Source organism: Pezoporus flaviventris, unplaced genomic scaffold (genome assembly GCF_033815535.1).
Source record: "Pezoporus flaviventris isolate CSIRO_AGI_PZ_B2104156 unplaced genomic scaffold, CSIRO_AGI_Pfla_v1 ptg000007l, whole genome shotgun sequence".
NCBI classification, from domain to species: Eukaryota; Metazoa; Chordata; class Aves; order Psittaciformes; family Psittacidae; genus Pezoporus; species Pezoporus flaviventris.
Window position 1 is genome coordinate 17,526,038 of NW_026892555.1, and position 72,089 is coordinate 17,598,126.

The 72,089-nt window shown below is 39.4% G+C and overlaps 1 protein-coding gene and 1 long non-coding RNA gene across 5 annotated transcripts; both read right to left on the bottom strand.

The window, feature by feature from the left end:
• Positions 1-11,539: 11,539 nt before the first annotated feature.
• On the bottom strand, positions 11,540-44,803 carry EMC2 (ER membrane protein complex subunit 2). 4 transcript variants are annotated; one of them, XM_061447867.1, is made up of 11 exons: positions 44,672-44,803; positions 40,787-40,900; positions 38,614-38,678; positions 34,213-34,298; positions 31,623-31,680; positions 22,462-22,547; positions 22,239-22,298; positions 20,396-20,477; positions 19,184-19,294; positions 17,648-17,752; positions 11,540-11,684 (listed from the first exon to the last, which is right to left on the bottom strand). In XM_061447867.1, the coding sequence occupies exons 1-11, from the start codon at positions 44,709-44,711 to the stop codon at positions 11,598-11,600; spliced, it is 894 nt and encodes a 297-aa protein (XP_061303851.1). In that variant the 5' UTR covers positions 44,712-44,803; the 3' UTR covers positions 11,540-11,597. The 4 variants fall into 4 exon arrangements, with proteins under 4 accessions (XP_061303851.1, XP_061303852.1, XP_061303853.1 ...); XM_061447868.1 differs by lacking the exon at positions 17,648-17,752 and having other exon boundaries at positions 44,672-44,726; XM_061447870.1 differs by lacking the exons at positions 11,540-11,684; positions 17,648-17,752 and adding an exon at positions 19,023-19,064 and having other exon boundaries at positions 44,672-44,726.
• Positions 38,840-40,301, bottom strand: LOC133266570 (uncharacterized). Its single transcript, XR_009742442.1, has 2 exons — positions 39,859-40,301; positions 38,840-39,185 (listed from the first exon to the last, which is right to left on the bottom strand). It is a non-coding gene; the product is annotated as an uncharacterized LOC133266570 (long non-coding RNA).
• Positions 44,804-72,089: the final 27,286 nt, after the last annotated feature.

The following is a 72,089-nucleotide window of genomic DNA, read 5'->3' on the forward strand; positions in this document are numbered from 1 at the left end:
AGAGCCCCTCGTAAACTGGAAACAACACACCCTGCAAAGGAGAAAGCGTGGCCTACAGATAACTTATTTATTCCCACCTAACATACTACAGACTCCTGATTTTTACAGCATTACATGTTTTGAACCTTTTCAGTAACGTGGAGGTTTCCCATTTCAGCCTAACTGCTGTTAATCTGTTCCAAATGTTAACATTGCAAATAAGGTCTGGTTACCGTCTCTGCCCCAAGTCGATAATAGGAACAGAACTGATCAGCATCTGGTTTAGTTCAGAGTACAACTTGCTGCCTAATACTGCAGAATTTGGGTTGGAAGATCGTTGCATTTCATGAACACCACAAGAAAAATTAAACTAACAACACTCACATACAGTCATGTGTCATTATTTATTGCTCTATAGGCTTGCTAAAGATGGAATACTGCATTACTAATTTTGGCAAATTCCAGCACACATAAACAGGCCAAAACCTCTTAACATAAATTATACCAGAGCTGCCTAATGATAATTAAAAAAATTCAGTCTCTTACTTTCCAGACTTGTGATGGAAAAAGAGTTTAAAAATAAGAGAAAATTTTAGATCAGTTTCTTATTTTATCATGCACTTTGAACACTTTAATTGTTATGTGTTGGGTTCAGTGCAAGTTACTTGCAATATGGCACTTTGAGTATATAGAAAACTATGGCTATAAAGGAAAATGGTCTAAAATTTATTTATAAAATACAAATTAGTATTTTAGTGAAATACAATCATTGACCTAAAACTCAAACCACCAAGTTCAATTTTAGATCAAAATAAAACCTCCTGCTGAGTTAAATCAGACCTGAATCCAACTCTCGCTATACAGAATAATTCACCTCAGGCTTAATTGTGACCCCTCTAACACTGAGAACTACCTCTCCTTTTTTCCTTCAGGCACTTTTTTTTATACTTTATTCCAAATTCCTTTATTGTCTGATCTATTGTTTTGCAGTTGATTGTATAAAAATTCCACATACAACATGCTTTGATTACATTTCTTCTGTTAACCTAGATGGCAGATTATCCTTACAAACTCAATGAAGAATCAAAAGCTCTTGACATGTATAAAAAAAACCATGAATAATTAATGACAGTTTAAGGTTAGCAAGGCACACTAGCTTATCCATCAACTATTCGTATTAAAGTTCAGCTGGAGAAAAAAAATTAATAACTACCTCGAATATTAAAACACCATTTTCAAAATGAATGTGTGGAATGTTTAAAACATCTGGAGCCTGTATAAAGCATACATGAATTCTGCCAAATTTACCCTACACTTTCCTGTCACCCGAAGCACTGACTGGGGTGACCCACATGATATAAATTTCTTTCTACCTGAGAGAAATGACACAGAAATTGCTTCTTTCCCCAGACAGATGTAACTGGTTGATCAACCAACTAGCAATACAGTATTTATGAAGTTAACCAGGGTAAAACTGATAAGCACTGTATTAATTCATGGTGACACCAATGAGCAGTGATTTATTGGGCACAACAGATTCCCTTGATCCTATTTTATATTCAAGAAATCTGAAGCAGAAAAATTCTAAATTAACAAATTGCATCACATTGCATAGCCAAGTCAGTAACAGAACTCAGGAAGTGGCAGGCTGTGTCATGCTGGTGACAAAGCTATACCATTGCTCATGTTTTAGCAAGATTTCTCTCACTGTAACAGACTGAGTAACTCCCACTCCATGGGAGGGGGAAATTATTAATCAAAGATGATTTCCAATAAACTTACCTATTTGATGCATACAGATTTCATCAGAGACACTTCAAACTACTTCACAGGAATAAAAAACGGAATAACCCCCCACACTGGATGACTCAGGAGATAAGACATGTTATCGGTAACACAAAGATCAGCATTTACATGTGTCTTTTAAAAGATCAGCATATCAAGGCAAGCAACCTACTCAACATTGCTAAAATCATACACAAAACCTAAAACCACCTTGATCAGGTAAGAAAAATAAACTGATGTGAGACCTGTCTTTGCTGAAATGGCAGGGGGGTAGAACTAGATGATCTTTAAGGTCCCTTCCAACTCAAACCATTCTATGATTCTATGATTCCTTAACAGCACAAGTTACACCATTTGTACCCTGAACCAAGCAATGTGCTAAGTTAATTCACTATAAAGAAGTGAAGATGCATCTGTATGCCTGAAAGATAATTCACCTTATTCACTCAGTTATCACTTCAGTAGTTCGCTGATACATGAAGTTCTTCATGAAAGAAAGGCAAAGTGTCTAAGCAAGGTTTCTTCTCCTTTCAAACTGCCAAGAGAAGGAAGACTTAATTACGCTGGTCCATCTCCAGCTCTGGCTGACTCATACAGAAGCAAGGACTTCTCATTCTCACCTTTATCTTCTTTTAAGCTTCTTAGAAGTAATTTTCTATATATTGTTTACAGAATAGAGAACTAACATTATCAGAAGCACCAAAATAATTTTTTTTTTGTCTATGTTCCTCCTTAAACAGAAACCTCTGCCAGGACAACCTACTTCCTGGCTTCTCCCTTTTTCCATGGCCATCCCATGAGCTGCAGAGTGCCCCTGCAAATGTCTGCATGTGTAATGACCTTCTTAGGCACCCATCAGTGGATAAAGCTGGGAACCTGGCTCTGCAGAGACAGTAAGGATTCCAGACGTTTCTTCCACCTGGTTTATCTGCACTTGAGGAGACTGGGCTGAATTTGGTCCCTATGGGCAGCAGAGTCTGTACTGACATCTCAGATTGTCACCCGGGCTCCCTCCTTCACTTGCTCTTCAGAACAGAACCAGCTGTGCATGAGCTTCTTCTCACCAATCACTGCTCCCTCCTGCCTCCAGTCTTTACAGAGAAGTGATGCTTCCCCTCATGCCTCCTCCCAGCCACAGCCCGGAAGTCTATTTCACCAGAGAGAAAAAGAAGATGGCCAGGATGAGCAGCCTGGTGCTGCTCTTACAGTGAGCTTGAAAGGAGACTGGGAAAGTCTATAGGGATCAAAGCTGCCCAAGTCCCCACGTGAGCCCTGCCCTTTCCTCACTGGAGTCTGCTGGAAAAGCGAGCTGTGCACAAGAGAAAGCAGACAGGCTCCTTGGATAAACCAGCTCACCTTTGCATTTTCAGACACAGGCAGAGCTCCATAGAACTGTCTATTCTGAGCAGTGGCCTGCTCTGAAGCTCAGCAAAACCATCCACATCCACACAACAAAGTCCATTAGTAAGCAAAGAGGGAGCAAGTGCCAAAAGCAGATTCATGTTTTCTTTTCCCTGTAAAGTTCCAAGTTTGTTAGCTGTAAAAGATGCAAGTTACTGTATATTAAATAAAAGGTAAACCAATGTCCTGGTTGCAAAAGATTACAATTAATCGTGTAGTCATTAGGACCCATAAAAGCAAGAGGCTTTCCACAGAAAAGCATTTGTTTCACTGGAGACTTCTCAGGGTTGAGTTTTAGTGAGTTTTAATGAGAAACCCAACCTATCAAAGCTAATTGGCCAATCTCCTGTTGAATTCTCCCATTTTCCCAAGCATCCATGGGCCAGAGACTGACTCAGCAACATGATGGTTAGGTCACTTGCTGGGAATACAAATAATTTCAAAGTCTCTCTCTCAATCAGGTAGACAACATAAACATCCGTCTCCTACAACCCAGGGAAATGACTCAGTCATTAGGTTACCGGTAATCCAGTGGGGAGTCAGCCTTGTGGCTATGGCTTTTTCAGCGGGGAAAAGGTTTCAGTTTTTTTCTAATATGGAACAAAACCAGAAATCAAACCTCAATTTTATTGTAAAATAGAATTCTTGCATTCTGGCCAGTCCTCAGGAATATCACTTCCCATTTAAACAGTCGTCACCCATGGTATTACTGCTTCCCTGCCTTCCACTGCCATGGTGGCATCTAAGTGCCACAATAAAGACACATACTAATCCACAGCTTACTTCAGACCACGGCAGACCTGACACCTTGATTTCTATTTCACCTGCCTGAAGTGACCAGAAACGAGTCAACACGGCCAATATCTACGCCAATTCTGGCATTTTGGGTTCACTGCCAAAGAACACACCTGCCGTTCTCACCCACCACCCAAACCAGAACAGGACAGAACCACTACCACCCTGACGTGACCAGATGTCATCCCTCAGTTCTCACGTGTGTCACATTGGCCACAGCATAGGGACAGAAACCCTGCCCCAAAGAACCACTGCGGAAGATGTAGCTCATGAGAGGTGACAGACTAGAGACCACAGGAATGGATGGAGCATGAGGAAAACACTATGTGGCTCCACAGCCCAGCAGAGCCCAGGCTTTGTTACATCTTCATTTCAAGCAGACCTTCACCTCACTAACTTCTAACACTTGCAGCCTCTGCAGCCTTTCTTGCATTTTTTGTTTAAAACACTGCTCTTACTGCATTAGTCCACAGTCACTTTCTTCCTATGATTTTAACACATAGATGGCCACAATATGAAAAGACACTTTTCAACTGCTTACAAACACACAGCCAGGGTGATTTAGACAACTATTCTGCTTCCACTTAGGAGTCTGGCAAATGAAGGACACAAAAGAAGTTGGTGCTTAAATTTAATAATCGAATCCATGTCTAAGCACTTAAGCACTTAATGTGGCCTGATGCTCAAAAAAATTTGGCATCAAAAAAGTGCCAGCAAGGTCAAATGGGAGCTGATGGCTTGGAGAATTCCATCCCTTATTTTGTTGCCTAAATAGCAACCCAGGAACAGGACCCAGGAGCTCACTTTAAACAAAGTATTTGTATGTATGCTAGCTAGAGCTGGAGGGAAGAAACAGGATCATTGATCCCCTCTGAATGGCAAATTGCTGGAATTTTATAAAAGCATTATGCATATTACACAGGCATTCAGACGATTGTATATGAGAGCTGGGCAGTGAAAGGACACAGAAAGGTTGCTCTTATCCTGAGGACAGCTGCTAGAACTGGGTAAGAGGCCCATGTGCTCTCAACCTGGAACCTGCATAAGACATGGCACCTTGCATGAACTCCAGCCACCTACCAGCGTAACAGGCTCATACCCCTGAAAATCCACTTTCTGTTACGCAGCTAGGCAGCTGACACACAGGCACCAGCCAGGCTCATGAACCTTCTTCACAGAGGGCTTTTTCTTCAGCAAACTTCACATTAAAAAGAAGGGCCGACAGAAAACCAGACATAAACCTCTTGCAAGGCTTCTTTATCCAGTTCCCTCCTGAAGTGATGGTGTCACGTATCCATCTGCTCTCAAAGCTGCTCCCAAACAACCCAATCTACGTCTCTGCTTTACCAAGAAGATGGCTTGTAAGTGGAAAAGCCTTGATGTTCCCTGAAACTGCCTGGATAACAGGCGTAGCCTTTTCTTTCAAGTAGGTAATCAGGCTCTACATTACCTGAATATGGGAGCTTCCCAAGAGGAGTAAATTATCTATGTGAGCAAAGGCTCCTTTCTCAGTCTGGGTGGTGCCTACACTTAACTAAATCAAAGTTTATTTAAAGCTTATTAGAGCTTTTGGCTTCATACAGGCATCACATTTCTGGGAAGTTTTGCTGAAAAAGCTTGGCATGGCTACAATTACAATATTGTTACAAGTCACTAAATGTTTTTGATATATTTAAAAGAAATTCTGTGCTCATTTTCTATACAATTTATCTCAATTGCAGTCAGCGAGACCAAGGGATTTATAGGCTTTGCAGAATTTTCACCCTTATTTTGAATCTTCCATATTTCCAGCTTACAACAAAGCCTGATAATAACACCCAAACAGCCCCCACAATAATCCTTCAGTTCAAAAAAAGAGTAAAGGAATAACACTGCTGATTACAGAATTACAAGGATGCAGCAGCTACTCAGCTACTTACTTTTAATAGACCTATTAATAATTTTTCATGGTTTTCATCTTTGATTCTAACTTACATCAAAATGAACTGCAGCAGCTGTCCAGAGAAAGAGATCCTGTTCTACTGGGTACTTTTCTTATGCTTCTGCCCACATTATGATCTATCCACATTTACACCATTTCCAGACTCTAAACTGAAACAAATACCCTCAGACGAGCAGTGACAGCCTTGGGTGCTGTAGCTGTATTTAACAGAATAAAAAACACAAACCAACTTGTCAGACACACCACTGTGTCAAGCTCAATTATCTAAATAAACAGAGATAATGGTTAATTTTACTTGCTGCTCTTGTTGAAACTGCCTCAGTGTGGATTTTTGCTGTCTCTTCCCAGGAGGATTACATCTGCCCAGTTTAAAGTTTCACTTCCAAACATCATGTCCAAAACCTAAAAGCTTGCTACAGAAAAACTGTAAATTTAGGAAAAGATCCTCCATTATTTGGAGGAAATTAGCATTGATCCTAACAGGAATCTTATTTAAGTGTCCTGGGTTTAGCAGTAGCAGTCAGTTTTTCTTCTTCTTGGCAGCTGGTGGCCCGTTTGTGAGATAAGTGGTGTTCCCATTGCCGGTGCAGGTAGGTTGTGATCTGCCCTAGTGGAAGCCCGTCAGGCACATTTCCTAAGTGAACGGTCACTCTAAACATGTCTTCATCCCCTGGTGGCCCTGGGGCAGATGCCTATATGATCATCAAATGGCACAAAGCACCTTAACATCAACATGGTGTTATTGAAAGCAGTTAAAACACACAGGGATGAGGAGAAAAACATTTTTTGAACTACAATTGCACGTTATTTTGTTTTAAACAGTCTTAAGCCTCATTATTGATGCAATGTAAAAGAAGAGCATATTTTGTCATCTTGTGCAGGGAAGAGAACTACTGGACCTATGCTGACTCACCCGAGCCGAAAGGTGGCTCTCCCTATCTCCAGCCATCCCTTTGACCTTGGTTCAAGGGCCTTCCATCTGGAAGTGTTTTTCCGAAGCTATTCACTCCATGCTTTTCCACACACATACAAAAAGGCCCAGTGACTGTGAGAACCAAGCTGCAGCCACCATGATACCACAAGTGATTTATTTATATACTTGCACTTTGTTCCGTGTGGGTAACATCCACCCTCTTGCATTCTTTGTCAAGCCCCCACAAAGGAGCTACCCAGACTGCAGATGTTTCCCAGAACAGGCCTGCTGTTCAGTCCAAAAGTAAAGGTCCTTATGCTGACCTTCAGGTGTGCACTCAGTGCACTGAAGCTAAGAATGTGCAAAACCTTTACGGGTCAGGATCAATCCCACAAACTGATCCATCTGTATCCTCACCTCTACACTGAGCTCCAACAGAACTGATAGGGTAATACATGGGCACGGATCTCCTGCAAGATTCCTGCTGTGCAGAGGCCAAGGGGAGAAAAGCAAAATACAGAGCACAGTCCCTTGCAGGGGCAAAATCCTGCAGGCAGATCCACACCAACATTCAGCCCTACCAACAGCTGGTGGGAACTCACATCTGTATTGGGTCTCCAGGTGCATGTACCCAAGTCCCTGCTCTGCACGCTCCAGGCCATGCTGCTCTGCTCTTATGCAGCCCTTTTCAGCCACAACTGTGCCCGCCCACCACGGATGCTCACCTCTGAGACCTTAGCACAGATGAAGAGTGTTTTCTTTGCAGCTTGGCACACAAAGTCCTACTACAGCATATGGGTTGAACAGGCCTTTGTGCCACTCTGCAGCCTTTCCTCCATTCAGACAAGCATTAAGGATTGCACTGCTTTATACAGGGGATTTCCTCATCACAAAACAAACTCACCTATGAAGTACACTGATAAATGTTTTCCATTTCACATCCAGCAGCTGAAAAAGAACTTCCTTTACATGAGGTGGGTTCTGGAGGGTTGCTTTTTTGTTTGATTGGTTTGTAGGGTACTGCTTGGGGTTTTCTGGGGTTGGTTTTGGGGGTGTTTTGTTGGGGTTTTGTTTGTTTGGGGGGTTGCTCTTGGTTGTTTTTTTTTTATGTGGATTTTTTTTTTAAGAGGCAGTAGATTAATGACCACTTATTTCTGAAAACTAGTCTCTAGGTTGAATCCAACTTCGAGACAGTGTCTATCAAGAGAATACGGATCTATAAGGCTGCACAGTTGTCCCAAATAAGACTAATAACTAATTTCAAGCACTTTTTTCTCCAAGTAGACTCAAGTACCTATAGTTAGTTCTAAAACTCTATTCATGCCCCAAGCAATGCAAGAAATAAGTACTACATCAATCCATATTAAGCAGCATTCCTTTTCTAGACAAAATCATACTCCAGAACTGCCCTATCACTCTTCTACTCTGACACCAACTTGAGGAAGGGTGGGAGAACTGTATTCTCCCTGCATACAGGGGTACATACACACTGCATAGCACTGCTATGCTGGAACCTGTATGGTTTGGATTTTAATGGAGTGTTGGTTTTAGAGCTGAATATATGGAAGCTCTTGAATTACAAGAAGAATTATTATTGCAAACCTGACTACAGCTACAGTTGGTGTTCTTGGAAGATGAGGGTGCAAGTAACAAGAAGCTAACAAATTCGCGCCAGTACATCAAGTTTAATTTGCTTTTCTTTTCCCCTCCCTTCTAAAACTGGCTGAAATGCAAGTTCCACTGTAAATGCAGTGACTAGCAAACACAGATGCCATCAAAAACACAGCACTGCCAAGAGGAAGTCCTCCGTTGACTAATAACAGTTTCCAATAGCAAATGCAAGATATTCTGGGCACTGAACTGAAGAGATTTAGGGATATATTCTATACAAGATGTGCTTTTTGCAGCTACAGAATATGAACTGTATAACATTTGGACAAAAGGGTTTTAAGAAGTCACCGGTAACTTGAGAACATAGGCAGAATCAGGTTTGGTGGCTCTTCAATGACCTTTACTTCAACAGGTAACAATAAGGTTTCCCTGTCAAGCCTATTATCAACTTATGACTTCAAAAAATGAAGACACAAGTCATTGCTATAGAGTTTGGCATTACAGAGGTCTCAACTTTTTGCTGTTGACTGAAATATGAAAACAAAGTCTTTTATTTTGAAAAGAGGACACTGCTTGCTTGATACTATTATTTTTGTGTAGCATTTGTCACTGTCAGAGCACAATACAGAGCATAATCAAGTTCATTTGTCAGCTACATAACCCACTCTTTGAAAACCTCTTTTTAATGCAAGACAGCGTCAGTGATATATTACAAAACCAATTACTAGAACTGAAAATTACTTCTATAAAGATCCCATTATATCAAAGCTTATCCTCTGTACCCTTTGCTTGCTGAGAGTGCAGGACATTTCATATAGTTACTTCTCCTGCAGACATAGGATTTTGGTTTTCATTTGAGTATGAAAAATACCCTGAATTTCCACTGCTGGGATTCAGTAGTTCTATCAAAGACTGCCCACGTATTTTCATAGGAGTAATTTATTTTACCTTTGAAGTAAATACAAATTTGTCAGTTTTTAAGCTATACTACGTGGAGATTATGCCAAAATACAAGCAAAAAATCAGAATGTTGAATAGTAATTTCAAAAAGATGCTAAGCAGTAGTGAAAAGAAGGTTCTAAGCAGCCAAATGAGGAGAATTTGTCATCAGATCACTCAAAACAAGAAACAGAACAAACTTCCATACAGAGAAACTGATATATTATGTGCCCAAGTTGGACACTGTTATGTTAAAAGTTGCCTCTCAATAAAACATTATATCCGACACTTTCCAGCAGCATAGATGCCACAACTGCACAGGGATACTGCACTGCTGGTTTTAGTACCTTGGAGGTAAAATGTTATGCCCCACTAGGTAATTTTGGTCTACAGTACAGCTTCCCACCATTCTTAATTTCATAATGCAACCAAATTCTACGAGATGTAGATAAAATAAAAAGACTAATGAGCATTTACAACTCTAGGTGGCACACTCATACAGTAAAAGACTATAAATCTGAACAGAAATACATACGGTCACCCAGGATATTTTTTTGGATTTTCCACCTGATACATACAACATCTATCAGCAAATACTGCTCTGAGCTGGGTTGTGAATTAGTATTTAGAAGGATCTGCACTATTTCCCCAAGTTAGAATTGGGTGATTTAAAAACACTCTGCAGAAGTTGCAGTTTTATATTTCAACAGTACTGAATTAAGTTAATTTATGACTCCATATACAGCCAATTCTCATGGCATAGCACCCTTCCCACCACACTATCAAACTCCAACCTACTTCACGGATAATAGGAATAAGACCTTACATGTTTCTTAAAGGCACAGTCTCATCCAACAATCAGTTCAGTTACACACGTTTTTAAGCTTTGAACTTACAAAGGAAGTTTTTGTTGCTGCTTTGTTTTTAAGACGGAGCTCAGCTTTGGTTTACTACATCAAATCCACATCATAAAAAGGCCATTTTAATACACAGCCTTTAATTTACCCATCTACATAGTGTAGGCAGTATAAGAATCAGCTGCGATGGTGGTGACAGTCATAAAAATGACATTGCAATACTTTTATTACAGTGTGCCAAGGGTATGTTGCTGCTGTTATGCAATCTTCCTGAAGCCGTAATGAATGAAACAATAGCTGTGCAACAGAACTGCCATAGCGTACACCTGAACAACTTCAGGAGTGACTGCAAAATACATAAATTAGTGTTTGACTAATTATCTGAGTAAATAACCTCATGCCTAAAGACGAATACAATGTAGATTTACACTGTTCTAGATGTTTCATGCTAATGGTGTAAAAACACTGTATCCTCCAGCAAGTACAAGGCAGGGGAACAAGCTGTCTCTCATCCTCCCAGTGTGGTAACACTTGGCTACTGTGGAGAAGCTAACATACCACAGTGAATGGGCACCCATACTGTAGGTACAAAAACTAGTACAGACTAGCATGCAGCCCTGCCTTCAGATGGTTTTGAAATTCATGATGTGGAACATATGTACAACAAAGGACACACAGAGGAATAAAAAAAATGCACATGCATGTACTGACTGGAGAACTACGTGGACATGGAAGCATTTGCCCAAAAAGCCACAGAGGAGAATGTCTTTGGCCTGAAGCCAGTACAAGCACACCTCAGAAGCAAAGTACACAAATAAGTCTCTCCATTTCTTCAATACTGGATATCAAATCATTAATAAAAACATTAATGTCAACTTTTTTCTCCAATAAAATGTATTTATAATCACTCCTTGCTGTATAGTAAACATTTGCCAGAAAATGTACATCTGTAGCATGCTTTCACTCTTAAATATGCAAATAAGACACATATTGCTATCATCTGTCGTTCATCTACATACATAAATTCGTCATTTCCATTTGCAAGTCCAATAAATGGTCACTGTCATTTTTATAAATCATTTAACAAGTTTATTTCTACAAATTGTGACTTAGAAGCAGGTACTATAGATACAAAAATCTGAAAAGACTGATGTGCAGCACGTGTCATTTCTTTTTGTTGTCCAAGTGGATAATTTACTCATTTCAGTGGGCATTCATCACATTTCTCACAGCAGCAATAAATAGATATTTTACTTTCCATAAAACATTATTTTAGATAGCAGGTTAATCAATACAAAATTAGCATTTAACAGCATTAGGTCATCGCAGGGTGATCATGGTATTGGAAAATTTAATATTAGATCTCTGTGCCCACCTAAGACTGAGTAATTTGCAGGGTCTCCAACATGTCTTCCACTGCCTTCAAAGAGTATTTAGTTTCTTTCTTACTGTGACCTGCAAACTAAACAACAACAAAAGATTGTCACATATCAGAAATTCTGTGCATAGATCCTGCGCAAATACCAGTTCTAAGCATTAAGTACCAAAAATTAACTCTATTGACTACAAACTTAAAAGCATACTTACTGTTTCACTCAGCCTCAGTATTTTTACAAGCTACCTCACCTTTCCTCTAATATGTACTGGAAAATACAACAGAACTCCTTAATTTCACCACTTGCTCTGAATTTGAATATTCAGCACTAATAAATATTCCACTTTGAAACTGAACATTTATCTGAAGTGAGATCTTCCTGCTGATTTGCTTGCCTGGTAAACTTTAACATAATTTTTACTTCAGCTTTGATTTTTTAATGTGATCCAAATAACATATTATATATTAAACGTTCACAATTTAATAGCAGTAAGACTTGGACCTGTTATTGAAGCTAATCTATTTTCTATTTTTGTTACAGTGAGACAGTGCTACTTACCAAAATCTCCTGTAAAATAATCCAGTCACCACATAATTATATTTCATTATTCAAAGTAACTGTGAGTAATGACCTTGTATTTGAATGTAACCTCCTATTACAGCAGCAGTTTCAGGGAGCATTTGAAATAAAGTCTGTCTGGATAACAGAGTACAGCTTAACAACTACTATTAATGGCTTTAGATTCCCTAAGACACATGCAGCCATGTTTGCGAAAGAAAGAGGCAGAAGGGTAGGAGATGTTGCTCACCCCATACTGACCTCAAAAGGGTTTTTCTAACAGTGCTGATGATTCCCATCACTTACCATCCATATCTAACACAGCAGATTTATTGACTAGGTTGGTCTTTGCTCAAATGAAACTCTCAACGATTTTTAATACACCTGCATTAAAAAGTTTTGCATTTTGAGTTGGGAGGGGTGGCAAAGAAATTACAGAAGCAGTAACTGTAAGTTGCTGCTAGTAAAACACCCTATTCTCTACCTAAATGTTAACATCTAAACACTCAATAAATTTTCAATTTAATGTTTTTTATTTCAAATACCACTGGTGTCTCACATAGTTAGTCCTTGATTTATAATGTGTCCCTTCTCTCTTGCAATTAACTTAATTTAGCAAACTCTTCATGACCTGTTAAGAAAGATTAAGTCATCAAACCCAGGTAATATCACACCATCAACAAGCTGCAGGACCTGTTAACCTGCTTTTGACCCCCAGGCTACAATCTAACACTGGGACTCTCAATCAGTACTGAGCTCTTACAAAAGTAGTTTTGGCACAGTAAATGAAAAGCTATTCCAAATTAAGTCACTAGGAGAATGAAATGTTGGTTTTGTGACAGCACTTTATAGTTAAGAGACATACTAAACCCACTGTATTTTCACATTTCTGGATGATGAACTGATGTGCTGTGTTTTGACTTTAGCAGTACGCATAAACCCATTCTTCAGGTTGTGCAGTCTCCAGAGTGACCTGCAGCCATCAGTGTCAGAGGAAAATCAAATTCTTAAACACTCTCCCATTTAGGGGAAAGTAACTATTGCTTAGATCTAACTCAATACTCTTTTTGTTTGTTCTCAACAAGAACTGTCCAAGCAGATACCTGGGGAGTCTTCAGAAAAACAAGAAAATGATAAAACAGAGCTCAAAATCCTCCACTGAAAAACTGTTTCCAATTCAAAGCATTCAGAGATTTCAATACAAAGCACAGAAGCCAGAATATACTGTGGTCAAAAATCACTCCTGGCAAGACAGAGAAAGCACGCAGAGGAAAGCTTCAAAATTAGAAGAATTTCATTTTACCTCTCTTCAGGGACACTGAAAACAAAACTGACAGAAGACATTAGTTTAAAAAATGTTACTTGCTAATTTCAAGAGTGGTTGCCTTCATGATACTGACATGTACTTGAAGCTGAACAAATAAAACCAAACTCTGCGTCATAACAAACAGGAGTATACTTGGAAATGTAATCACTTCAAATTTGCCCTGACGAACAATTATTTTGTCTATTCTGCCATTACACAGCAATTTGACTGATTGAGCCGGAATCCATTTCTTAAAATCATGATTTAATTTTCTGTTTCCCAAATGGTTTGTAACAAAATCACCTCTCTCTGACCATAAATAACATGTGGATTGCTAACACAGAAGAATTTAGCAATGTACCCAAGAAGCATGTATCTGGAAAATTACTACGAGTAGGATCACATAAAAGATTTTCGTGAGCATTAATCAAACTCGCTTGCCTCTGCTGAAACGCTTCTACCAGAGGACATGCTAAACCAATTACCTAATTGAAGAGCACTAGGTAGCCATATTTTGTTTCGATGTTAAAATAACTGTGACTCATGTCGTCAGAACAGAAACACATTTCTTCACAGGGTCCACACAGAGAGAAGAATCTGGCTTCCCAGTGATAAGGCAAAACTGAGCTTATAATGAGAATAATTCTTTGAATAACGAGTATTTCTCTAACATCTGAAATGAAAGATTAATATTTTTTTTCCTACCCAGTCAATTAAACTTAAGTGGCCCAGAGAATAATGACCTTTCTTTTAGCGCATGTGCCAGCAGCCAGGAATTCCAGCTCCATAAGAAGCCCTTGCTACAAAACTTTTCTGTCTTCCTGCAAAAGCTTACATTTCTCCCAGATTAGGCACAGATGAGAAGTACTAATTAGCACATTTAACATTCAAGTAACTATATTAACCAGATGGAGCATCAAATATCAGTACTTTTTAAGAAAATTATTTCATTCAATTGTCCTTTAGCCCCATGTGTCCTGGTAAACAAACTGCTGCATAGTCTAAGCAACACTAGCAACAGTAAGGCCTTCCCTTTGATACCCAAAGACTGTTTTCTTTAATCTACAATAAATGTAAAAAGTTCTTCTGATTTCATACAGAAATGCACAGCAAAAGCAAAAATTAAGTGCCAAAGCAAACTGCCTGAATGAAAACATAAAACTGAAAGAAGAGGACCAGTGAAAATATTTTAAGCAAATTGCATATAAAATTAAAATGCAACTATAGCCAGTGCTGAATTTGAAAAAGTAAAGGCAGTTTTCAAAAATTACTGAGCAAACTGCTGGTAATTCAAGTTTAAATCCAGAGTGAAAAAGAAAATGGGGAAAAATCTCACTGCAAGCCAACTGCTTGCCTGTAACTTTTTGAATTAATAACTTCATATTTTAAGGTCACAAATCCGTATCATTTGTCTAGGCACTCAAGTCAGGATTCTAAATGCATCTTATTCTCTAGAACATGAATACTGGAAAAACTGCATTTTAACAGTAAGACGGTCTAGCTAATAAAACAAGTCAATGCCAAACTCAACAAGCTCTTAAGGCTCTCATTACACTTTAGAAAGTGCTTTAGATAATGAAGGAAAGTGGGGAGGATTTACAGAGATAATATTAAATATCTTGCTTAAAACCTGGTTAGACAACCCCTCATTAATGAAGGAATGCTGTAAGTGTTTCGACTGGCATAAGCAACCAAGGTTTCATCCTTAGGTCCAAGAGATGACAATTTTCAACTCAACATGCTAAGGGAGCAACAAATCAATACAGACTCACAGGGGAAACTGCCTCCTACTACATCACCAAACACCATTTGCTGTAGCAGCTGTATGTGGTATGTGACATATACACTGGAGTGGCCAAACCCTTCTGCTGTCATGTAACAAGCTCAGTAGGGCTGGGGCTAGGGCAGCCCCGTCCGGCTGTACTCACTAGAGCTTCTTGTGGTACTTCTAAGAAGACAGGGGTGTTCACACCATTTGCACACCAAATCCTAGCTTGAGCACTTACATCTCTGTACCAAAATTCCCCCTGTGATTAGTCAGACACGGTGTTCATCACTTTATGTCTGAAGCAGCTAAAAAGAGCAGCTGAAGTATGCAACATCACGAAAGTATGAAGTCACAAAGAAGCTACGACATATGTTTCAAATATATGTTAGTTGTGTTAACATGAGCTGTTCTGCATCAACCAAAAATCCTTAATGCAGGATTCAAAAGAGCTTCACAGAAACAGGGGAACTGCACTTTGCAGTAAAAAAAATCCAACAAGACCAACCTCCTCAAAACCCCCCACAGCCAGAAACCTCCTCCACCCTCCCCAATACAAGTCCTGTTTTGTTAGAAATGTTGTGATGTTAACAGGAAGCCATGTGGAGCAAAAAAGAAAGAAAAAAAGAGGCAAGCTTATCTGGCTGTAAGTCATGTAACTACAAACTGCCATAGTTAAACTTTCACTACACTTCGAATCAGGAGATGCCTGTTTCTAGGTCTTAATCTTGGTATGCCACATTCCACAGTCAACACTGGTTCTATGGTTCAATCCTGAAGCATCCTTTGGGCTGTTTCCCAGAAGTGCTAGCAAACGTCTACTGGTGGTAGAACTGGAACTGGAAACTTCAGTCACAATATTCACTTGCAGTACATGTTCAGAACCACTCTAACAGTTCATTTTATTGAGATGTAAAGCACGAATAACAGTTTTCACTATCTTCAAAATTCACACATCTTTTAAAATCTGTTTTGTTCTATCAACAGTGAAACCATTGTCTATCCTGTTCTTCAAGGGTTTGGTTTTTGCTTGTTTGTTTTGTTGTGTTTTGATTTGAGTCAAATTTGAATTTTCCATTACAGGAAATGTCAGACATACTGAAGCCAAAAGAAGTCCCACTTATTTATGGGACATCAGACAAAGTTGGTAACTCATAGATACCTTACTGTTGTGAGCAGGTAAATTAATGTAAAGCAGGGAGTCATTTTAAAGAGAAAACCAGAGAAATCAACTTCAGGCACGCAAGTATAAAATGCTTAATTATGTCCTCAGGGATACAATATTCTTCACTGTAAAGTACAGTCAGAAGTTACAGGGCCAATCAGAGGAAATGGAAAATACTTCAAAGTTGTAATACATCAAAACCATGTCACCCAGAAGAAGCTGCACTCCTGGCAATAAACTGAAATACTGTATTAAGAATTAACTGCATGGGCCATAAAAGAAAATCTAATTTAATTCCATAATAGATGGAGCTGGTCAAAAGGCCACTTGGTAGTATTAACTGTGAGACAGTAGCAGCCAGAGAAAGATTAAATACTGGGTTCTGATACTGAAATATTACAGAAAGAAAGGAGTGTTACGCGTATATAAAGTCTCTGCATTTAATACCAACATTTTTGCTCAGAAAAATTTAAGGGGAAAACATGACAGCATGATGCTGATGTTCAGGATTACCTACACATGAACTTTGGCAGGTCATAAGGAACAGCTGTAAGGGAGTCAGACATACTATGTCTGGGATGCATGGACAACAGAATCTATGAGCTAAAACCTGTTTTCATTCATAGTTATAAAAAAAATATACAGACTTATAATGCAAAAGCAAAATAGCTATTTATGCATAACTCTGCAAATAGCTGAAAAGCCTCCTCATGAGTTCAGTAAGCTTTGTGTCCTACAAAGTCAACATTTTCACAAATCAGGGGGCATTTTTCTATAAAACTATGCAAACCCAACTTCAGTCACAATTATTAAGATAATTATCAGGAACCCCATTAAATATGAGATTTGAAAGGTCAAAATAAACCGAAGGAAAATAAAATTCTAGAATTTTAATTTGTTTGTTAGTAACAGATTGAGTCACTCTAAGAATTAAGACACACCAAGTTTTATTAAAATACTGAGCTGTAGGACTGAGTCTTGGAGATCAGCACTGCACTAGTGTCCATTCAGTTAATGTTAGTAGAAAAGAAATCTGGTTAAAGCTATTAAGTAAATAATACAAATTAATCCCTGTAGAATACCAACTTTATATTCATTAAAGCTTCCAGGACATCAAAACACAAGTAGAACATAAAAAATCCAAGCAGATTATGCCAATTTACATATGTCATATCTAGCCTCTTGAGCAGCAGCTGATAAAAGCGCAGAAAAGAATTACACGGCATGATAAGACTAAAAACACTGATGTACTAACCTGGTATGCTCTATTTATTTGGTTGGCTGCCCAGCTGGCATATTTCATGTTATCTTTTTTCATTTTTGCACTTGCTTTTGGATTGGAGGCAATATGGCTGGCAGACTAGGAATACAAAAATAAATCCAGTGTAACTATAAAATAGATGCGCATGAAATTAACTGAGAGCAATCAGCACCTTTGCATTCAGAGCCCCACACAGAGCAACAGTAAAAAAAAAAGGTTAAAAATACCCAGTTACTGGTAAACAGCATCCAAATGAGAATTAGCTTAAACTTTTTAAACAATTGTTTGTTATAAATAAAGCTAAACCAGACTTCAGTTCAGTTGTGTACCAAGTCAGGAACCAAACCTGGACATGATCAGCTAATCCCAGTTGTTTTCCTGAAGTGAGGGTTATGAATTAGTTTCCTCCACTCAATTTGTTACCAGAAATGTTTTAAAATACATCACCTGTGTGTTCAAACTGCCATTAAAACGACATTTTTTTGGATCAGAAAAGCAGGTAAGACTACACATAAACTACACCCCCAAAAAAAAAAGAGAAAATAAGAAAAGATTCCTTAATCTCAGAGACTTCAATTTATATAAATAAAATCACTCTTCAAGGAATCATTGCTAATCCTTCCCACAACACCTGAGTGCAAAAGTACTTGAATGCAAAGAACCACAAGAACCACCAATGAAGAACCTCCAGGGAAGATTTTAAAAAGGAGCATGGAAGCCAATGGCTTCCATGAATTTATTCCAAATGAATAATACAGTTCAAACTCAAAGAATGTTCCCTTACAGCTATTTCCCTGAAACTACCTGCAGAAACAGGAAAGGAGCAAGACTGTCAGAGAAGCAGCCTCCACAAACTTGGAAATGCATTCTCCGAAGCCATGCCCAGATGCATTAAATTTGTGATATAGTACAAGGTCAGGGACCTAAGATGGGGCATAATTCTGTCTGGTTTCCTGAATTTGATGAAGTATTGACCAGTTTCTTTGGCATATACAGCTGAAAGCCTTTGTGGAGCATTTACCAGAGTTATCGACATTCTTTGGGGGACTATGAACATTGGGCATGTCTGTCAAGTAAAAAAGCAGCAGCCACAGCAAAACCAGATCCTAAAGCCTGGAAACAGCATTACAAAGAAATAAGGAGCCAAAAGGTAAATTAAAAAGGCTGCTTAAAAATTAAAAATAATAATAAAAAAAAGCAGCCATCACACTGTACTGGTACTCCTCAGCAGCTCACCATCCTGTAGAGAGGAGCATGGCTTTAAATCCTTATTCATGAAGTTACCTTCAGGTGCCAATAATTACAATTCTTTAAAAACACAGGCAAGACTTAAAGGTTAAGAGCACTTCAAGTAAGGAGTACTTACAGGCGTAAGACTGTCCTGTCAGTATTTAAAAACAGTGTTAATAATCTGTTAAACCAACAGAAAAAAAAACCACCCAAACAAGCCAAAATGATAAAGGATAATATACATGCATAAAAACATGCAACATAAAAATGACAACCTGGAAAATATGTAATTGTGCTTACCATGTAAAGTCCAAACAAAGCTCTCATATTTCGGTTGTTAAGCTTCAGTGCCTGCGCGAAATACTTTCTTGACAGCTCAAGGTTTTCAAGCCCCCCTTGAGTGTATTTAACCTGCAAAAATTATAAGCTCCTGAAACTTGCACATCATCTGTACCTGAGACATTCACTCTCGAAGCAAAGATATTATGAAACTTCACTTCAGGTTTGTTTCACATGATATTTCAAATCAGATGAGTGCTACCAAAGGCCAAATACTAGCTCTGGAGAAATCTGAGCTCTTTTCAATATACAAGTTTTTAAATATTTAATTATAGGAGGAAAAAAGGCAGCATTAATTTGCTGCCACAAGCATGAAAAGTTATTATTTTGCACCTTTGCATACTTACAACATTATAGCCTCTTCAGTAAAGTAACATGAACTTTAAATCTAAAGCTAAATTCTTACTACTATAAATCCATATTAACTTGCATGCGCTACGCCAGTACACAAAAGGCACCACAATGCCTTTCATTATCTACTCACTGCAAAACAGTGCACAAAGTTTAGGAGATTACTGCATTGTCTTTCTATTAATTTTTCTTGTTATTAGATCAACAAAAGGAGGGATAAATCCTAGAAGACATGCATTACAGTCTTTCTACTGGAAAGGTATTTAGACTTTCAAGTTTTAAAGTTAATCCGATTTTATCCACATTAACAAAACAAATAAAATCCATTCTAAGCAGATAAATTATAATTTAGGAAAAATAATAAATATCTGAAAAAAAGAGTGCAAATGGCTAAAAACCCTGAACTAAAACTGCTAAGGGCCCTCTCTCCCCCCAGTGCTCCTTCACACAAAATTTCCTATGTGTATTCCAAGATCTGGGTCCACAATAACAGGCAATATATCATAACCTCCTAGGCAGCATTGCAGTGGTAAAATTTAACTTCTCATGCACTTAATCTGAAAAGTGCATAAACACTTCAACAAGAATAGCTCATTTACATGAATTTTTACCTTCAATAATTCCTGCTCTTACTCTTCTATTTAGCAAGTAAGAAACCAGTTTTATTAACATGTTAAGTTCTATGAGATGTTAACATTGTCTGTGTACTCTATTAAATCTCTTGGGAAAAAGTTAAACCATTTTTATTCCATTTTCACCACTTCATTAACATAAAACCAGAATATGCATCCAAACATAACTGATTCTTCTGAAAATACCTACTTCAGCATATTGCTGACAATATAAGTGGTTGTGTGGATTAGTCATCATAAGCTCCTCTAAGCAGAACGCTGCCTTTGCATAGCTGAGGAATATAAAAACAAAAGTGAAAACATGAAGCAGAATATACAGGTTGTTTTTTCAGTGTCTTTACAACATGATAAACAAAGCCATACTTTTTTCCCCATTACTTCACTATTCACAATTAAAGAAGATGTTTTCTTTTTAAAGAATGTTTGAAAACTCAAGTTATCATTTCTAAATTATGATGAAAAGTATACAAAAAATTATAATCTATGTATACGTGGTAGAGCTCGTGGAAAACATTTAATATACTCATTTCCTATAAATAAGTACTATTTCTTATCAAGAATGATGAGTAGAAACAGGCATTTCATACTAAAAGACACTGAACTCAGAACACAAAAGAATTACTTTTTTCTACAAGAAAATTCAGCTGCTTAAGGACTGACAAATACAGACCACAGAACTGAGATAAAAAAAAACATACTAAGAACAGTCTGAAAATCAAATTGTTCAAATCTATATGTAAAGATAGCATTATACTAGTCCGAACAGACAGCAACTTACCATTAGAAAAGGCTAATACTTGTTCTTCAAATGAAAGGTTTCAGAGAGAATTAAAAAGTCAAGCTCAAAATGCAAGTTTATTTAATTACAGAAATCTTAGCTTCGTAATCTTTCAACTAACAGAGTTTCCTGCAGAATTTGCATCTTCTACAGATACATGATAGCACTGTTGAACAAGAGTTTACATGACAGGCTTCCAAATTTCAGAGAGGCAGTGTTTATAGAGAGTGTGGATAGATATTTAATATCGGACAAAAAGTAATTTTGCAATTATGAGACAATACTAAACTATCTGGATATCTAAATTCTAGATTATTCTGTAAATCAGCATTTGAAAGAGTTTAATGATTATTTTCTTTGAGAATGGGGTGGAAGAAGTGATGGGGGAGAAACCTTTCTGTCACAGTGAGAATTATTATTTCTTCCTTGAAAATCTGATTCTTTTACTACTCTCTGGAACGGAAGGAAGCAAACAATGTGACATAATTCAGGCTGGGCTGAAGAACTAAAGAAGGGGGGGGGGGGAAGATACGCCTTTGGGTGGAAGTTAGAATTAATGCTGTGATATTAGAAAACTTGCACTAAGGCTTTGAGCTAATCCTCTCACACTGGGATTTCCTCCTGTCACTATAGCAATAAGGAAAAGCTAACAAAAACATTAAATATCCAATAAGCAAGTTACTACAACATGCAGCATTCTTGATTTCATTGGGTTTTGTACCCAGGCGACCTGATGCCTCTAACTCTGGACCCATGTTTTGTTTTGCTGGTGTTTTTTTTAAGGTTACTAAAAGTTCTTACAGAGGTAAGCTAACAGAAACTCAGAAAAATATCAGTTGTTATTGATCAACTGATTTTAGAAGGAAAGAATTTAAGATCTATAAGACTATATAAGATCCAGTCAAAAAATCACCTGGACGAAAAAATATGGGGAAAAAAAGGTGCTGTTCCCTCCTACATGCAAACCACTTCTTTTAAAACAACAGATTAAAAAAAAACAAACAAAAAAAAAAAACATGACTGAAACATACAGGTAATTAAATAAACTGTTTCTTTTTTATAATCAAATGCCTTCGTAAAGCATTTGGTACTCAAATAAGGTCGGCAGTTATTTCCTGTTGATGCTTGTTATACTGGAAATGAGACAGCATACTTTCTAACACTTGTCCTTCAGGAAAAAAAATCATTGAGGTCTCTGACTTACACAGAGGTTTCAATTTAACAGTTTTTTATGTGGATTTAGCAAACAACTTACTCATGTTCATTGATGTAAAGTTCTGCAAGTTCATGCCAAGCTTCTTGGTCTCCAACAAATCTGTATAGAGAAGACATGAGAGGAGAAAAGGAAAAAAAAGAAAAGAATATGCAAGGGATTCTGTAAGTGGAAGCAAAAGCGTAAATCAAATGCAAATTCCATTTTAATTAAAAAGATTTATTAGAATAGCAAAACACAATCCGTATTCTTGTAAGACACTCACTGTTCCAGATACTCATTCAGCTCCCGGATGGCCTCAAGATTTTTCCCCTGGGCTTTTCGAATGGCAATCTTACGCTTTCTTGCTGCCTATGGATTGACATTAATAAAGGATTAGGGTCTCATAATTCCCTGGGTTTTTGTAAAGAAAGCAATTTGAGTGTGCAAATTATTATCTCAATACCAGTGGAATTCTGCTGCAGAGAAACTGCTAGGTTGAAGTTTATAAACATACCCTATGACATCCCACTGAGAGACTGAAAACCTCTTCATACAATCACATTATGTATGCTTTTCTTTGGAAGCACAAACTGTATGCATTATTTCATTCAAATAAACGACTGTCCAGATTCTGATAATTACAAAACAGCGGGGGATGTTAATCTTCAGCCATTCCAAAGACCCCCACCTTGTCAATCACAAGATCCATGACTACAGAGGAGAGATGGGGACGGAGTCTTAGAGAATCCCACAGATGCATCTTGATTACCACTGTATGAATATGGCTTTCAGCCATTTTTCAAGATTCTTGTTGGTGTGCTGAATGCCATCTTTAATTAATGTTAAATACACACCAATTTCATAAACAAGTCTCTCATCACTCCCAGAGCACAAAGTAGGCTCTTCAGTGTAAAAGCAATAGAAAATAGCTATTTCAATGCCAAAACTGAGCAGTACTTTGGTATGTACATGGAAAATGTATTTCAACATAAACCATATAAGAACAAGTTATAAGATGTAAAATGTTTTTACATTTTGAACTCTATGAAAGTTGTTTCAGACCACCAGCAGAAAAGATATGCAGAATTTTAACGTTGATGATTCTGTGCTTCAACACATGATTGCAGTTTGGGAATCTGGCAGAATAAAAGTGAAACCAAATTCCAGCATAACAAAGTTGGCCTCAAAGAGTCAACACCATCAGCTCATAACCCCTGTTACACCCTCCTGTGTGATCACAACCACTGTAGTCAGACATGAGAAGACAGATGGCCTGGTGTCTGTGATGTGTCTGAGTGTACACACACGCACACATAGATGTCATTTCTGCATGAGATAATATTAATGGGGGGGAAAAAAAATACACTTTTCCAGTAGTGAAGTCCCGCTGCTCGTTCCCCTGCTTGCTCTCATGCCATTTCATACCTTATAAAGAGGCTTTACAGTTGGGTATCACCTTATGGAAGCCTTGACAACTCCTCAACAAAACCTTAAACTATTTTAATCTTTGGCTTTAACATAGCTCTGAAATTTGTTTCTTCATGATGTACCTTCCTAAGATCACAGTCACATACACCCCAAAAGAGTTCCTGTATTTTTACAGTATTTTGAACATAACTATTCTCTTCATTAATTTCCTATCCTCTGATCATCACTTGAACAAATTAATTGCTTCCAGAAGAAGAGCACAGCATTTAAATAAACTAGTTCAAGCTACCAAAACAACACAGCTAGAAACACTATTAACACTAACTGTAAGTTTATTCTTCCATTTGAGATCATCCCCTTCACTTCCCTCAGAACCGTATATTTCATTAAAATTCAGTGAAAATTACTCAAGAGCGGAAAAAGCATTTCATTCTTCTGTTTAAATGCAAGGCACAGGCAGAGAAAATTCATCAGAACAATCAAGAGACAAATTAGGACACAGGCAGCTGGGGGGTTCACCCACAGTCATTTCGTTTTCCACTGCTTCTTTGTCAAACTGCAACCTGTGAAGTTTCATTCATCATTCTACTTTTACTGGGAGACATTTGGCTAAAAGCCATAACTGCCTCTGGAAATTTTAACTGCTGACCACATTTATCACTATAACAATAACACACACTGTTTACTTTTGAGGTTTTAAAATAAAGATTAACAGCATAATTAAACTTTTTAAAGACTAATTCCACATGCATATCATGCTGCTACTATTACTAAACAAAAATACAAAACAAAAAAAAACCTAACCAAAACCATTGCTCTCCATCACATTTTAAGAAGAGGTCCCAAAGCATTTTGTAAAGTAGCTCCACATGCTTATGGTGGGGACACCAGGGTAGTGTTAAACTCACTACCCAAAGCCGGTATTATACACAGCCCAGTGAACTGCCCACTGAGCCTGAAACATGAAAGAAGGGAAAGTGGGGATAACAGCATGCACAGTCAAAGGAGCGTCTCACGCAATTATGGCTTACGATGACAGAAGCTTCTTCGCAGGTAACAGACTATCTACTATAAAATTTAAGTTTTAGATTAAAAAAACAGCTGTTATTTTTAAAACATAAAGAAAAAAGCAATCTAGAGTCTGATCAAAACTGAACTGCTAGAGAACGGAAATCATCTGTTTCATTTATAAAATCAATCAATGCCTTAATTCGCAACAGCAAGCAGGCACAGAGTACGTAAGCCACCCTTCTTTTTTGTTTCTAATGCAACTCTTTTAACTGCATGCAAGTCAGGCCTCCAAAAGAGCCTTGAAAGATATTTTTTCTATGGCTGCTTTATTTCTTAATCACAGCACTCCCAAGTAACATAAATCACTGGAACCTCAAGACAAATTTATTTATAAAAAGCTACAACTAGTTCTAGTCACAAACATTAACTAATGTTTGTCTATAATAAGCATGTCGCCTCATGCAATCAAATAATGAGGATAAAAGGATTAGACATAATTAACATGTTCACGTTAAATGAATTACGTGTACATTTGACAGAATTTATCTGCATCTAAACTACACTAAATCCCACAAAATTGCTGCAAAATTACATTTTTCTTATTTGAGGAAAAATAGGATTTAAAACCTTTTTATCCACCCTACTTATCACCAGAAAAAAAAGGCTTGAAATCTGCACTCCCATCACCCTCAAATAAACCTGCAAAAGTGATGGGTAAGTTTATTTACAGAGAACCCGCAGCTCACTAAAAAGAGGCTCAGCCACTGAGAGCAGTGCTGACAGTCAATGCTGTATGGTAGCACAGTTTTCGAAAGTGTCGTTAAAACCACTGGGAAGAAGTCAGTGAGGATGTAGTGGTTTTTTTAAAGCAATTGCTAACATTTTTCCATCACGTAAATAAAACTGTAACACAAATATTCTGAACACATTGCTGAAAGACATACACATAGGTGCTCAGTTGATCTGAAGTGTTCAGATCTGTGATACCCAGGAGTAGTAAGACAGGCTAAAAATAAAGACATGAAAAACAAACCACTATTGCTTTTATCTATATTCACAGACTACACCTCCATCTGACTTTCTAGTTTATCTTTGGATCATACAAACTATCAGTATTTTTTTAAGTGAAAACTGAAATCCAGTGACTTCAGTAGTCAATAATTTAACAAAACCATATATGAAAAAGTCTGTACTAAAATCAGGACACAGGCCATTTGGAGCACTGTAAACATCTTAATTCTTGTTCTGATTTATACCTTTCCTGAGCCACTCTCTAGCTCCCTGTGTTTATCAGCTTCCTCCTCAGTGAGCTGGGACTTGCACTCCGTATGCTGAGTATCCTGAGGACAGCAGCTTAGCTAACCACCATTTACACACATAGCATCAAGCTTTATTTCCATCAAATTAAACAAAATGTTTTACCGTGCAGACTAACAACCACTTCAGCAGACAAAAAACAGTTACTTGAAAAGGAAAGCCAGACTCCCATCAATTCTACAGAAACTTTAAGTAGCATTTATCTCATATACCCAATTTATTACCAGCCTTAGTATCAGCTGATACTAGAAAACCAGACAATTTCACATCTTATTATGTTTCAGGCCATTTTTAATATAAATCTCAGATTTCAAAATATAAGGTCACTTTCAGGGGACCTATTGCAAGATACTACAAAACTGCAAACTGCAGAGTACCAATCTGTTCAATCATTAAAGTCCACTGAAAATATTAATAAGAAACTTCATTTTAACTACAAGATTTGAGATTATTTGAAATCTATGAAGCATTCTAAGATAGCTGTGACAATTCTGTTAATAAAGATAAAAAATAACATTCAAGAGTTACATTTTGGTTCTCTACATCACAGTGAGATTTGTAAGAATAAGCCTAATACAAAAATGAACTCAAGCTCCTTTCTCCTTCCACTTTAAATCAAGAGGAAAAGACAAAACTTTCAGTGCTGCAACAAGATCTGCAGTATTTGACCATGCAGAACCTATCACGTGGAATTCCCCCATCAGTTTTCCAGAGTTTAAAACAAAACACTAGATTCTGTAAATCCTGCATTCTTAACTGAAAGATATATGCCACTTTATGCCACTTATACCATAATCAGTATCGTATGGACTAAGGTACTTCAGTATGTCACATATTTTTTAAACACAGAACCTTTCTAAGGTATTTCTTTTAAAGACTAGTAATCCCTAATCTGGCACAAGAACTAATCCTCCATTTGTCATGATTCTTTTTAATTAGCATTAAGTAGACTCAGAGTGAAGTGAGAAGTTGAACATTTATCAAATTCTGCATTTGATTAGTCAAACACACCAAAACAGAGTCTTAAAACTGCTCTAAATTTCATGCTTGCAAGGTATTAGCAGGAGAATTTTCAGGGACTGAAACCTCTAAGAAAGGCAAAATTTCATACCTGTGTAACTGCTACAGTGTTACAAGAAATTATATTTTGCATCTTAAAAAGAAATTATTCGATTTTATAAATTTATAAATATCAAGGACTTCACATTTTAGAAAATGCGGTTTTGATCTAAGGGTTTGATACATCAAAATAATTCCCTTCAAATTGCAGTATAAATAATCAAAACAAAACTGTAAACAACTACAACAAAGATAAAGGGAAGGAATTACTAACATCAAAAAATACCACATAATCTGACTACAACCACAATAAAAAATTAGACTTAAGAGTTCTTTCAACATCAGTCATGGAAGACAGATCAGGCCAAAACTAGCAAATGGATCTATGCAGGCACAGAGCTGCTGAGCTGAAGCTGCTCCTTTAGGGATAACGTCAAAGCATAAATAGCAAGGCTGAACATAACTTTTTACAAAAAAATAAGGAAATTTGTCTACTCCATGAATAAATTCTGAAACCTTATTTCTGCATAATGCAGACACATGCACCCCAAACTTACACAAGTTCAAAAAGCAGTAAAAAAAGACAAAAACATAAAAGACGAAGTTCTAATTTCAAAAGAAGAAAACATTTCCTTAGGATCCATGTAGCACATCCTCAGCTGAACCACTGGTCCTTCTTAGAGACTAACTGAAGCAGCAGCTGAAGCTCTTCACACTTCCCACCAACTCCATCCTGCATCAGACACAGCGCCAAACGCTCTTACTTGACTCCCTTTAAAACTACCACTATACATATGTAAGCATATGACTTGTTGTGTCTTTCCTGGCAGAGCTAGCAATATATTTAATGAAACTTACACACAACACCCCAAAAAAATTCCCATCAGTAGATACTTCATTTGGTAAGAAATTTTCTTTATTGCAGCTTAAAGCATCCTGTAGATTAATTTACAAAGCTGCAAGAACATTCAAAATGAATGCACAGCTACTGCAGGAATTTTACAGAATTATCACTGTTCCAACCTGTCTTCAACCACCTCCTGTGGCTCTTCTGAAAAATGTCCAGCTTCACTAGAAAAAGAATCTCGAAATAGTATGGAAACTGTAACTTCATGTGACCATATGCACGCAGTTGCTCCTGCTCACTCCCATAAACAACTGAGTTGTTAGTGAAGTATTTTATGCAGCCTGAAAGAACAACTTCACCCAGAGCACTATCTTGTTCTGTAAAGTCTAACTCTTAATTCTTCGTTCACACAATTATATTACTAGACCCATGAAGTTAATGAGATTATCCACATGCCCTAAGCTAAGCAAGCATATACGTCTTCTTGTATTAAAAGCTTAGCTGAAAAAGCGGCAAGAAAAACAGCAGAATTATCCCAGTAAAGACATCAGATTTTCAGTGGGTTAGAATTAAGGCAGAACTTTGTGCCGTATCTCACTTTCCCCTGGTGCTGACCATGTGCTTTGCAATCTTCTTCATGGTAAGCTGAAGAATCAGGAAAAATTGCATATGCATTAGCATGACAGTAGTGGATCAGACACAAACCTAAGTCTTGAACACATGAACTCAATTTCCTTTTTCATCATCAATCTTGTTTGCACTCCGCGACAGGACACTTCAAGAAGGGCCTGACTGACAAAAGTCTAAGGTATCGAATTAAAAGGCTTTCCTCCAAAGCAAAGCAGGATGAGGATTCCTCAATTAAATACATTAACAGCAAAAAAAAAAAAAACAAAAACCAAAAACAACCCAAAAGTCCTTACTACCAATCCTGCTAAAAACCCAATGCCTCCCATATTTTGTTCTGAGAAACAGACTAAGCATTTTATCTGAAGATGTACAAACAACTCAGCCACTGTTCAGCATCAGTATGAAGATTTTCAATTGACACATTACATTTTAATTAATTAAAAAAGCCCTACAATGTAAGATGTTATGCAGCTTTAATAACAAGAGTAATCTGCCAACTACCGCTCTAATAAGCCTTCATTTCAACCAAAATGGACAAGAATGGAAATGATACCCATTATTATCCTACTGAAATTCACACCAGTTGTGCTTTTCACAGCAGTCACACTTCATTCATTAATGTTAAACTCTTCAGCGAAGGGATAGACTCTTACTCAACATCTACATGCTTTGTTAAATGAAACACAATCTCTGAATTGACAACATTTAACATTGCACCACTGTCAAATGAATCATCTCTTTCAGCAGGTAGGTTCAGAGTGAGATAAACTGTGGAGACATGGTCATCTTTTAAACACAAAGATTACTTTGAATTCTATTCTAAAAAAATTAAATAAAATAATTACTGCTATCTTAATTTCAGCATTTTGCATGCAATAAAACCTCATCCAAAAGTGTAAATGTCCATTACTTTTCATAACGGAAAAGTCTACAAGGTGTCTGAAATTAATAATGTTTTGGAAAAGCTTTCTTCATTATTCTATATGAATCTGTCAGTCGATGCAAAGTATGATTTCTACATGATTCGTGTGAAGAAACGTCTGTGTTTCACTTACAGCACTTGCCAAAATGTTTAATGTACATAAGCAAATCCATGCGTCAGCAGACCAGAAGAAATTGCTGTAAGGTAAGGTGAGTGCCAAGACAAACTCAGCAACAGTTTCTTTTTTAAAATCTTGAAATACTTATTTTCCTTCAGCAGCCACATGTGCGCATGGAAATAATTAACAGGTAAAAGACGCAAAGACATCTGCACGTGACAATTTATCAAAACTTTCTATTTAACTTGTATTCTTCACATGCAAGGCTTAGCCAACCTACTCTGTAGTTACATAACAAGAAACCTTTGCTTTGCATTTAACACTCTCCACTTCTATTCTCAGATCTTAAGAAATCCAAGAGATCATGCAGCTGTTCTAATATTTACATCTTATGCTTCTAAATATTACCATTGTATGGATCTTTATGATTTTGTTAAGGAGGAAATCCAAATTAAGTAATAGGCATACATATTACCTAAATATATAGTTTTGTTTTATAAAACCATCTGACAAACCACTCAGATGACGAAAGCCATGTTGAGACAGCTGAAGAGTAAAGCTGCCAAAAATGCATATTTCAAAGATGTGTGGGCCACAGAAGTCACTGTAATATGGTGCTCCATTTTCCACTGGCTTCAGCAATAAGTCACAAAACATGCACCCAGGTGACCTATTCTTGTGGCTTCACTGTAAATGGGTTCCACCTACTTTTCAAACATGACTCTGAAGACTTAGTGTCTCTGAAACTCTTTGTGGCCTACACTGATAAAATCCACCAACATTTATTGCAGACAACTGTGCACCTTGCGCTCAAACATCTACTCAAAAACTACAGGCTCTCAAAGGAGAAGCAGATCGCTTACATTTGTCACACAGAACACAGTTTATGTAGTTGTGCTCTAGGGAAAGCGAAAAACAAGAGTGAAGAAGTTAAATTTTTCTTTTTACCCTTGCCTAAAAAATATGAGTTCTATCACTGCTAAAAGACAGTTTTATCTACCACTGTCATCCAAGTCCTTAACTTGGTATTAACATTTTCAGATGTGTTACCCTGAAAATTTTCTGGTTTGTTGGGTTTGGGTAGTTTTTTGTTGGTGGTGGGGTTTGTTTTGGTTTGTTTCAAATTTGTTTCCCAGTGGTTCACTTTCGTTTAAGTGATAGTACTTCATCTATATCCAGCTCTGGCTCATTCTACTTAACCTGCTACATGTGTTTCTGTGGGTCTTCCCCTCCTGAATAGCAGACCACACTAATAAGCTGAGTGAAGAAAGGCAGAGGTTCAAAACACAGAAAGGAAGGTTTACATGAGACTGACAAAACATCTGCAATATCCCAAGTATTACATTTACATGGAGTTCTACCCAGGAAAGAGAACCAGTTCCTTGAAACCAAGTAACAGAGTCAAGCATATACCTGCCAACAGACAATGATTAATAATAACTGACTGCAACATGTGGTACAAGATTTTGAAACTCCATAGCTTCTTATTTCTAGTTTTATCCTTGTGACAAAAAATGCATGAAAACTTATTGCTACAAGTTTCCCCAGACTTTAATTTTTGGCATCTAACAGCTTAAGGTGGTTTATACAACCAGTGTTCAAAAACCGCTTAGAAGAAAAGAACAGCCTGTCTCAGATTTTGTTGTATATGACTGGCATGCTTTATAACATTTTGAGTCAAAAGCTAGTAAAGCATCCCAGACAGTAAATCAAAATAACTGCTATTCAAGCACTACCTGAGTGTATTCATACTTAATCTTTGAGCTACATTGAGCATTATGAAGAGAGAAGACACAGAGCAGACTGTGTTAGTCCTTTAAATACTTAGTATTTAGTGAAAATGTGAAAGCTGAAAGGCCCAATCTAAACCCTACTAAGACTGCATGGAAGTTTGCTAGCTATAATCCTACCTTCTAAACTCAGTTTTTAAGCACTTTAAGTGCCTTCTCATCATGAAACACATCTCATTTGTTCTAATGAAGGTAATACAGATTATACTAGGAAACAAATACAGTAATACAGGCCTATGTTTTCCCACAGAGAAACCCACAAAATGTAAGCACAATTTCAAACAAAACACCACTGCAGTTCAGAAAACTATTTTGAACTTACTGTGTTAGTTGAATCTTCTTGTAAAATTCTATCATATAACTGGATAGCATCATCATACCTGTTCAAAGAAATCATTCACATTTATTTCTGCTAAGGCAGAACTCCTGACTTTTTGACTGTCCTTGCAATACTTAATAACCCTTCTACAACTTTTAATAATGAACATATTTAAGCAAACTATACTCATACAAAATTCTCCTGAGTGCTAAATATGAACAGCAGTATTTTATGTTATTGAGCTAAATAAAAAGTACATAGTAATTGCTTTATGGAATATTGTTTCAGCAGCAATTTAAGTATCTTATATCCAGTATCTTACTCTCCTGCCTCTTCCCTCTTTTTCTTTTACCCAATAGGTCCAATTATCACATCCCAATTCTCTTTTTCACTCTTCCCAAGAAACAGAAGCCCCAAAATTTGAAAGGGCATCCAAAATAATGACTTTTTACTTCACAGCTGTAATTTAAAACTTCATGTAAGTTTCTTCTATTATGATTTTATAAAGTATAAGCAGCCGCACACAGTAAACTAGCAGGATTCACACAAGAGTCCAATCCTTGACTATACCAGAAATCTTGTAAAAAAATCTTCTCCACCATCACTACATAGGTTTTATTAATTAACTCTGCTATTTGCAGTATGCACAAAACAGGTTACTCCACCTGCTGTAAATGTTTTAGACCTGGGAAACAGATCTGTGTGTTCAGCCAGCTGTGTACATGATCCAAATAATTCAATTTAAAACACATCTGACTACACAGCTGTTGCGCTATTACCACATAACTAGGGCATATATTATGTCTTCATGTACAGTTTGACAACTAGTTTTTCAGAAGTACTGCTGACTGATTTTGATACTACACATCCCATTCTCACCTTCAACACCACTTACGTACTCTCACTGCTCCCTAAACACTGCTGACATTAGCATAGCTCAGCTGTCCAGTCCAGTTACCGTAAGATACAAGAACAAATGAGAAAGCAAGCACAAAAGCAGAAATGAGTAGAAGGTGACTGCTACAGACTTGGCAGACACGCTGTAAAATGCTGCATTCATGTTCTCTGTAAATTGCTACTTTATCAAATATTTTTTACAAGACTGAACAGGATGGCCATAATCCCAGCTTTACAGGTGAATTTCCAGAAAAGCATTCTTTTGATCAGCAAGTATCTACAGAGATATCTCAGTCTACAGGAATGTCCTTCACGATTTCCTATTTCTGCTGGGGAAAGCATGATCCTTCTAGATCCTAGAAGTCACTTAGAATTTAATAAGAAGCTTAATTCTTCAATTGAAAATGTGATACCCTCCAGCCTAAGTCTCCCTAGGCATCATTTATACTCAAGGGAAGAGAACCAGGCTTCTCCAGGCCATGGCTGAGAGCATCTGCAGATGAGTTCCTGTTCAAAGCAACGCAGAACCAAAGCCTCCATCTTCTCTAACTTCTGGAGAAAATCTATCAAGATGAAACCTCAGCTTTCGTTAATGCATCTGCTCCCCTGATATTCCAATCTCAAGGATCTAACATGCCAGAGTCATTTTAGTCAAGAATTTTTATGAGTGCTTTTGGAAAACTGTGGCTCAGTATCACTTCATTGCTGAAATAACACATAATGTTCATGCAGCAGTCATCTCCCACAGAGATCTGTTCCCACTTATTATATTCAATGTAGTCACATAAGCCTAGGACAGAATTCTGATCTTTTGCACTTCTGAATAGGTTTGGGGAATGGAGAAAATCTGCTGCCATTCTCTCACTGTCTTCCTACCCTATATCAAATGAAGACAGAAAAAGAGCTAAGTTAATGGAAATTCTTCATGAATACGTATTTGATAGGAAGTGAGTGAGAAATGTGGAACACCTAGTTGCCTTGACACTGCCTTAGAACAGAATGTAAATACCAAAGATTATCCAAGGAGAAAGGCAGACAATAAAGGTCAACCTCAAACCCTGAGGTCATTAATCTTGGAAAGCTATAAAGCTTTAAGCTGTTCATTATTTTAATAATTCCTGCTAAACTCACTATGTTATAACAGGATATTTCTAAATGGTCAGTTTAATTTTTAGGTTCTGCCATCCTATTTGGTATAGGTTTTGAGTTGTTTCTGTAATGAATTCCATAGATTTAATCCTCATTAAGTTCTATTGGATTTATCCACACTCAGAAAACAAGGGAAAAGAGCTATATCCTGCAGTGATTAGGAACACAGGAGAACAACAAAGGCAAAAAAACACTGGCACTGATTTTCATATGCTGCTCTAGCTCTGTGAGATGAAATGTATGCCTCCTGGACTCCGCCAAAAAAGTGCCTAGTGTTGTATTGTATGACGACTTATACTGTGAGTAAGAGACCTTTTCACTTTATGAAGTCTGACTGGAAGATGGCAAAAAAATAACACCGCACAATATATGCAAAAATGCAACAAAAATGTCTAAACATTATAATATGATCATGCACACCACTGTTTTCTATAAGGAAACTGCCCAGCCTGGATTTGCCATGTTTCCATAGTGCCTGAATGCCATTTTAAGAAATAGCAAGCATCTTTCCATACAGAAAGCACAGTGTTTTCAATTCAGGTTTTACCTTTCCATAGCTTCAAATCGCATTCCAGTTAATCGCTTAACTCTGTGGCTCCCAGGAAACTGCCGCCTTAGCTCCTGAAGACAAAACTGTACAAATAAAAGCCAAGATACTATTGTGAATACAATTATCTACACAGAAGCTGGATGAAAAAAAGAAAAGTCCTTGGCTGATAATTTAACAACCTGAAATGGCATTTCTGAGTAAAATCAAACAGCTATTTTTGAAGTAATCACTAAAATGTATTGATAAAAAGAAGCTTGGAAACTGAAACTCTGTTAGAAGACTAAATCTAAGAAATATCTTCCATACAGGTTGTTAGATCATCAGGCTTTCCTGGACATAGTTATCTGTTTAGAAAATTAAACTCATGTACTAAACCAGTTCTGATACTATTAAAACTTGAAGTCTACTTAGTCTACTATAATAACAGAAGACAGTAGAAAAACAAAACAAAGACAGTAAGAGCTTATGTGATACTTCTTTAATAAATGGGTATCTCTCAATGGAACAAACTATGCTAATACTATGCTATGTATTTATTTTTAAAATAAAACTTTGAAATCCAAAGAAAATGTTTGTCACTGGCTTGGGCTGAGCCTGCTGGCAGAAGCAGCACAGCTTTTAACTCCTGAAATCAGTGAGACACCTGGGCTGGATAAAAAGAATTCATCACAGGGAGATTTCTCTGGACTAGTGAAAAAGGGACTGAGTCACAACTTCCCCAGAGCAAATTAACTCTAACCATATCGTGAATGTGGTTAGATAACATTGCAGAGCCTGTAGCTGACTCATTATAATGGGAACCAGGACAGTCCACAGGCTCCCTAAAAGACCAGTAGTTTGAATCACATTAAAAGCTTCACACAGAAACCTCCCGTTCCAACACTTAGTTATACAACTCAGTTTCTAAAGTTGTTCTTCAGACGCAAAGTTTCAGCAGAGGCCATCTACATAATCTGTTCCATCTTATCAAATCCACTGATCAAAAGAATAATACAGAAAAAAAAAAGAAAAAAATCAGTAAAATTTAGTAGGTTCCCTGTTTCTATAAAGAAACAGACTGCCAGAGCACAGCAAAGAGAAACAGTCACATCTCTCCCAGATCCAGAAAAATACAGAAGAGAGAAGGGAAACATCAATCAAGGAAATAATGCATGGCTTCAAGTAAGCACAGACTATTTTCATCATGATCACTTTAACTTGCAATGAAACAAGATTATAACAATGCCGCAGCACATAGCAAGGCTCAGGTTTAGTACAGGAACAGTTTACTGGCACTTTGAGTGACATCTAGGTGAACTGCTGCTGCACTGGACAACAACCTGTCATAAAAACTATATGTACTTAGCAGCACATTACAGATAGCTGAACTGATCTGTGAACATTCTTAAGAGATGGGAAATCTTATCTCAAACTCCAGAAAAGTAGTTTCACTCAAGCTTTTACAATCCAAACCACCTTTTAGATTTAAAAAAGAACTTTCGCAGACAATAAATCCACCCTGTAGCCCAGTGATCTGGGAATCATGAATGACAGTGATTTTCAGTATAAAAACATGAACTTTTACTGCTTTTCCACAGTAAAACTTTGAAATGTCAGAAATTGTAACATTTGCAATACTACTAAGCTCCAGAATCTGCAGATGGACTTTCACATCTAGAAAATCGCCACTGACAATATAAAAAAGCTGATGAAGTAGCAATCAAGCGCAGGAATACTATAAAACCAGAACTGTTCACATTAGATCCAATTATGCAATCATTATTCAACCAAACTCTGCAGCCACAAAGCCAAAATAAACTCCTGTAGATTAAGACATCAGTCACAAAAAGTGACATAAAAAGCTGTCAGACAGTCAAAACCAACTCACTGTAACACCTCTGAAAACAAAAGTGCATGAATAAACCACACGAGGTAGATCTTCAAAATATTTTGGACTCAGCAGCACTGAATACCCGCTTTTCAAATTTAACTTGTATATCATTTATGTTATTAAGGATTTATTCTGCACTATGTCAATAATCTACTTGGGAGATTCTCTCAGAAACTCAGCAGTTACCCTGGCAAACCTCATTTGTACGTGAAACTTTAATTTGCAGTCAATTTGCTTTCTGATTTTTTTTTTTAATCACATCAGGTTTAAATTTTAAAGGTCTGAAAAGGCAAAGAAATATAAACCTGGACTTCAGTATGTGAAACACTGGCAGTGCAAGTGCCTGCCAACAGTAGGTGACTGCACTAGAACAGCATGTGGAATGGGCTGGCTGCAGTAGGGGCATGTATTATGCACAGTCATTCTGTACAGGACAGAGAGGACAAGAGTAAGAAATAAAAGAAAAGAAAAAATTCAGATAAATGACTCTGAAAACCATCTCAGATTCCTCATTCAGAGCAGATGAGACCCATCCCCCTAAGCAAAATGCATCACAGCTGTCAAAAACTCACTGCTAAAAAACAGAAGTTCCAAAGCTGTTTGTCTACTTTGAGGCTACAGCTGTAGCAAAAAGCCACATATGATGTTGACTTGTCTGAATTAACTACTTCTTTGTTATAAATCAATCAAATTAAATTAACATAAAACAAAAAACTAAATTTCCCTCTAAGCTTTTAACCTCCTTTCTGAGCTGCATATAAACTGTTGCATTCCCTCATCTAAGCAATAATCCTTACAGGGCACAGAAACTGAAATGTAAAATCCCTGCCAGGGTTAGTAAAAAAAAAAGTGTCTCACAACTGATCTTTCAACACTGGCTCCCTCAACAATTTTGTGAAAGTCTTCCTAAAAAGACCCTGAAAATAAAGACCAAAACTGGTTTAGATATAAATCAGAACACAGAAAAGTATTTATTTAAACAGTAATTCTATTTGTTTTGTTTAAACAGGCAGCTATACAACAGTATTTTCTTCTGAGGAACAAAGGAAAGAAAGTTCAGTGGGTTCATGACAAGTTCAGAGCATTGTGCTGTAGTTTCCAGCGCACACCCATTTTACCATATATATGTGGGATGCGAGATAAACTTGTCTAGTTCTGCCTACTTTCAAACTGCCTTTCTCCCAACTATATCCTCTAGGCTGACCCTTTGTATATCACAGATCATTAAGTTTCACCCAAATGACACCACATGAAGCTCAAAGACTTTATGGGGTATTTTTGCCATCTGACAGAGCAACTCACTGGAAGAATGAAAGACCTGGACTCCTGAAAACACCTTTCTTTTCACTCAGAATAAGCTCAAGCTTGCTGGTTTTCAAGGCACAAGACAAGGTCATGGTTGTTTGTTTTTTTTTTCCCAGCATTCAGTGAAGGAGGGATGAAAAGATTATTAAATTTTTCCTGAAAAACACACTTTTGCCTTTTTAAGTTGCTGCCTTTAAAGGATCACCTAACCTAGCTGGGGTTTTTGTTTGTTCTGGTGTTTTTTTTTATTTTTAATCTACTCAACAGGTGTTACGAGTTCTAAATAAACTCATTTAATTTAAATTGTTATTTGCATGATTCAAATAAATTTCCATACAAATTAACTAAGTCCTAATATCCATTAACAATATTTTTTATCAAGAATCGCTGAACAATTTGGACTGTAACAGACCTTTGGAGGTTATCTGCTCCAAATCCCCCCTCAAAACAGAGCCAGCTTCCAAGTGAGCGCGGGGCCACCTCCCAGTCCATTTCTCAGCATCTCTAAAGGAAATGCCAGGGCATTCGTCATAAAGTGTTCGCTAGGTAACCACACTGTTAAAAACTTCTTCCTAGTATCTAATTGTAATTTCCATTGTTGCATCTTATGTCTCTCACACTTATCTTTTGCTGCAAATCTACTAAAATCTGTGTCCACCTTCTTTATACCTTCTCATTAGTACATATCCGAAGATAGCAATCAAATCCCTTCTTAGCTTTCTCAAGACCTAACAAACCCAGATCCCTCAAGCCTTTCCTTATACATTATGTAGTCCAGCCCCCCACTCATCTTGAAGACCTGCTCTGGTATGCAAAGGACTTTCTTTGATGATAGCCAATACCACACATAATATGACATGCATAACAGGACCTTTTACTTCAAAACATTCAAAAACCCCAATATAATTTGAGAGGTTTCCAATAAACAAACATTCTCTGTACAACATGGAAACTTCAATATTATTCATGACATCTAGCCCATACTGGAGTAGCTGTAAATATTTTCATGGCTATTGGAAGAGACATGATCATCGAAACAAAATTTACACATGAGAAGAGGTAGGTGGTGGTACTTTCTTCCCAGCAATGTACTTCTCAACAGATATGCTAGAAGTCCAAGCTATGGAGTTCAGAATATCCTGTAACTGTCCAAGGAACTAGCTGCAAGAGACACCCAGAGGAAAACTTTAAAGTTTGAAGAGAAAGTCAACTTGAAAACTTACCAATGCCAAATCATCTCGACTGCAGTCCAGGGCAGCAATCATCACCTGTTCATATATTATCCAAACTGGACACAAAAGAGACATTACATGCAGATAAGTGATTTTTTTAAGATAATGGGAAACACCTACAATGTAAATAAGATTAATGAATTCTGTCTGTGTATTTTCCCCCTTCTACTCCTGTGGATCACTACTGAAACAGAGACATTCTAAGAAACTGCTGGAATTAATTAAAAAGGCATTAAAGCAATTTTATTGCTTTTAGTAACAAAGTACCTTTTGACATCTTGAAAGGCAAAAAGGCTCTAATTCTCTACTTTTCCTAACATAATAGCTGCAGTCTTCTAAATAGATCCCCACTAGGACTTGCTCTCTGATCAGACCTGGAGAACAGCCATATGGGCTACAAAGAAAACAAATTTCCCTTAACTGTTTCACTACTGAAGTCCCACAAATGTTGTCCTCTTCCTGGAGTTGAACAACATCTCTAAATCAATGACATATTACATTATTTCTGTTCTAGGCCTACCAAGCTCTTGAATGTAAAGAACTTAACAGCATGGCTTTACAAGCTGCCGAAAAGAAAGGTTATGGGTAGAGGGAAACACGCAATGTAAGTATTAGAAGTACCAAGTGCTTTGAACTCATGTAAATCTAATGAGGTGCACTCAACATGTTACAGAAATGAAACAGAAATAAATGTCCTCCAAAACAAAAATCTAAAATAAAAATACAGTACAATATAGAAATAGCAATAACAAGAGCCCTCTCCTTTTAAAACGTTAGCTTCTATGATGAGAATTTTCACTACTTTTTTTAAGAAAATACTATTTCTTGCTAGGTATATAAAAGAAAAAAAAACAGGCATTAATTTGCCTGTCAATCCTCTTCATTGGAACTATCTGTAAAATACGTATTCTATCTTTATTATGTAATGTATCCATTTTTTCCCAAACAGACAAAATACAGATAACATATATCCATGACACTTGAAAAGAAGGACAAACTGAACCCTGACAAGAAAGAAATAACTCAGCCCTTATTACTGAGAACAATGTTTCAAAAAGGCATCAGCAAGATCTGAGAGGAATACCAAACTCCTCAACAGTTCCTTACTAAAATATAACTCTCAATAAATTACTAAGCAACGTGGTAAGAAGAAAGTAAAATCAAGGTTAGCTCTCAAAGTTCTTCTACAGCAGTAGGAACCTACAACTCTCTTGTAGGTGGGTGTATTAAGCATACCCAGTCTAAAACCAAGCATGCTCCTCACAGCTACAATGCAAGACCCCCACACAAGTGCAGTATCTGCTTCGAGCACTGGACCTCCAAGCGCACTTCGCGACTCACTGCTACGCACAGAGGTGTCTTCAACACATGATACTACGGGTAGACAATCCATGTATTTACATCCAAAAAAAGTACAACATTTGCAGTGGCCAAGCCCCTCAGAATGGAAGGAAGTCCAGAACAGAATTGCAGCTGAGAGGGTACAAGACAGAACCAAAGCAAAGCATGATACAAAACAAATTCTACCTTTAGAACCCCAAAATCAATACTGAAAGATTCCTCACCTGAGGGAGGCAGTCTTCCTGAAATAACCATGTGAACCTTAATTCCATGAACATGAAGTTAGGGTTTTGAAATTAAAGTTAGTTTACTAAACTAACTGACCAAGTTAACTAACTGAATAATCATATGGAGTACAGTAACTGTTACTAGTAAATAGAATGCACTGCTGTGGCTGCTAAAATCCCCTGGTGACTATGTAACAGCAGTTAATAGAAGTAAAGCACAACAAGAGAAATGTATTAAAGAATATCTGTATTAAATGGCCTGAAATATAAAAAAGGGGAAAAAAAGGAAGAAGCATGAGCATTAAAATAAAAACACATGTAAGATTAATATGCAAACCTATTCAATCTTGACAGCACTTTATTACACTTACTTTATGCCTATAGTAAAGAGTTTTTCCACCTATTTTCACTGCCGCCCATATGTGGGAAAGAAATAAAATCTAGGAATTCTGGCAGCCTATTAGACTTGGAAAGTAATAAATATTCCATCAACATAAGCAGATACAGAAAGGCAACACATAAGTACAAAATAGAGACTAAAAAGAGAAAACAAAATCTGATGATGGAAGTTTTGAAAATAATGACTGTTTACTTACTGTCATCTCCAAGTTTAGATGCATATTCATTAATTAACTCTTCTCCAACATCCACTATCTGTTCACTGTTCCGGTAGTTTTCTTCCCTCCATTTCCTCATTTTATCACGCATATCTGGGGCAAAAGGGAGAAATAAATAAAAATAAAATATTTACAGTTCCAGACACTAATGGAATTTTAATTTTATTTCCAGAAAATATGCATATGGAGAATAGGTAGAGAGAGCACTAGATTTAAGAAAGTGACTTCTACTGATATTAGAAAACTACTAGAGAACAGATAGCTACACCAGACTTCTGAAACCATGTCCCACAAACTGTGCTCATGCTCTAATATCAATTCAACTTCCAAGTTTGTGGTCTCTCAGGTTATTAATATATGCAGTAAAAACCCTTTATACCTAGTTATCCAATAAACAATAAAAGTTAATGGACATTCCCCCTGCTTAGGAAAAATAGGCTACAAGAGATCTCTCCCAAGTAGTTTCACACATTTACAAACAATACTAAAACTGCTTTTCTGCTCCAGGTGGATAAATTTTACTTAAGAAATTTACAGTTGAAGTATTATTAAAACCATGATAATTCAATCACTGCTCATGTTTATCAGTGTAAGCAAAATGCTGTGAGCTTTCACTCACAATCTACACACTCCTATGGAAAGGAGCCCCAAGAAAGGCAGACATGGAAGCAAAGGCCATCTACACCAGGGAACTGCCCAAAGGTATAAAAGTTACCACTGTTTATCTAGGTCAGATTAAAAAAAAAGTTTATTTTAGCATTAGGATTTGTGTTTCAAGTTTACATTTTACTATGATCAGATACCCAAGAGAGCCAGCTCATACTCATGAAGTCAGCTAGTGAGCAGTACCTAGCCCAGGTTTTATTTATCCTCTGGATGAGGAAATTGCTAAGAATGTGATTTTATATACACATATACATTTATATACAGATAGATGTTCCATATGTAAGAATAAATTTTGAAGAAACTTAAGGAAAATAGGTTTCATTACTAGATAGTGGCTTTATTAACATGAAGGTACCACAATAACTGTTACGAATATTTTTTAACAAACTTTAAAAAAAAACAGCTGGAAAACCAAACACAACCATAGATCTAAACACTGTCAGTTTTTCTTGCACTTCAAAACACATAGTTAACATAACTGACAGCTAAAAATTAAGCACCGAACTTTCTTCCATCTACCTGAAGTGATCTCAGATTGCTCATAAGACTGTTATTGTGCTACATTTTGTATTTTGAAATTCAACCAAAACCACCAGAGGGTTACATTTCATATGCATGGGTAACGTAAAATGGTTCTAGACACATAATGGTCCCTGGAAATCCAAAGTTAGACAGCAAGACTGTGAGAGAACACAAACATTCACAAAAACTGACAAGCTAAATGCATAAAGATAAACAAGCTGTCTGATTTCTACCCACTCATTTACTTGGAAATTATCAATGCCTCCATTCCAGTGTGACTCCAAACGGAAAAGTGTCTGAATCATGCATTAACAGAATGCACATCTAGCATTCATCACCCAAGTACAGAATTTACAACGATGGAAAAAAAACTGCAGGACAGAGAACAGTGTTCTCATTAATGTAGCTTTATTGAGAGGCTCGTTGGTTTGAGAGATACCTCATTTTGATTAAAAGGTAGAAGAAAAAAAAATGCAATACTAATTTAATGATCCACATAACTTAAGAAATTTAAGCCTTCCTCCTGAGAAGAGTCTCTGCATGGTCTACTGCAGGACTCCACTCATTTTCACTTTATTTTGCATCTCTTAAAATTGAGGAAAAAATACAATATTTTTCAAATGCATCCTTCTAAAGCGGACACAGTCCCTTGTACCAACACAGATCTTCCCCTACACCCCAACTCCTACATTTGGACATAAAATGGCATATACCAACTGAGAAGTTGATATGACAAAACTCCCCGGCTGGTCCCCAAAAATTTCTCTTTCAATATGCACAAACTATGCACATAGCACAATGCCACAGATGTCCATCAAGATTCTTGGAAATAGAATATCTAGGGAATATCTAGGTTATTTCTAAGAGTAGGAAGTTCAACTCCAGTATGAATTAGCCAAGTCCCAAACCAGCAAACTTAAGCACTCTATACCCAGCCTTTACACTAGAAGTTAAAGATACCAACTCTGCAATACTCTCAGCCAAAACAATCTAGGCCTAAACACACAGAAACATACCCACAATGTATGCACCTATCCCATGAAAAAATCTCATTTATCTAATCTCTGACACCTGAGAACAACAGGTTAAAAACAAAGCAAAAAACTAAACCTCTGGGTTTTATAAAAACGTATGTTCAAGCAAAATAAAAACCGCAAAAGTTCTTTACACAAGCTGTTTTACGGAAACTTCTGGAAAAGCCCAACAATAACACCAGAAAAACTCCATACAACTTCCCTGCCCAAGCAGTGGCCGGCCTGCACTCTACCCCAGCTGAGCTTCACCACCGCTGTACCTCCTCACAAGAGATATAAAAGAACAAGCAACCAAGCTTTTCTCAAAAGCGACATCATGGTGATGCAACCAGATTACAGAGCAAAACTACCTGTAAACTGACCACAAAACATACTGACAAGAAAGACCTATTCTTCATCCTAAATCATTTAGCTACAACACTTATTTTCTTCAACACAAAAGATTTTCTGAGATTGATGCAATTTGACCCGAAAACTGAATATCTGAAATTCCATTTTGTCTTGCTTCAGAGTCCTGCAAAAAAAGATGCAGGAAAGCCAGTATGGCCACTGTTTCTGATGGGCAAGTTACTGGCATCTGCTAAAATACATCCCTTGCAATGTTGCTCCTCCTATCCACATACTACAAACCTAAACTAACCAATCATCTATAATCTGGGAATTATTTTCTCACTTATTTCTTCACAGACTGGCAGAAAATATATAGATATAGACAATATATCTAAAAACAAAGATCATACAGCTGCTCTCTGCATTACCTTCTCTACAGTATGTTTGTAACATGTGGGACCACCTAGCTAAAGTTTCCCCCTTTACAGCCAAAACTATGGAGAAGCATGAATCTGTTCTTGATATGAGACAGTAGTAGGCTTGAGTGCTGTACGAACTCGTATTTGAACATGTACTGCTTATGAGAAAAGAGCCACTGGGAATGTCAGGTAAACCTCAAAAATGTACTGCTATAATTAATTATTAGGATTAAACACGTGAATGCTACAAAGAGCAGGGGAGCAGGATTTTCAGGAGTTTTTATGTCAGTTCAGAGCTCCTGCGAGCTCCTCCACAAACGCACACCACGGAATTTCTGGAAAACATCAGGTATTTTTCTGGCGCTTCAGGAGGTGAACTGACACAAACTGCTCAACCAAATAAGAAGCCCTATGTTCTTGTAGGCGCTACATCAGTATTGTGGGGTCGGAAGCCGGGCCGAGAGAACCCGCCGCCGGGCTCTGGAGAAACGGGGCTCCGTCAGCACGGAGCAGAGGCAGCTGCTGGGCCCCGCCGCACCGGTGCGTGTGGAGACATCCCCATCCCGCAGGAAAATGGACCCCCAGCCATGGGGGCAGGCGCTGGCGGCTCCGCTCTCAGGGCTCTGTGCACGTTACCACCGGCGGAGCCGCGGTCACCGCGGGGCTGAGCACGGGCCGCCAGCTCCGCTTGCGCCGCCCGGCCACCCACAGCCCGCGGAGCCGCCGGCCCCGCCCGGGCCCCGCCACCGCCCGGCTCCGGCTGCCGGGAACAGGCGGCGGCCTGCTCGTCCCCGCCGCGCAGCAGGGCCGAAGGGGCTGACCGCCTTCACCCTGCGCCCAGCGGTCTGGGGGTCGGGCCGGGCCGGGCCCAGCCTCGGCGGACGCGTCGTTACCTTCCCAAGTCACGTCGTACATCTCCGACACCTTCGCCATCTTGGCGGCCGCTCCCGTGACGCGCCGCCGTGACGGCCCTGGCCCTCATTGGCGGCGGGGCGGGAAGCGGGCCCGCCCCGCGCAGTGCTGCCGGGGCCGCCGCGGGGTCCCAGTGGCATGCCTGCCCTACTGCTCCCCACGCCTACGCACCGGCCGGGAGCATACACCCGCCCAGGCGCGAGTCCCTAGGAACCGGAGCTGGCCAGGACGGAGAATCAAAACGCTCGCCTTTTCCCCGGCTTGGCTTTGGGGTTTATGTAATCGGTGTTCGCGTCGGGAGCGAAGATCACACACCAGGAGACGTGTGATCGCCTTTTCCGTGGCACCCTGCACTGGTCCTGCCCGTGGCCAGGCAGGCCTGGCTGGGCTGAATTGAAGTGCATAGAGCCTAAACCGGAGATGGCGCTGAGGCCTACAAATTGATTTCTCTTGTATTATAACCCACATACACTTTCCACGTCCAGTTTGCGTGGCACAATGTGAATACATGCCTGTGAGGAGGTGCCTGGTTTGGTTTGTGTTCAGCTTGCTAGCTGCCAGTGCATGTCAGGCCCTCGGGATCCTGGAGATGGACATGAGCCATCAAGGATGAGCCAACTATTCCTCATCTTTTTGCTCTGGCCACTGTATGTGGCCACCACATCCCACAAATTAGATGTGAGTCAGAGAAGCGCTGAGGGTCCTAGAGCCCAGAGCAGCGTCAGGGGCCAGCTGTCTGCTGTGCCCACCCCTGTCTCCTCTGTAACTTATTTTTCAACACCATGGCTCCTGCTGACAGCCAATCATGGAGATGAAGGGTTTCTTAGTAAAGCAGGCTCCTGATTTCAATACTGCCTAGTCATTAAGAAATAAAGGTATCTCTGCTTAAAGATATTAAGAAGATGATGGTGGTTTTTAACTTCATGTATGCTAAAGGAACTGGTTTTTAGAAAATATCACCAGAAACTTGTGAGGATGGAGGCACAGACCCAGAGGTAGAGTGCAAGCTGGATCGTTTATTGAACAGATTACACGATATTTATATGCTTCCAAGCAATTAGCCAAGCACATCTGTGTTTGCCTTGCGGTTACATCAGGTGAAAGGTCTATCTGATTTTCTTATTGACATCCTCTTTCCAGTTCCGACATCCTTGTTCCTTGCCAGTTCCAACATCTTCCAAGTACCAGTCAGGGACAGGTCACTCTTAATTGCCTACTAAAGTTCCTCCTTCCCATGGCCACTCTTAATTGCCAGCTTTGATACATTCCAACCCCCACAATTCCCCCTTCTTGTTTTTGCAATGCAGTATACACATGTCTCTCAAAAGCTTGGGATAACATTCGCTACATCCATTGTAGTAAGCAAGGTACAACACATATAATGGCAAAGAGAGCAAGCAAGAAGATCATTCCTCCCGTAACCAAAGTCAATAGCCACCCAGTTATGCCCCAGTCAGAGAAGAGTGATGATAACCAATCTTTATCATCCTCCCTTAACTTCATTACGCTGTCTTTTAATTTACGGATACTTTCATGTATGGATTCTGAATGGTCTGACAAATTCATGCAACACATTCCTTCCAAAATTTCGCACCCATGTCCATGCGCTAAGAGGAGAAAATCGATTGCTGCTCTGTTTTGCAAAGTTGCATGTCTTATAGAGTCAACATCAGTGAGCAACGCAGAGAGAACAGATGCTGTAGCATTAGTTTGTTCAGCAAGCCAACATCCTAACTTATTCAATGTTGCTAAAGCTTGAGTGCTAGCTACTCCAGGGGCGAAAAATGAGGCAGCTATTATTTCACCTGGGTTCCAAAAATTTACTTTGTCATCGCAGCTCGGCTGAAAAGCATGCGTTGATCTCCAAGAGCGCAATCCTCGCTTATTCATTATCATGGTGTTATTGGGGATGAACATGCCTAAGGTCCCTACTGCACATGGGCCATCCTTTATATGGGATAGCACCCTTTGCCAGGCCCAATCTTGTGGCAACTGAGGCATGGACTCTGTTTCTGGCTACAAACGAAATCCCTTATTGAGTGAGCTTACAGGTTTTTATAGTATTCTGCTTAGCGGTTAGTAGCAGTTAGTTCTTTTGGTACTTTTCCATCACAAAACAATTTTATTGATCACGCAGTCTTTCAGCCAATCACATTACTGTCCACACACCTTTGCTTAATTATTTCTAAACACAGTTCTCTGCTATCACTACTCATTACAATCTCACTTTCACTTCCCCTTGACTACACATTCTTTATCTTGTCTTAAGTATCCTCCTGTTTCCAAATTTACAGTCCTCAGAAATTATCTTGATGCTTTTTCTTCTGTTCCACCCAGTGTTCTTTCTCCAGTTCTTCCCGACTTGTCCCGTTCAGTTCTCCTAAGGTTTGTGGCTGGTAAGAGTCCAGATGTCTGGGCTCTCGTCCAGGTCTACTGGTGCAGCTTCTTGTGCAGCATTCCCCTCATCTCCCCCTTCTTTGTAAACTAACAAAACATTGTTAACAGACTTAGCAAACAAACGATTTATACAAGCAATTAAACAAGGAAGTTTGATTAAAATACACAGAGATTTTTACACAGGTTAATGTGATTTTAATAATGTTTTTCAAGCATGCACTGATGCCCTATTCTGACAGCAAACTTTCTAGCCAAATCCAGCTACTCTCAACTCGCAGCTTCTGAACTCCATCCTTTAGGTTTTGAATTGCATCATGGACAGACTCAGAATGATTAGACAGGTTCATGTAACACATTCTATCAAAGTCTTTACAACCGTGTCCTTGAGCTAATAACAAAAAAATCTATGGCAGCTCTATTTTGAAGGGTAGCGTGTTTGACTGAATCGTTATCTGTTAACAGACTATTGCTGTGGGTGAAAGACCTGCGGGGCAGAGGCTGGGTTTCTTCCCGCCTCTCACCAGGAGGAGTGGACCCCGCAGCGCGCATCTTGGCGGGCGCAGCACAAAGGCGAGGGGTGGGCGAGCATCACAGCCCTCTGCCCGCGGGCAGGCAATGGGAGGAGCCCGCCAGAGCCTGCTGCTGCCGCCGCCGGGCGAGTGAGTGAGGTCGCGGCAACGGGGAGGTGGAGGCGGCGCGCCCGTGCTCCGCAGCTCCTTATCCCACCGCTGCCACCAGGTGCAGCCCCTCGGTCGGAGGGGAGCCCCCGCCGCAGCCTCCACCCGGCTCCCGCGGGAGCTCCGTTTTCCTCCCCGCCGTCTAGCCCGCGGTTCGCCTCGTGACGGACGGGATGTGGAGCATTCAGGTTGTGGGGCAGGCTCACAGCACCTTGATTTTCCCCTTCTTTTTTAATGTTTTTCCACGTATCATGCGGGTCAGGGGGGTAGAGGTCGGGTTCTCTGTCAGGGTCTATTGGTCCGGGATCAAAAGGGTCATCTTTGCTTGGCTCATTTGCTGTTGCAGCCTGCCAGCGGATATCTTCCCGCAGATCGATAAGCGCGGGACTGTGTGTGAGCACCGGCAAAGCTTGTGTCTCATGACAGCCAATGCCAGGATCAGGCGGGAATAGACCCGTCTCAGTTTCTGGGTCTACTGGCCCCGGGTCGAGAGTGTTCTCATAGACTGAGTGCCATATGGCCAGCAATCTGGGGGCCGCCGCGTCATCCCTTGTGGCTGCGTCCCAAAGGTAGACCCCAATCTTGTCCCATATTCCCTTCTGATAAATATTAGTTGATGTCGCCTCTGGGGCATGGGCTGAGGCCCATATTAATAAGTCTTTCAGTTTATCTTCATTTACAGTAACCCCTTTCGTTGCTAAGAATTTCACTAGTACTCTGTACACCGATTTGTGCTCGGGGGATATCGAGTTCCCCATGTTCCCATTCCCAGCCGCTTACCTCAGTCAGAGGTATCGGTTAATTGCTGTAGCCTTTCGGAGTTCGGCTGGGCTCCTCACCAGTAGCCAAGTCACAGCTCTCTGTCTTGTCCCTGTTCGGGTGCCATTTCTGAGGATGGAGGCACAGACCCAGAGGTAGAGTGCAAGCTGGATCGTTTATTGAACAGATTACACGATATTTATATGCTTCCAAGCAATTAGCCAGGCACATCTGTGTTTGCCTGTGGTTACATCAGGTGAAAGGTCTATCTGATTTTCTTATTGACATCCTCTTTCCAGTTCCGATGTCCTTGTTCCTTGCCAGTTCCAACATCTTCCAAGTACCAGTCAGGGACAGGTCACTCTTAATTGCCTACTAAAGTTCCTCCTTCCCATGGCCACTCTTAATTGCCAGCTTTGATACATTCTAACCCCCACAGAAACTTAATTGTCTGATACTCAACTCTCACAAGATCTCTTCTGGAAATGCCTCAGACTTCATACTCAAAATTAATTCCTTAGCTCAATCAACAAACGTGCCATAATATCAAGAAACCTGTTTCTGTATTCTCTGTGTTGCTTCCTCTGACTAGAATAAACTACTAGTTCTTAATACACTCTAGTGTAATTGCATGTAGAGTTCGTCAGCTGAAAGGCCTCATCTGGAATTAAAGTGGTGGTCTAGAAAGACCGTGTGCCTAATTTTTCTTCCTTTGAAAGTGTTTTTTGATCTTCTAAGCCACTGAATTATTTAGACCTTGTGTAGCGCAGTTGTACTTCAAACTAGTTTTACAATGCCAGTGTCTGTGTTACCTGAACACTTCCAAAAGCATTTATGTATTTACTCTTGCAATGTTACTGTGAGTAGGGAAGTATTACTCCTCTTTTGAAAGTAGAGGGATGAATGCAGAATGGTTATGTGCCAGATCCATAAAGGACTTTGCACACACCTGCTCTGTGCATTACAGTGAAATAGATGAGGTAAAATGAGAAATTAGCTTTCAGGGTTCTGTGCTGCTGAATTGCTGAGCTAGCTGTAATGCCTAATGTGGGACACAGACAGAACTTTTAAGCATATAAATCCCCAATTTTGATCTGTTTAAAAGCCCTGTCAGCTGTCACCTAATGCTGAAGGAACCGAAACTTGAGAAATGTGTGTTTGAAGTGTTTGGGAGAGGTTTGGACTTTCTCTTCCCTGGACATTGAGCTCTGTGCCTCTGCACCTGCCCACAGCTGGCTCTCTCGGCAGGAGGCAGGAGACGGTACCTCACAGACGCCCGCTCCAGTTACTGCGCTCAGTGATAACTCTGATCTCTCCTAGCTAGGTTCAGACAGCTCCCTGGTTATGCTGGATTGATTCCTAAGACATGCAGCCCTCCACCTGCACTGTAAGAGGAGACTGGATCCTGAAGTTATGCAGTGTGTTGCCTGCTGCCTTATTTGGACATTGTCTTGAACAACTTGCCTAAAATCACATACACCGTGTTCTGCCAAGCTCAAAATTGACCCTTCCACTGCATTCCTCTGCTGTTACTGTGGAGGAGAAAACCATCCACACTCACCAATTACTGCTACAACATCCCATTATGCCAGATACTGTTATAGTTGGAAACAGAAATGTTTTTTGTATTAAGGTTTTTCTTCTTGGAAGCTAGAACAGTGGTTTTGAAAGCTGTTTTCTAATGCCAAGGACCTCCAATCACTTAATTCAAAGTTTGAAGTGTTTTGTTAATAAAGATTAAAATGCTCTAAAAAGGGAATAGTTCTGTGAAATATCTTTTTTTGGATCTGTCATGTTCTGCTCTTGTGCCCCTTCTGCAGGAACCAACCAGAAAGGCAGTGGTCCAAATCTCACATAATAATGGTAAATGCAAGGTGTTTTGAGGGGGATATTTGAAAGTGCAGAAAATTCACCGTGAGCTTTTCGTAGGTAGCACAGCTAGTTCTACATACTACCAAACGAAAAAGAAAAAACAACCAAACAAACAAATCCCCTTTTTTGCCCAGTTTCCTATTAAAAAAAAAAGTTCTCTTTTATTATGAAACCCATCAGTCATTTTAATAATAATTCGGTCAGCATTACTGTTCAGAGAAATGACACCTACCAGGAAAGAAGAACACAGTAATTTGATTTACAGTTTAGCAATATAGCCCGGCATGGAAGTTCTGTATGTGAGCTACAGCGGAAATAGAGACATTCGAGCTCATCACCTAATAGGTTCTAGAACCCAGTGTAGTTCAGTAATGTTGGGGGATTAGTTTAGTATGTAACAGTGGTGGCATCCATCGAGTAAGTAGGAGTTAGGAGGAAACAACTCCAGGTCAGTCATGGCACAAGAAAGAATGTACACCTGTAGGATCTGTGCATTCTGTGAATGAATAAAGGGGTAATTTGTCTTCTGTGTGAACTAAATGATTCATTCACGTGTAAAGATGCTCTTTCTCACTTTGTGAGAGTATGGACAAACTTCATTTTATATATGGAGCATTTACAGATACCATTAGCTTGTGTAGCAATGATAAAGGCGAGTCCCAGAAGATAAATTAGTGGATGAAAAATACAGGAAATTCAAGAAATTTTAATTCTGCAACTTAAGGAATCTGTGTTTTAATGTAGCTTGCCTTTGAGCCTGGTCCTTCTTGGCATTCATTTACTAACATTGGAACTTACCTCAGGTATTTTCTTACATCAAGTTTAAAGTTTCCCAACACAAAAGAAAAATTGCTATGAAAATAAATTAATAATTTTGCTTTAAGGGAATTACTGTGACAAGTAATGTATAGAGAAGAACATTTTAACATGCTTTTATCACAGCATCACCACAAATAAGAAACACCAAGTAAAAATCTTTTAAGTTATCTTGACAAGTTTGGAGGTTTTTTTCCTTATCATTTTGACTAGCACAAACTATTTTGTATAGGAACATACATAGCAAAGCCATAACACTTTGAATTTCTAATACATCATTAGTATTGTGTCAATTTAAAATTAATTCCTAGTTTCTGACTCCAAAAGAACAAGAGTTGACTTGCAGGAGGATTTTTTTATCCTTAAGCTATACATCTTCCTGGCTATTGACACTTGCAAATGGAGAACATGCCAGAATGACATCATACAGTCTGCCATGGAAAACGGCAAAGAGGAGACACTTTTGGAAAGCTGGGGAAAAAAAGAAATATAAATCAACTTGATGAATTGACAGTGCTAACAATCCTTTAGCAAGTCTTATGGCACTTCCTCTATGGCTTAATAGTCTGAACTGTATCCTGAGAACCAGAGCCTCCTGAGACTGATTTTAAAATGGCAGTGAACAAATGCCACAGATCCAAGCTTCTGAGTTCATATGATAAGGTAGTATGTGCTTAAATTTTAGGATCTACTAGCTGAATATATGCAAGCTCGATACTGCTGCCCCAAAACAGCTTTCTGCTTGCTTAAGTAAGAATTTCCATAGACTCTTAAGTAGATCCTGTGGGCATTAATTAAACGTAAGAATACACTAATAGTAATCTGCCACAGAGGCTTAAATTTGGTGCTGGAAGCTGTTATTTGCTCTAGCTAAAGTGAACAAATGTGCAGTGAGGGGTAGTCTTTGCCAGGGCAGGTGGGGAGCTGAGGAGGTGCATCCAGCTGGGCCAAGCCACATGCCCACTGGCCTCTTTTCCTATGGGTGGATGCCGAGAATGGGGCCAGTCCTGCAGGGTGATGGGCACAGTCAGGCCCTGCCGCCCCAGTCCTCCTCGGCAGCGCTGCCAGGCGTGGGAGGGAGCGATGTGTGTGAATTACCATCTGACCTAATGCCACAGTTTTCATCCAATTCCAGTTCCACTCCCTGGGCAGCATGAATTCACCACTCTCCTTAAGCAGGGTTTGGCAGTCTTGTGCTTGCCTGAAGCAAGCAGCAATACCCCTCTAAGGGCAGACCAGAAGAAATAAATGTCTTGCCCACATACCTGCTGGGATGAGTGCTTCTCTCTTACGCAAGAAACAAGGACGAGAAGCAGCGGGACTGGAGAGAGCCCCTCTCCCAGGGAAGCAGGCATGCCAATGCTCCTGAGCCATCGGCTATAGGGGAAGGGGATGGGGAGGAGCCAGAGGGAGGGCTTGGGGCCCGAGTTCTGCAGCTGAGCAGGTCCCAGGGACTTCCTTCAAGGGTGGTGGGGGACACTGCAGGCAGCTGTATGCCTGTAGGCCTGCACTCACCTCTCCAGCTCCTCATAGCTGCAGTAGTATGTCATATACATTTGGGGTCTTTTTGACTGACTTGAAATAAATTGTACTGAAGTTAAGGGAATTGCTGTGCTTGCCCTGGGCTGAAGTCTGCTCTGAGAATGTTTTTTTAATGCCCTCCTGACATCCTGACCATTTAAAGATCTTATCATTTCTGAACGATGTGTCTGTCTCACAAAGAATTCTCCTGTGCTTTCCCTCAATCCTTATTTATTAACTTCGTTCTTTTTCCAAGTTCTGTCCTCGTGTTCAGCTATGTCTCATTATTTTTGCGATGTTTCCGAGATGAATTTGTCAGGACAATCTCTGGACTTGGAGGGGAAATGGTTTCTTTGTAGGGCAGCATGTTTTATTCATGAATACAGTGGTTTTAAGGTGTTCCTACCCTTAAAATGAAATGTAAACTCTATTGGAAACGGGCTGGTTATCATACCTGCCAAGGCAAAATAATGGTGACAGGTGGTTGGTGGTAGCTAATCCATTCTCACTTCAGCAGAGGCAGAAATTACTTCCAGTGTGGTTCTTTGACCAAGGCTTCTCTTCATGCTGAGGAGAATAAGAAATCTGTATACCTGTTTCTCATCTCAGTGTTACAGATGAGAAAATCAAAATACAGGGAGCTGATGTAACTTAGCTAAGCTGCTAAAGCAAAACAAAGCACTTACCTATCACAGTATCACAGTATGCTAGAGATTGGAAGGGACCTCAAAAGATCATCTAGTCCAATCCCCCTGCCGGAGCAGGAACACCTAGATAATGTTACACAGGAATGTGTCCAGGCGGGTTTTGAATGTCTCCAGGGAAGGAGACTCCACAACCTCCCTGGGCAGCCTGTTCCAGTGTTCCGTCACCCTCACTGAGAAGTTTCTTCTCAAGTTTAAGTGGAACCTCTTGTGTTCCAGTTTGTACCCATTACCCCTTGTCCTATCATTGTTTGCCACTGAGTAGAGCCTGGCTCCGTCCTCGTGACACTCCCCCTTTATATATTTATAGACACTAATAAGGTCACCCCTCAGTCTCCTCTTCTCCAAACTATACAGACCCAGCTCCCTCAGTCTTTCCTCATAAGGGAGATGCTCCACTCCCTTAATCATCTTCGTTGCCCTGCGCTGGACTCTCTCCAGCAGCTCCCTGTCCTTCTTGAACTGAGGGGCCCAGAACTGGACACAATATTCCAGATGCAGTCTCATATTCATGCACAATCCAATTGTCCAATTTGAAAGTCCTTGTTCCTGGATTTAACCATATTGCTATTCAGTACTCACACACATTTGTTTTATGCACTGCTCACAACTTACACTGCCAGGTCCTGTTGCAATTAGGATAGGTTTGTGAGGCGTCCAACTTCCACATTAATTTTTCTAGGTATTCCAGTCCTTCTCCTGTTTCTTAAAAGCTTAGTGGCAATGTATATCTTGCTATTTGTCATTTAATCACTCATTTTCTTTTCAAAACGTTCCAGGTTGCTTGGCCAACATTTATGAGTTTCCACACTGCCAGCTAACTGAATTTTTAGCAGTCAAACCAACTGCTCTCACACTCCAAGTGACTGGTTAGAAAAATAGAGTCCATATCCGAAGGACAAAGCATGTCTGGAGGAGCTACACTGAGCACCACCGTTGCAGTAGTAACTCACATTGGTATTGGCAGCAGCCTCCTCAGCTGTTTTTTTATTCTACTAAAGCTATGAGCACAACAAAGATATAAACAGCGCAACTGGGAATCAAAAGAAATTCATTACAGGGCCAAGAGTGCCTTGAGGAAATACCCTGCTACAAAAAACTGAATGAGGTACTTTCTGGTTCCCTAACACTATTCTGCTGATTGCTTCATCCAGTTCTTCAGCCTGGGGCTTCTTTTTGGAGCAGAAGCAGACTAGAAGAGCAGCGGCAGAACCTGGACACTGCAATAGCAGGTATTCCTCAGCAAGCAGAGCTGCATGCTCTCAACCTGCTCCATGAGGTAGCCTGTGAAGTTTCTCTGGAGATGCTTTTGGTAGTGTAGCCTCAGCTGCACCCTGAGCTACCAGGCAGTCTCTGTTTCTGCCCTCTTTGCTTGATCTTGAAGTTTTCTCATGAGTTGATAATGAAAACAGAGTTAAGGAGGATTCTGACTTTCCTGGGGTGTCACTGGGATAGAAACTTTAGTTGATGATTTACACATCTCCCTCACCTAGCTGTATCCTTGACAGTGTGTCTGCCAAATGAAAAGAAATAACGTTTTAAAAGCACAAGCCAAGCAAAAAATGCCTCAGAATAGTCTAAACTGTGATTCTAATTACCATGACATTGTTACACACTGGAGCTTTTACATAAGATTTAAAAAGAGTATACAATACACCATTACAATCTGCATGAGTGAATGTTAATGGACTGCAGCTTCAGGGGGGGAAAGAAGTTAATCAAAACAAGGCTGTGATTTTGCCTGCAAATAATAGGACTCCTACCATGGAAAATGTTCATGTTAAAAGTCAGCAGCAGAAGGGTTCATCTCACTTCACTGTAAATGCATACAGTCTAAATGTCTATATACAAGCTATCTATCTTGGGTTCAATTTGTAGCAAGTGGAGCAAATTATGCATTTCTGGGGTGCATTCCATCCAAAAGCAGGTGTCACAAACTAAAGTCACATCCTAAAGCCAACTCTTTCTCTCCATTAACTGTAAAGGGAATCAAGAGGACTGGCTCAGCTGCAGATGCCTTCATTGACAATGTCTGTGTTTAGTTAGATAAACTCTCCCCACAGGAGTATATCCTGTCGTTGCTTGAGCCGTGCTACAGCCACTGAAAATGGGAAACTGCTTTTCGCAAGTCTCCCTCTCCTAGGGAATGAGTCATTAAGGTTCTCAACACAAAGAGCTCCTGAGAGTCTTTCTTCTTTGCCTCTTTGCCCTGTGATGTTTTTTCTTTCTCTTACTACTGTAATGAAGTGACATTTGCCAGTTTTTATACACCTAGTTAGTGAGTTAAGGAGATAATCATGCCCATTTTGTTCATGTATATGTTTTGCAGTCACCAGACTTGTAAAAGAGTGTATTTGAAGAAAGTAATTAACTGGTGTGAAGTGCCACCATGCTATGCCAGATAGCAACCTGTGAAATATTTATGTTCCTAACAAGATGATCGGCTTGAAAGATAGCAGTGGAGCCCTGACAATGAAAGAGATCTTTATATCATCAATATCCATGTCCTGCTTACAGGAAAATTGCTATCCATCATGATAGGACACCAAGAAAAAAAATTATGAAGATAATTATGTGCTGTAAAAGACTGCTTGGGCAGTTTGTCACTGAAGGGTATTAAAACCAGACAAAATAGGAGCAATTGCATTAGGGATGGATTTCATGTTTCTATGCCTTCCTATACTATTTGTATGAAAAAGAAGAATACAACTTACCTTCTGATATGACTGCAATTGCTTTGTCTTCCCATGCTCACCTCTGAATTACCCAGCTTGCAGGCATGATAAAAGCATAAAATGCAAACTGTAGCTATGTAATACTCAAGACAGGATACATGCAGAAAGGAGGAGAAACTACACGTACTTAATTTAAAACAGAACACTGAATTAACTATTTTTATTTCACACTGAAAATACATGGAGTTTTGTGGGGTGAGCTGCCTGCCAACCAACATGAATATGGCACTGCTGCTTCAGGTGGCCAAAGGATGAACCCTGATGGCCATACCATGGGTGCTGAAGAAGCTCAGCAACTGTGGAGCCAAGGCTGTCTCCTCTTCTTTCACATTTGTTCACTCTTCTAGGTAGCCCATACTTATGCCATCTGTAACATTAGGCAACTCTGGTGTACAGAGTTGGCTGTCTTGTCCAGACCTGTTGTCTTTTCCCTGAAAACACAGTGTGCCCTCAGTGGTGCTGGTACAACAGTTTTCTGGTTCTCAGCCAATAAGTATAGGCAGGTGAAAATTAACCCCAAAAGAGCTTTAAAAAAAAGAGGCTCATCTGCTCCAGCTCAGGGCCAGGGATCTAGTTTCTCACTGAAGTTAACCATATTGAAGGAGCCATACACTGTGGCCCAAGATAGGAAAAAATGGCTGAGGATTTACTTATCCATGGAATGACGAATCCCTTCTGTAGTGCAACTGCAGCTGGATGGTGTGACTATTCTTTTCTTGAACTTTAATTTTATATACACTTCAGTTTTGGAATTACTCTGCATTTTAGTTTTGCCAAGCTTCATTTGCACATTACTTTAGCATTTAAAAGAAAACACTTGTTTGCTTGTGGCACAGCTGACTGTAAGCTTGTTTAGCTTTCTTTATCACATATTTTGCCAGTTTAATAAAATTCAGTGTTTGTTGAACAATTTATTGCTGTAAATGCAATTGCAATGAAACAGAAAGCCTCAAGACACTACTGAAATATTATGAACCACCAAGCAATATGTACAGTCCTCTGAAATAATGTTCCATGATCTCAAAATTGCAGGCAGAAAAAGCTCCAATTAAATCAATACTTAACTCAGCAGAAAAATCAGTGCTTTATACACTACCAGACTTAGAATTTACCAGGAATAACATCTGCCCTACAGATCAGCGTCTTCTTCAGTGCAGTACTGCAACAGTAGAAGCATTTCCAGTCTGCAGAACAGCATGTGAGTTAGCAGGTGACTTCTTGAAAGGATAACTATGTGTGGCATGAATGTGAACACATACATACTCAGAATGCCATATGGGCTGTATTTACTTGGTGTATATATGCAGAGGAGAAAGAAGTGTATGTGTTACATTTCATGTAATAAAACAGGTGTTGTTGCTTTTTGTCCTTCTCATGCTTTTCTGTGAAGGCAGAAGGAAAAAAAATTGAAGAATTTCAATAACAAAAGGTGCTATAAAAATGCTATTGACCATAAAGTCATCCTGAAAATTTTTTCATTATTATACACTAAAGTTCCAGTGTGACTTTCCTAATTTCCCTGGTCTCTTGAACTAGGACTGCATTGCCTTTGGGAGCCCTTTCCAGATTTTCAGATCAGCTAATGAGTTCATCAGTATCCAGATATTATTCCAACATTTAAAAAAATTGCCTCCAGTTTCCCATATGTTGCAAAAAGGTAAAGCAGGTCATCATCATATGGATAGTATTTATAATACTGGCATTCAAGTGACTCTGGAAACCATGCCTTCTTGCCTCCAGCCTTCCCAGTGACTAATCCACCACCATTCTGCAACCATTACAGGCTGTAATAGCATGCACTGGGTGGATACACTTTGTGTATATTTAGCTTCTTAAGTCCTGGCAGGAAAAGCTAGATGGAATTCTTCAGAATAACAGGAGGCACCTGCACCCTATTGAGAATGTTATTAGTGGGAGACAATAAAGATCTCAGCTTGTCCAAGGGTCTGTGTGTCTTATTGTCTCCAAATACAGATGTTGTGTATCTTGCCAATGCCTCCCAGGCTGGTGCTCATAAGCTTGCGCCATGGTCCTCCGTGATCTTAAAGAACCTCTTACGGTTCAGTTAGTTACTAGCTTCTTTGGTGAAAGGGCAAACACTAAGCATATTTGTACCATCTATGGCCTTACCACAGTTTGTAAGCCCTGCTCTCTGAAAGCCAGACTCCGGTATTTATTGCTCAGAGGCTGACATCTTTTAAAATAGCATCAAAAATCTGTGCTACTACATGCAAAGGTTTTTCAAGAACAAATGCTAATCTTGATCGGTTTTCAGATCATGATCTTCTGCCTGCCATAAGCCCTGTAATTTGTGTGTTTTGATGGTAGAGTGATGGGTAGGAGATCATTTGGAGCAGCAGATTTCCCAGATCTCTTGTATTCTGTCACTGTGATCCAGATCATCTGGATTTGAACGTCCTGGAAAATTCACTGAAGTCATTCAGCTTCTATCTGACCATCTGCCTGTCCCACAGATCCACATTCTAAAAAATTCTTCTGATGGATCAGTGGTGGTACCTTATGCCACATGACTAGTTTTTGCCCTTTAATTTACAGCACTTCTGTGAATATTTTCTTTAAAATGATACAGTCAATTCACATCTGTTTTAACAGGAACCTCGCCAGGTCATTCCCAAAGTGAAGAATGGGTTGCAGACTTTTCCTGGTCCCACAAGGATCTTTTTGCCTGGTGGTCTACTCTTCCAAGGCTCAAAACTGACACTGCATTCACCTTTCAGTTCTACCATTCTGCTCTCTGCCATTATACATCCATAAATCTTTAACAAGGGCACCTCTGTAAGGCAGACCTGCCTTTTCTTAGCATGGATTTTAAGTTTCATATTTTCTGTTCTCCCACCTTTCTGAGTATCACTCAACCTTTTGTTCTTCCTGATGATCTCCTAAATATAATCATGATTTCTGCTTAAGCTGTGACCATTGACTAGCTCCATCATATTTCTTATTTACTCCTTCATACAGAATCTCCTTTCTCTTCCATCTTTTGATTCTCCTTTTATTGTACAATGAAGGAAATGTGCTAATAATTCTCATTTTTCTTCTGCGTTTTCCTCCTGGTCATCTGACAGATTACTGTTACCACTCACAGATCAGTTTTTCACGTCTTCTCAACATGTATCTGCAAATCTTGTCTTTCCTTTCCTCTTCTCCATGATGTGCCTCTCAGCTTCACTGTGGACTCCAGACACATTTCTGTATCTTCTCTGCCTTAGGGCCTATCAGATGACCTGATATGGCACAAACTCCTGTTGAATGCCCAGTGGTATCTTTCAACCCACAACTATTGTGTGCAGATAATCTTCATTATCTACACAGTTTTCCAAATCTCTTCTACTTCTCTAGCAGCTTCTGTATTCTCTGTATTAGCAGTAAAGAACCCACCACAAAAACCAGAACCCCCTCAACCTTTCCTTCCTTCTTTTGTCTGCCTGATGTTGTCCTTAGTTAAAGGACTCAGGTACTGTCAAATTAAGTTTTAAGTTTCCTTGATTCAGAATAAATATTTGACTTTGAAAATAAAACATTTGACAATGGCAAATCTAAAAGTTGCAGATCTAAGAGCTGCAAATCTAGAAGTTGCAGTTTTTCATTCACAAAAATTAATGATTAATCCCCCATGCACCACGGAGGAGATCATGTATGCTTCCTGACCATGGCTTGGTTAGCCTCTGCATTGCTTACCATGTGTGCACAGCCAGAAATCAGAGGTGCATCTACCCTTTTTATGGTTCACACCACACTTAAGTAGTCCCAGCTTTGGATCTTTTTAATTAAATATTTCCTCTACACTTCTTTTTTATTACTCATTGGCTGTTCCATGGAACTGCAATTTTTGGAAAAGGCAGCAGTGAATGTAAAAGTGCATGATGTGTCCTTCGAGATGGGTAAGTCAAATGTGGGTGTACGATCTGTAAAACTTAACATTGTTGAAGCACATCAAAATGAATTGCATGTGGTCATTTTTCAAATTTCCACCTCACTTATCTCCAGGTCTTAAATCTTACTATCTCCAGATGATTGTGAGTGGCTATGAATCAGACTTACCAGGGAACACAAACACATCTATAACCACATCAAATAATCAACTGTCTTTTATCTAACTACAACTTTTCTCAACAGGACCAAAGTATAAGGGAAGTTATAATCTCAAGCTGCACTCCAGACCTGCCTCAAACACAGCTTTGACGTCAACAGCCCTTCCTTGCAAAACAACTGCTTGTCTTCCAGCTTCTGAAACTAAGCCACAGATGAAAAGTTTGACCAGGAAGGAAAATGGCTTATGTGCTGAAATTGCTTACTGTGAAAACCCAAAGAAACTGTGTATATGCCTTTAGCTTAATTCCACAAGCAAAAGGAAAAAATTTTGAATACATACATTTTAACAGCCCAATCTCAAGCATAAGAAACCACAATATGTTGTCATTTACACTAATAACGTGTCTCAAAGAACTGGCATCAGAGAAGCAGAAGTGAGAGCTGACGGCTAGATCACCCCTGACTATAACAACAACCATCTGGATGTTAAGGAGAGAAAAATCTCCATGATATTCCTACAATGGAGTTGCCTCTAGTGAATGAATCACAGGACCCTAACTCAAACCCACATGCCAGGGTGCGAGGGTTTTCTGGTGAAAGACCCCTTGTAGTGAAAATTAGAAGGGTTATTGAAACTTCTTGTACTGCTCCGGTAATACAAAAAGAACCTCATGCTTGTGAGTGATGCTATTTGGACTGTCATATTCTGTATCCTGAAATTCTTGGTGAAGTAACTTCATTTACCATGGGTGAGGTCACAGAGGCTGTGCTCTGACATGGTCTTCTGTACAAGTAAATCCCTGTGCACAGGACCATGCTTTGGTACTGAAGCAAACTGGCATCAAACAGTCTGCATCTCTACTGTTAAACTCTCTTGTCCTCCAAATATGGTGACTGAATCCAAACTGCAGTGGTCTGTGGACTATGCCTCTTCCTGGATTGCACCCTGGAATTACTTGGGAGATTGCTAGTTGGCCTTGGACACAGCTATCCCAGGAACTATTCTGGTAATTTAAATAGTGGAGGCTGTTGATTTCTTTCTTCTGGGAATACTGTTTGATTTCACCTAGATGTAGTCCTTGGATTCCATTTAGAAGAATGAATAAGACCACTGGCACGTGTAAATTGACAGATATGGTGGATATCGAAGAAATGGCAATCAGTTACTGATCTCAGACACTGACCAGTGAGTGGCAGTGGAATTGTGACATCCTTACTTTTAGGTGATAATATGGATTGTCACTGTTTTTTGTGGAGGTTTTGAGTATTCATAGTTTTAATATCTTTTTCTGCCTGAACTATTATTTTATAAATATAAGGGAAAACTTTTCACTTTCAGTAAATGTTTTTTACTCTGTGACTGGTCTTACAAATATTATTTCCAGGTTATGTTCATACTCAATGGGTAGAAAAGTAGAAAAATACGTCCTTCAGTGTTCAGGGAAATGAATTAGCTATGCTTGCACTCTCAGTTCTCCTAGGTGCATCAAGGAGAGCTTTGATTGCAAAAGACAAGCAGAATCTGGACCTGTACATGTGTAACATATTATTTAGTCATCAGCACTTTGCTTGGCAAATAGATGTCTGCTAAAAATAATAGTTGTTACTATCTTCCCTTCAGTTGCACAGTAGCTCTACAATGAGTACCAGAGATGCATTAGTATGGCAATTGAAAGTTTCAACCACAACATTCCTCTCAAAGGTATCACTGCTAGAAACTCCAGGGTTATTAAGTAGAAAAGAACAAGAACTTATTCCACTACATGAACTGCAAACTGTGTCTGAGCTAAAAATGTGCAAATGTTGTCAAAAAAGCAGCTACTGTGAACCTCACCGTACATTGCGTGTTGTCAGTGGATCACTTCTTGGCTGAGTAGTTCAGGCTGTTGCTTGAAAAATATTTTACTCCTGAAAACCAGAATGAAATGAAAAGTCTCTACTGATTAATGGAATTTATCATTAACTTCAGTATCATCTTTCATTTTACTCAGTATTTATTTAGGCTTGTATTTACTGAGAGTTTAGTTAAAATGTGTTACAATCTGATGACAAACTAGTAAGTATCATATCATGAAACAGTTGATGTTCACCAGTGTATTGAAGACACCCACACATAACATGTGGGATTTATTTGGTCCCGAATTTACTGGACTTGATCCTACTCAATAAATTTAATTTCTATTTCTATAAATGGCAAAAGTTTGCAGTATACTCCAATATGTTTTTCTAGTAAATCAGAAGCAAGAGGCAAATGTTAACACTGCCCAAAGTGTTAATATTAAGTCATCTAGAGCTATACAGGGTGCTCTTTTTTACCTCTCAGACATTCTGCATTCCATATTTTCAATACGAAGTGAGAACATGATATATTACCAGCACAAATAGTTTCTTAGGTTTCTACAGGTCACATTTTGTTCTGCTGTGGTCCTGATGCATCAAGCACAGTTTATCTGCTAATAAAATGATAGAATGGCATAATTTGGCATTTGCAGGGAGTTCACATAAAATTGTCCAGCCCATATTAAAGTGGGGAATTTTTAGATAGAATGTGTTTTACTGCATTGAATCTTCTTACTAGTAAACAAGAAAATCAACATATTCAGAACTGTAAAAAACAAAGAATGTCTAAATTCCGTAGAAATCACAGCTTCTGGTGATTGATAGAAATGGAATGAGAGCTGTTTGCAACTCTTAGTTTGTAATTTGTGTGGATTTACTGCTTGTATTTTTACATATATTTGATAATCATAGAATCATAGAATAGTTAGGGTTGGAAAGGACCTTAAGATCATCTAGTTCCCCCCCTCCTGCCATGGGCAGGGACACCTCACACTAAACCATGTCACCCAAGGCTCTCTCCAGCCTGGCCTTGAACACCACCAGGGATGGAGCATTCACAGCTTCTCCAGGCAACCCATTCCAGTGCCTCACCACCCTTACAGTAAAGAACTTCTTCCTTATATCCAATCTAAACTTCCCCTGTTTAAGTTTTAACCTGTTATCCCTTGTCCCATAGCTACAGTCCCTAATGAAGAGTCCCTCTCCAGCATCCTTGTAGGCCCCCTTCAGATACTGGAAAGCTGCTCTGAGGTCTCCACGCAGCCTTCTCTTCTCCAGGCTGAACAGCCCCAACTTTCTCAGCCTGTCTTCATACGAGAGGTGCTCCAGTCCCCTCATCATCCTCGTGGCCCTAATTATCTGAGTTCTTAGCAAATATAACTGAAACTTTTATTACCCAGATCATACTCAGTATGCATTGATTTCTGTCAGTGCCTTTTACTGTTCATATATTCCATCTTTATTCAGTAACACAAATGCCTCTTGTTCCTGTAGAAGATCTGCCCTGAATCTCTTGAAGAACCAAAAGCATACTGATGTCCCATGGATGCCACAGGGAGTTGTACCTAAATGTCTGTCATAGTTCCAAGCAAAGACCTTAGGAAGTGTGCCATACTTAACTTCATTTTACATTCCATCTTCAGACTATCAAAGCGTCTTGATTTTTTCCTTCCCTGGTGGAGAGACATTACCTTTTGTTTTTCTGAAAGAGAAATAATTGTGTTGAAGTAACTTTAAGCAGAGAAAAAAATGCTCTTTTGTCCTGTTAGGAAGTTCTAACTGACCTTCTTCAGTGACACCTATGAGAAAACTTGGCTGAAACTTGAAAACTGAGATGCCACTGCTAAATTGACTAGACATCTCTAATGGTGACATCTGACTGAAAAATCACTTCTGAAAATACTCCCTGGACATCTGTCAAGAAGCACCTCCTCACTCATGATCTCACATAGGAAATGGAAAGGCATATATTATTTATCTGCTGAATTTGATAAAGCTGAGACTGAAAAAGCAATTGTGTAAAGAAGACTGCAAATGCCTCGTTGCTGTGTTCAGAACAAATTTCTCCCCCAAATTGTTGCCTTATCCTGAAGGAGAGGGTGGAAAATCCTGCAGGAGCTAAATGCAGTTAGTCAGAAGCTGGACTACGCAGGGAACATTTTAAAGGTCAGTTTGCGCAGGAAGCAGTGTGGTTACAATATCACGTTGGCCTCATTGTTCTGCCTGTGTAATCTGTGCAAGCAATGTGTGCAGAACCCAGGGGAACAAACACATACCACAAAATCCAAACTGCAGTGGAGGTGGGGAACTGGTAATGCCTTGTTATCAGAGAATCATTGACTGGCTTGAGTCAGAAAGGACCTTAAGATCCTCTAGTCCAACCCCCCTGCTATGAGGAGGGACACCTTCCACTAGACAATGTTGCTCAAGGCCCCATTCAACCTGGCCTTGAAGACTGCCAGGGATGAAGCATTCACAGCTTCTTTGGGCAACCCATTCCAGTGCCTCAGTACCCTCACAGTAAAGAACTTCCTCCTTATATCCAATCTAAAATTCCCCTGTTTAAGTTTTAACCTGTTATCCCTTGTCTCGTCGCTACAGTCCCTAATGAAGAGTCCCTCTCCAGCATCCTTGTAGGCCCCCTTCAGATATTGGAAGGCTGCTATGAGGTCTCCACGCAGCCTTCTCTTCTCCAGGCTGAGCAGCCCCAACTTTCTCAGCCTGTCTTCATACGGGAGGTGCTCCAGTCCCCTGATCATCCTGTGGCCCTCCTCTGGACTTGATCCAAAAGCTCCTTCAGTTGCAGTCACTCATGTTCACAGTGCACTTTTGTAATGTTTCACTTGTAAGGAACAGTTCGATGGGATTTTTTGTGAAACTTCTTGTTTCATTTTGAACTTTACAGGCCACTAATTTACTACAGAAGTTCAGTATCTCAGTCACTCTGTGCAGTTCCTAAAATTAACTACCCCATGACACAACCAGTAGGTCGCAGCCCAAGAAGCTGCTGTCACTGGTACAATTAAATCACATAACTGCTTTAAATTCCTCAGTTTGAGAACCTTGAATAGCTATACCAATCTTTTTTATAAAGAATAGTTTTTGGCCCATGAAAAGCAGAGATTTCAGACACATTTTATTTTCATTGGAAATGATTGTGAATATGTGACTGCCCCATACTTGATGTGTATGTGCTTGGCTGAACACCACAGCCTGTCAAAGGAAAAGAGACCACTGTTGTCAATGGCAGCTTCCACAATCTCCTAGAAGGAGGCAAAGCTTCATTGTGGAAAGCCACAAGGGTAATCCTCCATGCGTTCCACAGCTGCTGTTGTGAAGGAAATGAGTACATCTTGTAGGTACTCTGAATTATAAAGATAAACTTGGACAGCCACAAAAAAGAATTAAAAATTAAATGCAGCCTGACTCCCGTTTCATTTTCCTTTTGGAGGTACACAGCTCACTGTCTGTCAGTGTTAGCTAACCACAAATAGCCTTCTCATCTTCTGCAAGCTGCATTGCTGTCAAATGATAGTGATGACCCAGCCACTCTGTCTAAAGATGTCAGGGGAAGAGAAAAACCAGACTACTACAAGTGACACAGCGAATACTCCTTTCCTGTTAAATTCCACATTAAATCTAAGTAATTACTTGGCTGCAGTGATACTTAGTCTACAGGACAATGCTTTCACAGGCATTTAGAAACAACAGTTTACAATAACACTTGCATATGGGTTTGATATCTTGTGTTGTTAAAACAAATCAGCAAGTCTAGACTGTAATTTGCTGAAGCAATTTATGGTTATTTCATGGCCTTTTTCTCTAAGTGGAGGTGAATACATTTGATGGTCCTAAGAGGAAGGATGGTAGTGCACATTCTTTTCATTTTAACTGTAAGGCTGATCTGAAACAGAAGCATTAACATCCTGATTTCATACCACATAAAAACTGCCCTGGACTATTAGTGCTTTATTCCATATGATGTTCAAGTATTGTGTGAACTGCTGATTAATCATGAAAAAAAAGCACTGCAAGTTGGTCAGTGCTGCTGCAGCCATTTCTTCACAGATTAGTAAATTGAGACTGTCAATACGGGAAGTCAGTAGCAGAGCAGGGAGCAAGGACCCATCTGATTAACCCTCAGCTGCCTTGTATTGTTATTGAATTCACCAAAGAATTACAGCTGGGAGTGGTTGAGGATTCCCCTTAGCTCTTCATGCCTGGGCTCCTGCTTCAGCAGCAAGGCAAAACAAATGCTTTTAGTATTTCTGGAAACGCTGCTTTATGGCAGACTTGCCAAAACTTTTCTTCTATGTGAGCAGTGTAATTTTCTCACCCTATTTTTCCATCTTATTGCAAGTCTTACACAGCATCAAAATCTGCATAACACAAGAAGACACCACACTCATTATCCATAGACGTTGCATTTCTTGCATTTCTGAAGAATGTAACACAATATACAGATAAATAAAATAAACAAACAAAAAAACCAAACCACCAGGCTTTCCAGAGCTAAGGAATACTTTTGCTCTGAGAGTTTAGTTTCCTTGTACTGTTCAGCCAGGAAAAGGAGTCCCCAGCCCCATACGGCTGATGCTTGAGTTCCCATTGTGGCACACCCCAATGCGAGATTTCCAAACCAAAGACCCAGAGGGGCTCTGAGATTTGCCTTTCACAAAGATATCTCCCACATCACAGCTGCCTGTCCTCCAGAAAGAGAGCCTCCTTTAAACACTGTGGGCTATAGCTTCAGGGCACTTACCAGCAAGCAAGTACACTTGGTACTGGCAGAACAGAAAATGGATTTATACAAACCAGTCATTAGCTGACTACTAATCAGAAAAATTAGGCTGTATCTTTTTCATAAAGTTTTGTAAAAAAAAAAAAAAAAAAGGGCAGTGATTTAGCCAACAGAGACCTTTTAATTTGCATGGACTGCAGTGCTTTCCAAGGCTCATCAGTTATTATAATGAAGATCCTCATGGACTTGATGGAGCCTTGTACTGTACTGCTATTTTTCTTCATTTTTTAATGTTTGTATAGATGTATATGAATTACCTTCTAACAACTTACTGTTTAGATAATGATCTTTGTGTGATGTGATTTTCATACTACTGACAGAAAGACTTTGAAAAAACAGATTTCTTTTTCCTAGAAATCAACAGATTTTGAATTTACAAAGGTGTGTCTTTTTATAAGGCGGCAGAATGGCTATCATCCTCTATTAGTACAAAGTGGCATAACTCCAGTAACGTTGATGATTTGCTACACTACCTTGTTTTCACTGAAATTGGAGGTATGTTACAGGAGACATAACTATTTACTCATTGCTTGTTGACCTTAACCAATACCCCAGCTCCTAGATGTCCATCTCACTTTTGCCATTGGCTTCTAATTTCTATTCTTCAGAAAAGCATTAATACACTGTTTTGAAGTAGAAAATGGAAGACTTTCTGTTTTACAGAGCACCACGTGAAGATCTCACAGCATTGTACAGAGCGTAACTAGTCGAGCCTGTGAATCTTCCAAGCCTTGGGAGAAAGCAGTTGGACTGTACTCCTGTTCAAAACAGGCTGCAATTTATAATAAGGCACCTCATTTCAAATGACTGCTCTTCTGATATTATTATACTTTGGGCTCTCTTTGGTTTTACTTACTTTGTGCTGCCCATATGGACTGCAGTTTTTCTGTAACTTAATCCTTAAAACATCAGTTCTAAGAAAAGATCTTCCTTCATGTTAAAGAGATGTGCATATTTATCAAGAATCAGACTTGAGCTTCTACAGGCTTGCACTCCAAATCCTATAAATGGGTAAAAAAGCCTATTTTGATGATTTAAAAAGGCTGTAGAGAGGCAGACATGAAACTGTGTGATTGTACTGGGGTAATCCACAGTAGCTGAATATCTGTCCCTAGCTGTTCAGAGAGATGCGCTGGGTTATTATGTTAACAATCATAAATTAAAAATGTCCCAGGGCTCACACTGATGTTTGTTGGAGGCCTCTGTCCATGTGAGATGTTTCTGAAATTTCCATGTGCCGTTCCAGGATATGTGTCATGGCCTCTTCTGAGAAGCATGAAGTCACTTGGCCTTTGGTCTTTTGACTTCCAGCACACCCCAGGAAAGGAGTATCTCATCAGGAGCCATGGCCTGTAATGTCTTCTTCTTTAATTACTGTTCTAGCTGTGCCAAACTATATTAACCCTTACTGCACATATGCTGCCATGCTCCCTGAGATGCCTGTGCTTGGGTAGTCTTTGAGAAGGCTTACTGCAGTATCTGTATCTGTTGTAACAGGTAATCCCAGCAGCAGGGATTTCAGTCTCCCCAGTAAATAGTTCATGCACAGAATCTGATTTATCCTTTTGCTTTTCAGCAAAACACACACAGAAAGTTTTAAAATGGAATAAAACCCAACCAAATACAAAGTCCCTGCAGTTAAATCAGATTCAATCTTCTCATATTCCTTTTCTCCTATGACTTCTGTCAACAGTTTGCTCTTCAGTGCAGGATGACAACACTGGAATGTGACTGTAACACCACAACCGCTGACAGTCTGATCAGACCAAAGCTGTTACTGTCACAGACAGGGTATATCTGGGCTTAGCAGAGATACGCATTTAATCCTTTAGAGCCCTCTGCCAGGTGGGAAAGTAAAATGAGTCTTTCAGTGCCATCACCCTAGTGTCCACCTAGCAAGCACTCCCATTTCTATGTGTATGACACTCATTATATCTGGCAAGAAGGATTGTGTTTAAACAAATGTTTCTAAGTAGATCCTTGTCTTTTACTACTATATTAAAGGGCTAAGGACATTAGATTTATTAATGTGTTCAGACAAATATTCTATACATGTTTTTTTCCATACCTCTAAGCATTTCTGATACTGTCTTTCATGATCTCCTGTCCAAATGTTGTTCCAGACCTCTTAGCAGCGAGAGGTTGCAGGTATCATTCTTTGCTGTTTTCTCTACCAATGTAGAGATGTTGAAGATTAGAGAGAATTAATTTTCTAAGATTTTGAAAAACTAGCTAGTACAAAACTAGAACTGGCTCATGAACATCCCTATTTAACACAAGACTTCCACTTCTGGCAATTAGTGTGCAAAATTATCACATTAAAACAACACACTTTGGACCTAGCTTTGTGTAGAGCATTACATTCTACATTAAGTGACACTGATATAAACACAAAACAACTATATTGAAATGAATTTCCTCCTGATTTTCACCAATGATGTGAAAATGTGATTGTCCTTTTTATCAGAGCCCTTACTTTTCATTTGGAAATTCAGCCATTGCTCCAGATGAAATGACATTTGAGTAATGACAGGAAACCAGTGCCAGAAAACCAGCATATAACATACCACATACAATACACATAGCAATCAATCATGACTAAGGCATTGTGGCAAGTGTGCTATTTATCACTGCTTAAAACCTATGTAAAGCTTTTCTCTGAGGAAAAATGAGAAAGACGTCTAAATTTTTCACAGTAGGCCTAACTGAGAAAACAGTTCACTGCAGAAGGTGTATTTAATTGCTTTTCTGAGTGTGTGCTCATCTCTGCTTCTGCTGATGTTCATCCCTGTCCTGAATTTATTGGATAAGGAGCTTTCTGGCCCATGGCTCTAGGCTGAGAATGGCCCTCTCTTCTCACAAACAAAAGCAAAAAGTCCATCAGCTGCAGCACATCTTAGACCTTTGTCCTCTTAAAATACCTTTTTCAAAGTAAGTACAACCAGCAATCATAAAATAACTTCCATTTGCAGCTGTAACAGAATAGTGTTACATTATCTGTTGGATCCTGGAACCAAGTATGTGGTGGGAAAGGACTAGACCTTCCTGGGCACTTCCCTGCAGCCACACCAGGCTGTACTGGGCCATAAACTAGCCTGTCCAGTCCAAAGATCGTATTAAGCATACTGGAAACCGGTCAGTGTGTTATTTGGATCCTGTTGCTGCTTCAATCATGAGAATAGTTCTGGAGAAAAGAACGTCTAGCAGAAAAGCTGGGACTCATGATAACAGACATCTTCATTCCTTCTTTATGAATGTCCCTTTTCAGCTGCTCTTAGAATTGACTTAAATTCCCCAATAAGATGACGCTTTGAATTCTTTGTTAGGGCCTATAAGCCTGATTGGAGAAAGGTAGCAACTGGGCCTTTGGAGGAAGTACCGTATTATTCTGGTACTCACCAAAGTAACTTTGAACTGAAGGAGGATGGACCAGCCAGCTGGCTTCTGGTTGACACCAAAAGAGCAGTGAGGGGGAGAGGGACAACAGACTGAAAGCAGACTATCCACAACACGTAAGAAACATGAAGCAGGAGGACCAAACACTTCAGATGCATAATAAACAGGTTATCTCAATGTTAATATTTTGACCAATGTGACAAGTTTCACAGTATCACAGTATCACAGTACGCTAGAGATTGGAAGGGACCTCAAAAGATCATCTAGTCCAATCCCCCTGCCGGAGCAGGAACACCTAGATAATGTTACACAGGAATGTGTCCAGGCGGGTTTTGAATGTCTCCAGGGAAGGAGACTCCACAACCTCCCTGGGCAGCCTGTTCCAGTGTTCCGTCACCCTCACCGAGAAGAAGTTTCTTCTCAAGTTTAAGTGGAACCTCTTGTGTTCCAGTTTGTACCCATTACCCCTTGTCCTATCATTGTTTGCCACTGAGTAGAGCCTGGCTCCATCCTCGTGACACTCCCCCTTCATATATTTATAGACACTTATAAGGTCACCCCTCAGTCTCCTCTTCTCCAAACTATAGAGACCCAGCTCCCTCAGTCTTTCCTCATAAGGGAGATGCTCCACTCCCTTAATCATCTTAGTTGCCCTGTGCTGGACTCTCTCCAGCAGGTCCCTGTCCTTCATGAACTGAGGGGCCCAGAACTGGACACAATATTCCAGATGGGGTCTCACCAGGGCAGAGTAGAGGGGAAGGAGGACCTCTCTCGACCTACTAACCACCCTCCTTCTAATACACCCCAGGATGCCATTGGCCTTCTTGGCCACAAGGGCACAGTGTTGGCTCATGGTCATCCTGTCATCCACTAGGACCCCCAGGTCCCTCTCCCCTACACTGCTCTCTAACAGGTCGTTCCCCAACCTATACTGGAACCTGGGGTTGTTCCTGCCCAGATGCAGGACTCTACACTTTCCCTTGTTATATTTCATCAAGTTACTCCCTGCCCAACTCTCCAGCCTATCCAGGTCTCGCTGGATGGCAGCACAGCCTTCTGGCGTGTCAGCCACTCCTCCCAGCTTAGTGTCATCAGCAAACTTGCTGATAGTACACTCAATTCCCTCATCTAAATCGTTGATGAATATATTAAATAACACCGGTCCCAGTACTGACCCTTGAGGCACTCCACTAGTTACAGGCCTCCAACTAGACTCAGCCCCATAGACTACAACTCTCTGGCTTCTCTCCTTCAGCCAGTTCACAGTCCACCTCACTACCTGATCATCCAGTCCACACTTCCTCAATTTAGCTGTGAGGATGCTGTGGGAGACTGTGTCAAGTTTTTGGGAAGGCAGGAAGAAGCTAATTTTAGTAGATGACTGAAGAAAGAATCCTACCTTGGATACCATTTCTGCAACAGGAATTGAAGGAATAAACATAATGTGATACCAGAACCAAGAGAATAGGAGTATATAACAATGCCAAAATCATAAAGACACTTGTGGGAAAAATAGCCCTAGACATAAGTACTTCAGCTGAGTGGGTAAATGGAAAAGTGTGTCACTAAAGATGCCTGCAATCTGATTTACTCTTCCATCAATCCATTTGATATTTCTGCAGTGCTGTCTGCCATTATTCTTTTGATATTGCCACTTGTGTGTCATGTGAAATACCATTTGAATGCCAAGGCAACTGAGATTCTGGCAAACACTGTTGACAGCTGTTTTGAAACTACGAATATGATGTATACTACATCTGGTGAGGTTGGAGTGGAAAAGTATGGTGGAAAACAACAATTTCTCTTTTGGGACTGTTGGGAAGGGTTTA

What these genes read in the sequence shown, in the direction of transcription:
- EMC2 (XM_061447867.1), bottom strand. Translation starts at nt 44,711, where the DNA reads ATGGCGAAGGTGTCGGAGATGTACGACGTGACTTGGGAAG. An exon ending in ATTGTCAGCAATATGCTGAA is followed by an intron (nt 19,295 to 20,395) that starts GTAGGTATTTTC and finishes TAATTTTTGCAG; the next exon opens with GTTAAATACACTCAAGGGGG. An exon ending in CTTTGTTTGGACTTTACATG is followed by an intron (nt 17,753 to 19,183) that starts GTAAGCACAATT and finishes TTGTATTCCTAG; the next exon opens with TCTGCCAGCCATATTGCCTC.